The sequence below is a fragment of the Ictidomys tridecemlineatus genome, chromosome X, assembly GCF_052094955.1.
Source record: "Ictidomys tridecemlineatus isolate mIctTri1 chromosome X, mIctTri1.hap1, whole genome shotgun sequence".
Taxonomy (NCBI): Eukaryota; Metazoa; Chordata; class Mammalia; order Rodentia; family Sciuridae; genus Ictidomys; species Ictidomys tridecemlineatus.
The window spans coordinates 30,799,357-30,871,445 of NC_135493.1; the positions used below are offsets into that span (position 1 = coordinate 30,799,357).

The 72,089-nt window shown below is 41.6% G+C and overlaps 1 protein-coding gene, 1 long non-coding RNA gene and 1 pseudogene across 5 annotated transcripts; 2 read left to right on the top strand and 1 right to left on the bottom strand.

The window, feature by feature from the left end:
- The first annotated feature begins 7,947 nt into the window (after positions 1 to 7,947).
- On the top strand, positions 7,948 to 8,630 carry LOC101961399 (ras-related protein Rab-5A pseudogene; annotated as a pseudogene).
- Positions 8,631 to 14,733: 6,103 nt separating this feature from the next.
- Lonrf3 (LON peptidase N-terminal domain and ring finger 3) lies at positions 14,734 to 53,710 on the bottom strand. 4 transcript variants are annotated; one of them, XM_013356050.4, is made up of 12 exons: positions 52,712 to 53,710; positions 49,899 to 50,017; positions 46,065 to 46,187; positions 41,558 to 41,701; positions 39,112 to 39,376; positions 38,271 to 38,361; positions 29,447 to 29,561; positions 27,055 to 27,176; positions 25,325 to 25,483; positions 23,925 to 24,087; positions 22,677 to 22,826; positions 14,734 to 19,779 (listed from the first exon to the last, which is right to left on the bottom strand). In XM_013356050.4, the coding sequence occupies exons 1-12, from the start codon at positions 53,526 to 53,528 to the stop codon at positions 19,624 to 19,626; spliced, it is 2,424 nt and encodes an 807-aa protein (XP_013211504.1). In that variant the 5' UTR covers positions 53,529 to 53,710; the 3' UTR covers positions 14,734 to 19,623. The 4 variants fall into 4 exon arrangements, with proteins under 4 accessions (XP_013211504.1, XP_077890458.1, XP_005319442.1 ...); XM_078034332.1 differs by lacking the exon at positions 52,712 to 53,710 and adding an exon at positions 51,041 to 51,205; XM_005319385.5 differs by lacking the exon at positions 41,558 to 41,701 and having other exon boundaries at positions 52,712 to 53,708.
- On the top strand, positions 53,601 to 59,222 carry LOC144371700 (uncharacterized). Its single transcript, XR_013431700.1, has 2 exons — positions 53,601 to 54,054; positions 54,242 to 59,222. It is a non-coding gene; the product is annotated as an uncharacterized LOC144371700 (long non-coding RNA).
- The last annotated feature ends 12,867 nt before the right edge of the window (positions 59,223 to 72,089 follow it).

A 72,089-nucleotide genomic window follows, 5' to 3' on the forward strand; every position in this document is an offset into this window, starting at 1 on the left:
TGGGAGAGGTGAAGGGAGGTGTAATGCTACTCCTGACAAGGAAGGGGTTGTAACTGGTTGTAGCAAATGCAGGATAGAATAATAATCAAAACTAGACTTCTAAGAAAAATACCAATGTTGCTTCCTGAATTATGGGGTTTTTTTTGCAAAACAGAAATCTATGGGAATCATAATCAAAATGCAAATGCATATTGTGAAACCATGTGAAACTCTTGGGGAAAAGCCAAAGCTCATTTGAGGGAGATGCTAGCAGCCATCAGCTGGACCAAGCAGGTTATGACTGGGTGTGCAATGCTCAGGGATTATTGTGAGAAAAAGGGAACTGAAACCAAAAGGACAGACAGTGTAATACAAGTTTCAAGAAATAAGAGTTTAAGGAGTAAGGGAGAGAAACCAGGTAGAAATATGATTATGAATCCAAGATAGGAGAGCCCAAGTGTGGAGAAGCAAGAACAGAAACAACAAAAAAAAGTGGAAAAGATAGGAATTGAATGTCTAAACAACTTTGGTCTCTAGAAAGACTATTCCCCAAAAGTCCCCAGATTCCCAGATCAGAAGTTAGAGAGGAAATGGAGAAGAATAATCCATGGGTATATGTTAGAACAACTTATATATTTTTTTTGTTTACACAAAATTTCTCCAGAAAGATTTGATGACATTTGTTTGTTGGGTCAATTCAAATAGTCAGCAATGCCTAGGAAACTATGTCAGAATATTTTGCAGGGACAGTCCTCAAACTCGACAAACTGAGAAATTTGGAATTTGAGACAAGTCCAAACATAACATGTTGCCCTGATATGCTGAACTACCAACAAATCACTGTAATATCATGGGGCTCTCATGTTAATACAAACCTAATAGTCTCCAACAGTTATGGCTTAAAACCTCTTATTAAGGATTTTGGACTTCAATGTGTAGAAAGCCTTATACAGGGAGTATATATATGGACTTAGTAATTCAGAGGAACTCTGTAAGCTGCATGCAAAATTGTGAATGCGTGTATGTCATTTTTCTGGAGAGCAGATGTTGTCACTTAAATACAACAACATAAAAAATGATGAATAAAGGTTAAACTGTCTGCTCAGATAACCAAAAAGGACTAGAAGGAGACTAAAAGGGTAATGACTATCTTTGCCTGGAAGGACTTTTTCTAAATTTTTTTTTCAGTGCTTGAAACCCAGGGCCTCACACATTGCTAAGTAAGTGCTCTTCCACCAAGCTCCATTCCCAGTCCCCTTCCACTTTTGTGGAAGGTCTCTGAAGCTCATGCCTCTCTGCAAGCTATAGTGACAGAACTGTAAATCTGAGGGGAGAGACAGTGCTCTTGAGAGTCCCTCTATTTCATGAAACCCTGTCAGGGTGAAACATGAAAATGATGACTAGAAGAGTCATTTGATCAAGGCCTCACATTCATGAAGGGCCTCAATGTTTGAGGTTATCTCATAGAAAGGTTATTTTTCATACATTCACAAAGATTCATGGATGAAACTACAGAAAGACAACATTCATCATACAACTTTAAGCTAGTGTTCCTTTTCCAGACCACAGTGCATAGATTGCATTACAAATTAATTTCATATAAACCCTGGATTTATCTTACAAGTAGCAAAATTATAATGTATTACACCATAATTATAGGTGAAAATGTGTCACCACAAATTTTGCAAAGTTATATTTGGCATTTTCTAATGTGTATTTTCCCCCACATACTCAAAATGCCATTTTAAAAATTGTGGTTAAAAAACACATCACACAAAATTTGCTATCTTAGCCATCTTTAAGTGTACATTTGAGTAGCATTAATTATCTTTACATTGGTATAGAAGAAATCTCTAGAACTTTTTCATGTTGTAAAACTGAAATTTTCCCCATTGAACAACTCCCCACTTTGTCTTGTGAATAGGAACATCATATTAAACGTGTGAATGTGTGTTACCACAGATTTTGTAACCTTATCTTCGACATTTCCTTGGTTTTTGTTTGTTTCAATACATTGGAAGGATCATAAACTAAAATGATCGGAAACTTTATTAGCTTTTGCAATTTCCTCATTCATCGGGCAAGTTCAACCATTCATATAAACTGCCAGGTATGCTGGCCCACAATGGACAGGAAGAGGGAATGGACAGGAAGAGGGAATGGGTTGGTCAGAGAGAGCAGTAGTTCAACTTGGCTGAGCTATGGGGAGACCAGGAGGATGCTTTCATGGAAGAAAGCTCCCCTATAATGGTGAACACTCTGGAAGAAGACTGCCTATTTCCGAATCCTCTTCCACTATTTGATTGCTCTGTGCCATTGAGCAAATTCCTTGACCTCTTTGAGCCTCAATTTCCTCTTCTATAAACTGGGGTTGACAATTGTATTAACCTTAAAGGACTATTGTTTTAAAGAGCATTTCACCAGATATAGTGACCCTCAATATATATTAGCAGCTTCTCAGAACCATTATTTTAATTATTATTATTTGTCTCTGTGTAATGGTGACCAAAGAAATCCTCTCTAACTGGATGATCCTGGACCAGGAACCTGAATCTCCATTTTGTTATGACCTTAATGGGAAGAGTAATGACAGACTCAGACACTTGAAGTCCTAGGCAGGGAGAATAGTTTCAGTCCTATGGTTGGAAGTGGAAGGGTTGGAGACTGGCTTTAAGCAAAAGAATAGGAGAACATTGTCCCTTATGCATGTTCCTATAGCCTCTGAAATGGCTGTTCTGGAAATATCTCTCATTACCCCATCATAATGTCTCCAAAAGATCTCTGATAAAATGCAAAAACATTATATAAGAACTCAAACCAGAAATCTGGACTTGTAGCACTTCACATGTCCATGTGAATTAGTTTTCAGGATTGCTTTCTCCTGAAAAATGGGCATTAGAGGAAAGTTAAACGCAGAGAAAGGAAAAAGGCCCAGAGCCAGTGGTGTGCTGGTAACCGGCTCTCTGTTGGGGGTGCCCTAATTTCTAATGTGGCCTAGAATCACTGTAGCTGAATTCAGCTACTAACCTAACCTCACTGAACATGGACTTGGGAAGATGCTCCATAACACACCATTCATAGTGTTCCCATCACAGAGATTCAATGGACCTAAATAACTTCAAGAGAATAGATAACATTAAAAGTAGCACAATCAGGGGTTGGGGTTGTGGCTCAGCAGTAGAGCGCTTGCCTAGCACATGCCAGGCACTGGATTTGATCCTCAGTACCACATAAAAATAAAATAAAGGTAGTGTGTCCAATTACAACTAAAACAAAATATTTTTTAAAAAGTAGTACAATCCTTAGAAAGTGATAAGTTTACAGAATTTTTTTTTACTATTTTGAATGTAATTTATTTAGCTATAAGTTTTTCTCACCTTTTTTTTTTTTAAATAATGGCTGTTTTTAATAGCAGGCTTGCAAAATTTCTGAAATCTTAAAAACTGGCTATCATAAGCCACTATGAGCCAGCTGCAGTACACTGCAGCCAGATCTCTGTTCTGTTTGGTTGATCAAGATGGGGAGATTCGGGCTGGGGATGTGGCTTAAGTGGTAGCATGCTCATCTAGCATGTGTGGGGCACTGGGTTCGATTCTCAGCACCACATAAAAACAAAGTGAAGATATCGTGTCCACCTAAAACTAAAAAATAAATATTTTTTTTAAAAAAGATGGGGAGATTCATCTGGGTTTATGGTCCCAAAGCTTCCAGACTGACATCATTATACAAAGTACATGTATGAAAACTTGAATTGGGTGTCAACATACTTTATATACAAACAGAGATACAAAAATTGTGGTATATAGGTGTATTAAGAATTATAATGCAAAAAAAAGAATAGCATTACATTAGATTAGGTAGAGGGAAGTGAAAGGAGGGGAAGGAAAAGGATGTGGGGATAAGAAAGATAGTAGAATGAAACAGACATTATTACTGTATGTATGTATGTGACTATATGACCAATGTGATTCTATAATATGTATACTCAGAAAAATGAGAAATTATATCCCATTTATGTATGATACATCAAAGTATATAAGTATATAAATATTTTTTTAGAAAAATATATTTTTTTTAGTTTTAGTGGACACAATATCTTCATTTTGTTTTTATGTGGTGCTGAGAATCCAACCCAATGCCCCACGCATGCTACTGTCATGTATAACTAATTTGCTGTGTCCTTCCCCTGACTCAGGCAATGGCAAGGTCCTACTGAGGTGGATGGCGCAAGGCATCCATCCTCTGGAGGAGCGCAGTATGTTTCTGGGAACGGGCTGGTTTGTTTTTGTATTCCTTTAATAAGTATAGTTGCTGCTTCTCATATGACCATTAAGTATGAAGGAAAAAACATGACTTTCCCAATTAATGCAACTACTTCTAAGAATAGATCTGTTTGCTCTAAATGCAATGATTCAGCTGTGGAGCGTAAATTGTTAATGTCTAATGAAAAACTCACTGTATTCCTGTCAAGGAAGTTTTTGAGAAATTAAATTAAAATCTAGAGAAGAAGAATTAATGTTAAGAAGACAGATTAGTGCTTAGTACTGGGCAACTTGTTCTTGTTCCTGTGCACAATGATTTGTGCTCTTACTCTTGTTTGATTAAAATTAATAGCAAGTTAACCACTTGCCGTAACCATGGCACCGGTTCCAGTCACTAAGTCAAGAAAGAATAGTCAAGGTATAGGCCAATAGTTTGGGACATTTCTAACTATTATTAAAAGTTAACTAAGCAGGGGCTGGGGATGTGGCTCAAGCGGTAGCGCACTCGCCTGGCATGCGTGCGGCCCGGGTTCGATCCTCAGCACCACATACCAACAAAGATGTTGTGTCCGCCAATAACTAAAAAATTAATATTAAAAATTCTCTCTCTCTCTCTCTCTCTCTCTCTCTCTCTCTTAAAAAAAGTTAACTAAGCAGAAACAACTCAAAGCAAAATGCGAACTGAAAGGAAAAAAGCTTGCTTATGCATAAGCCAAGATACATTCTTCTATTCTAATTGTAGCTGCGTAATATTTTGTTTTGTTTGAATAATGATTCCTGTTTTGTAACCACAAAGTACTGTGAGCCTGCCAAAATGAAAAGTATATATGATCAACTTCATAAGTAAAGATTGGGATCAGAACCTTCATTTTGGTGTCTGTGTTGTTTCTCCACCTCCCTTTTGACAACTCCTCACCATCCGTTCATCTCCTGAGACCCCCTGTTGGAGCTGGTCTCCGACACTAATTAAAACAAATAAAAATTTTTAAAAATCACAGATCTCTACTCCATTCATGCCAACTCCTTTCCCCCCATCTCCACAACCAGTCTCCCCATTCTGAACAATCCTCAGAAAATGTCCATTTCCCCAATACTGAAAAAAAAAATGTACACACCACCAACCCACCAACCCCATTTCTCTTCCTCTGGTCCAAAGCCTTGGGTCTAGCTATAGGCATCCAGATATGCTGAGAGGAATCCCATAGTGATTACCCAGTGAATCTTGACTTGACCAGCAAGCTGGGTTCTCACAAACTGGCCCTTTATCCCTCACCCAGAGGTCTGTTGCCCAAACCTCTCTAGAGACAAGCTGTTGGTTTAAATTGGAAAAAGACAAAAGCCTGAGAAACTGGGCCCTGCTTTTCTGTCAGGAACTACCATGTCTTTAACCCAGTGTTCTACCAGGCTAACTGTGTACAGTGTTCCACACAACTGGTGAATACTCTTTCTATGGAACAGTAGACTCTCTTCATGTGTTGCTTCTTCTGTCTGGAATGTTCCTCAAACCTTCTCGACTTTTTCATCTGGAAAATGTCTCATTCTTTTGGATTCAGCTCCTGCAATGCTTTCTCCTTGAAACCTTCCTTGAACACCTCCCCATTCAGGATGAGGTGGCTTTCGGCTCAGGGCTTCCATGTTCTCTGTGGTGGATGGATCTGTGTTTTCTTCCCTAGGTTGTGAGCTTCTTAAGTCAGGCACAGTGTTTCCTCTCTGTGGCCCAATGCCTGATTTATGATGTGTGTCTTGTGAAAACCTGTTCCATTAGTAAGGGAATGCATCAGAGGGAGACATTAATGCCCTTGGAGAGCCTGGACTAAGAATTACCACTGTGTCTGAGCCTGTATTTTCCTGGAAGTTCCTATAGGTGGAAATACCTCTGGTGAGCATCTTCACATTTATACCTTGAGGTAGACATGAACACTAGAATTCCTCTTTCTCACCTTAAAAATGCTTTCATCTAGCCAGGTGTGGTGGTGCATGCCTGTAATCCTAGCAGCTCAGGAGGCTGAGCAGAAGTATCATGAGTTCAAAGTCAGCCTCAGCACTTAGCAATGTCCTAAGCAACTCAGTGAGACTTTGTGTCTAAAAAAAAAAAAAAGTTGGAGATATGGCTCAGTGGTTAAGCACCCCTGAGTTCAATTCCTGGTAACTTCCCCTCCCCACAAGATGCCTTCATCTGCAGATTCATAGCCCTGTAGATCTGGTGACCTACAAAACTTCTTCCTTTCAGACATCTGGCATCCTGAAGGGAAGACTGGGTTACCAGTCTTTTCTTCATGATGCTATTTCCTTATGGGACTTTAAACACATTCAGGAAAGATAGAAACAGACCAGCCCCTTGAAGGGTTTATGGACAAGCCTTGATATTTCTTGCTTCTTGGCTTCTATTTAAAAAATCATGCATGTCTATTTGGGGGAGAGGATTATAGTTAATATCTGTATAATCTCACATTTGAAAACCAAATCCCAATATATTTTTGTTAAACTGCCAAGAGTCATGTTTGCTCAAATAAAAATGATGAGAGCAAAATTGGGATATACTGGGTAGTTAATGACTATATGTAGGCTAGTGCTTGTTGAGTTCTGTGAGCTGGAATTCGCTAAGCACCACCGCATTTCATCCTCACAACAACCTTATGAGATAGATGCTATTACTACCATCATTTTATAGATGTGAAAACTGAAACAGAGATGTTAAATGACTTAAGATCACATGGGTAGCAAGCAATGGAGGCAAGATTCTATCCTATACAATCTAATTCTAGAGTCTGTTTTCTATACTGCTACACTTTACTTATTGATATTAGATGTATTTATGAATGAATTCATATAGTAGAAAAGCATTGTGGGTCACAGGACCATCTGTTTTGGATCAGGGCCCCCAAAGCTAATTTTATTCCTAGCTGAGACGATGATCCCAATTCCTTCCATGATTACAAGAAGGACTGGGAGTGGAGGTGTGTGTCAATTGACAGAGATGGTGATTAAGGGCTTCTCTTTCCCAGCTAAAACAGCCTGCCTCAGATCTGTCAACCTGGATTTCCATGCATAGCGGTAGAGATTTTCCCCAAGCAGCAGGTTTTGAGGAAGAAAACTCCCAGAGTAGAAAAGTGATGTAAAGAAAAGTGGGTGGGGAGATGTCAGAAGGAACATTCCCTGATACAGCCTTTCCAGATAAGCTATAGCTGCTTTAAAACAATTATGTGGGAGAAGGGGGCCACCAGAACTACAAATCTCTTGTTCTTCCCAATTGCTATGGTTTAGATATCAGGTGTCTCCCTAAAGCATATGTGAAATGATGCAAGAAAGTTTCGAGGTGGAATGATTGGGTTATGAGAATCTTAACCTTATCAGTGCATTAATCCTCTTATAGGGATTAACTGGGTGGTAGCTGTAGACAAGTAGGCTAGGGTGTGGATGGAGAAGGTGAGTGGCTGGCAGTGTGCTTTTGGGTTTTATACTTTGTCTGGGTCAAAGGAAATCTCTTGTAGTGTGAGGGAAGCAGCATGAGGAGGAGATGCCACTGCAGCCACAACTGCATTTGTCCTTTAGGCCTCACCTAGACCTTATCACCAGGGAGCTGTGGCCCAGAGACTCTGCATAGCACAATCTCAGATTTCTTTACCTCCAGGAAGAAAATAATTTGCATCCTGGAAGTACATTTAGAAATCTGAAATTAGAAACTTTTTTTCCCCCAAATTTGAACATGGCTAATCGAGGAGTAACAAGCCCGAATAGGCCAAACACTGGAAATAAAATATGCCAGTTCAAACTAGTACTTCTGGGAGAATATGTGGTTGGCAAATCAAGCCTAGTGCTTCATTTCGTGAAAGGCCAATTTCATGAATTTCAAGAGAGTACTGTTTGGGTTGCTTTTCTGATCCAAACTGTGTATCTTGAATGACACAACAGTAATATGGGATACAGCTGATGAAGAATGATACCACAACCTAGCACCAGTGTACTACAGAGGAACACAAGCAGCCATAGTTGTATAAGATATCACTGAAGAGGAATCCTTTGCAAGAGCCAAAAACTGGGTTAAAGAACTTCAGAGGCAAGCAAGTCCTAACACTGTAATAATTTTATCAGGAAACAAGGCTGATCTAGCAAATAAAAGAACTGTAGATTTCCAGGAAGCACAGTCCTATGCAAATGACAACAGTTTATTATTCATGGAGACATCAGCTAAAATGTCAATGAATGTAAATGAAATATTCATGGCAATAGCTAAAAAGTTGCCAAAAAAATGAACCACAGAATACCGGAGCGAGCAAATTCTGCTAGAGGAAGAGAAGTAGACCTTACTGAACCTACACAACCAACAAGGAGTCAGTGTTGTACTAACTAAACCTCCAGTTTGAACTAGCTGGAATATTCTGCTTCCTAAATGTTGTTAACATCAGAATTGGAGCATTTAACCAGCTCAGTATAACTTCCAAAAAGAAGAGATTTATTATAGAGGCAAGTTTCTAATACAGAATTATATGTTTTGAACTTAATTTTTAATAACATGCATGTATCCCTCCAACTAATGTTACAGCAATAGAAAGGGAAGATGAGAACTATGTGTATACTTGTTTCATTGGAAAGTTATGAGGGAGTCATCTCTCATCATTAGGGATTAAAGACAAATGACTGGATCCATAACTAGCCATCCAGTTTCTCCAAATTGGAACAGTAGTCATCTATGGAAAAGATTTAGACATGGTTAATGTGGGCTTTTGAAAAACATTTTTAGGATTCTCCAGATGTTTATGCTTAGCTGAAATATTCAGGCAAATAAGAATTTCTTTTATATAAAGTCTACATTCCATATTTTGATAATAAATTAAACATAGGAAAACTATCCCATGTCTCCAGGAAGAAAAAAAGAAATTAGTGGCATAAAAATTATAGCCAGTCCCAATTTTGTTCATATTTTATTGTTTTTAGCTGTAGTTGAACACAATATCTTTATTTATTTATTTTTATGTGGTGCTGGGAATGGAACCCAGGGCCTTGCCAGTGCAAGAGGAACACTCTACTATCCCACCCCATTATTTTTTAAAATAGAGTAAAAAAGCAAATGAAATTCCATCTTGTTTTAAGAGTATAAAAACTGATAAATGGGCTGGGGATGTGGCTCAAGCGGTAGCGCGCTCGCCTGGCATGCATGCGACCAGGGTTCGATCCTCAGCACCACATACCAACAAAGATGTTATGTCCGCCGAGAACTAAAAAATAAATATTAAAAATTCAAAAAAAAAAACTGATAAATGCAGGGGGAGCTGGGGATATAGCTCAGTTGGTACAGTGCTTGCCTCTGCATGCACAAGGCCCTGGGTTCAATCCCCAGCACCAAAAAAAAAAAATAATAATAATAATAAACGAAATTTAATAGTGTTCCCTTCACGTGAGCTCTTCAACAAAAATAAAACAAATCAGGTGTCTGTGACTTCTATTTAGTTACTGATGATCAGTATATAGGTCTTGTTTGGGGGTAGCAAGGGGGCTTATGTTCTCTTTGGACATAAATATATTCAGTGCACTAACAATTCTGTACATTTAAACTTGATTACTTTAAATTTGTTTTCCAGTTACACTGTAAATAGGGTCTTTCATTGTCCATACGTTTATTATTTTTCTGTAATATTTAAGAGTTTCTTAAAAGTATCCAAAACGTACAGTTGCTAAAACAGATAATTATTTCTTCCTCCTTCTAAAGGAAGGTGCTTCAGTTGTTCCTCAGAGCTAGATCCATAATAAACAATGTACTTGCAATTTGTAACATAAATATCGCAATGTTAGTAACAATCTTGCAACCTTGTTTTTCAACATCCATTTTATTTTGATCAGTTCAGTATATTGCACTAATTATTTTAGATCTTTTCATTATATAAAATCTACCATGTGTCAGAGATGATTTAATCTATTTAAGTGCTGACCTGCTAACAGAACTTGTACATTTTATAGAAATTCAGAATTAGTAAGGAAAACAGTTCTCCAGTGTTTAGTTTTATATTGAAGTGCTCAGATTGGAAAAGAGTGATATAAAAAGGAAAAAAGAAAGAAAAGAAAAAAAAAAAGAAAATCTATGTTTTCTGGTGGTTTTCCTTCACCACACACACACCTTTGCTATCATGTCCTGCCTTATTCTGGGCCAGAGGAGTGGAGTCAGCCATCTATAAACTGAGACCTCTGAAACTGTGAGCCCCAAATAAACTTTTCCTCCTCTAAAAATCGTTCTTGTCAGGTCTTGTGGTCAGAGCAGAAAAAAAGCTGACTAAAACACCAATGAAATTTCCATCTCCAAGAAGGCCCATGAGACCTCTGATGGAGTTGAAGAGAGGCATCTGAGATCTTCCTCTAGTGTGTTGAGCACACATCAGATTTGAAGCTCTTGTCTCATTTTAGCTACTAACTCATGAAATGACCATGAACACTGTGTTGTGTAATCATAGTTCTCTTATATGCAGAATGGGCAAAACTAGTGGTTGTAAGCAGGAAGCCAGGCTAAATGACTTCTTATGGCCTCTTCCAGCTCTGGGATGTATGACTCTGGAAAAAAATGAAGTTGTAGTATTTGACTTTTGTCCTTTATTTTGCCTTTTTAAAGTTTCACTTTACTTTTAATTGACACATAATAGTTGTATATATTTACAGGGTACAGCATGATGTTTCAATACATGTATATATTGTATAATTTAAATCAGGGTAACTAGCACATCTATCACCTCAAACATTTCTTTCAAATGTCCAAAATGAGGGCTGGGGTTGTGGTTCAGTGGAGAGTGCTTGCCTAGCATGTGTGGGGCACTGGGTTCGATTCTCAGCACCACATATAAACAAGTAAATTAATAAAAGTCCATCAATAACTAATAAAAATTTTAAAACAAAAAATGTCTAAAACTACATGTACATTTTTTTTCTGTAACAAAAGAATCAAAGCAGCCACAGAGGTGTATAGGGTGAAGAATAAGCTGGGAAAACTCTATTGACTATCATGGGGCCCTGAATTTGTAGTCATTAGGGAGAGAGGCCCTCATAAAGAAAGGCCCTAAAGACACAAGAGGGGACAAGTATTTGGAGAACGAGAATTAGATATAATATGGTAGGAGTCAGTCTGAGAAGTGAGAATAGCCTTCATGGGAGGAAACCTTACTTGTAGTCAAAACAATGGCTGTGAGGTCAGACAATCTGAATTCCAAGCCAACCTCCCTGCTTCCTAGCTACAACCTTGAAAAGGTTACTTTATTTTTCTGAGCCACAGTGTCAACCATGGGTAATACTAGCACCTTCCTCAGGACTAAATAAAATAATGTGTAGCACAATGGCCAACACATACTTAGCATTCAGTACATCGTTGCTACCATTTTGCTGTCATCAAGACTTGAAGTTCTCCACAGGTATCCATGAGCTGATTTGTTCTCCTCGGTCTGTGGCACTGGGATGTGTAGCTCTTCTTTTGAAATTAAAATATCTTCATTTCTGGACTGTGACTATGACTAAGTGGTAGAGCACTTTCCAAGCATGTGCAAAGCCCTGGGTTCAATCCCCAGCACTGGAAGGAAGGAAGGAAGGAAGGAAGGAAGGAAGGAAGGAAGGAAGGAAGGAAGGAAGGAAGGAAAAGAAAGAATGAACATGTGGGCTCTGGAAAAGAAAGAACGAACGAACACGTGGGCTCTGGAATCCATGCAGGATCTGGCCCAGGTTTTAATCAGTAAACTGTAGGCAAGCAACATAACCACCCTGAGCTAGAGTTCACTCACTTATGATGTGGGAATAGAGACCTACTTCATAGATTATGGTGAGGTTCTAATGAGAAGATAAATGCTAAAAAATCTAGAAAAAAACCTTGCATGTAGTAAACACTCAATGGGCACCAGCCTTTGGCTGGGTGACCAGCTTAATAAAGGACACTTGGCAGACTATTTGTCCTTTATGAGATCAGCCTAAGGGTGTGAGATGAGAACATGAATTATATGTCCTGCATACAAGTCTTGGTTTGGGAATAAGTGACATCCACAATGGGCATGGAAGATGGAAGTCCACAGTCAATATGGGAAGAAGATGTACAAAGTTCTGCCCAGGAGATGAAGAGATAGTCACTTCAGTTATCACAATTGGCCATTTCCATAACTCTTTATTCTTCCTCCTCTTCTTCCCTTCCTTCCTCCTTCCCTCCATCCATCCATCTCCCTCTCTAACGGGAGTTCATTGTGGTAGACCATTTAAGAGGAAGTGTGTTAACTCCACTTGTGGACACAATGCTCCTTCAACCCTAAATACTGGTCCTTTTATGAAATTTCTCATTTGGGCTCATAGATAGAAGAAAACTATTCTAAGAGTGGCAGTAGATATCCTGATGGGACAAAAGGACTGCAGTCTCCTCTATTCCCATGACTGTGTTAAATATCCCCATAATGTACTTCTAAAGTTCAAGATAACAAAGATATTTATAGTAAAACTGGATTTAGGGAAAGTGGGCTATTTCAAGAGTTAATTATGCTGCACTTATGGAATCCATAAATTGTTGATGTTGACTTCATGGAAGGTAAATAGTATTACAGAAAGAGGTATAATTTGGGGAGCTCTACTTGAATAAATGGAGGAAAATGTTTTTTTCAGGATTTTCTAATGCACCAATGACATTTGGCAACACATGTGTACGGGTAGACAGGAAACAAGAATGGCCAGTTAATGTGCATGTAGGTTGAAATGTGGATATTAACAACCAAACAACCAAAAAAAAATTGGAAAGGATGGGGGGGGGCTAAGCTCTATGGAGGCAGAGTTGCTTGACTAGGCCATAGCTCTATGTTGAGATGACCACAGACAATTCTGGCTAGGAAGTTTCTGCATTACCTGGAAGAAGTCAATACGAGCGGTATTGACACCAGCCCTTCTCAGGAGTGAAAAAAAATCATTAGTTATGAAGGGGAAGTTTCAACTTGGGGAAGCCTATAGGCTTAGGGCATTTTTACTCTCCTTCTGTTGTTCAAATATCATACTGTGACTCAGAGTACATCCTAGAGAGGCATATTTGATTCTGGAAAACTCAAAGGTGCCAGAGTGAATCCCAGAGGACAGGAAGCAGAAAGCACTAGGTTTAGTTCTATTCAACGCCTAAGGAACAACTGCAAATAGGATCTTCTTAGATGGCTCAATCTGGAGAGAAAGTTATGCAGGCATTCTAGAAGGAAGATCTCTCCTGAATGGAAGCTTCTGATTTGGTTTGAGTGGGGTTTATCTCATGAGAACCAGGAAGTGGCAGCCCTGGCACAGAAGGGTACAGTTCAACAGCCAGGCATTTCCTCTGGGGCCTAGTTGGGCAGGAATTCTGATTTTTATTGATAACCCCAAAGATTCTGTTATACAGAACAAGCTCAACTCAACGTGAAATTCTGTTATCATTTTTTTGAGATTATATTTTGCATGTTGACCAGGTTGGCCTCCCACTTACAATCCTCCTGCCTTGGCCTCCTGAGTAGCTGGGATCACAGGTATGCACCACTGCATCTGGGTTTATTGCTTCATTTTTGTCTCATTTCTATGTCCTTTTTCCTTTAGTCATAAAAGGGAACTTGTATAAGCCAACAAAGACATGAGACAAAAATCAGCACTGATTGGATACTCCTAAATCTCTCTTATGGGGGTCAGCAGTGTCAATATTGTCATCATTCTGATTAATTTTACCACTTTTCCTGTCAAGAGGTTCATGTTGGGCTGGGATGCAGCTCAGTGGTAGAATGCTTGCCTAGCACGTGAGGCCCTGGATTCATCCCCAGTATGTTGTGTTGGGGGGGTGTGGACCCTTGACTTTAAATAATCAAAATAAAAACACGTAGCTTGCACTCATAAACATTTTATAACACTAAAGAAAACAGTAGGTAGTGTGCTCTGCTTTAAACAAACACAATATATGTTTGGGTTCACAAATAAACTAAGGGCAAATTATTGAAAAAAAATTTTGAAAAATTATTGAAAAAAAATACTTCTGGGGCTGGGGTTGTGGCTCAGTGGTAGAGTACTCACCTAGCATGTGCGAGACCCTGGGTTCAATCCTTAAATAAAATAAAGGTATTGTGTACAATTAAAAAATAAAATATTAAAAATACTTCAACATATTTCTTCATATGACAAGCTTTTTAAAAAAAACAATTTATGGCCAATGTTTCATAATACATGTCACATTAATCTGTTAATATCTACTTCACTGCCACATACAGAAGAGCTTATCTGAATGCAGGTCTGTTTCCTTAAAAGCTCTTTTTTATTGAAGTGCTGGGACTAGAATCTAGGGCTCACTCAGGCCAAGTACTGTACCACCAAGCTGTACCCACAGCTCCTTAAAGGATCTTCCAGTGAAATGTATTACACCCAATAGGAACAAGAACAAAATGGACATTCCCATAGCTTTCTTCTCTATTCAGCTTCCAAGAAAATGACAGTGAAGCTAATTGGGTAATTCTTTTTCTAAGATGTGAGCACAATTTTGTTAGATACAAAGTGAGACAATAGGAAACCTTTTTTAATGAATAAACAACTTTCACAGAGACTATCTATGTCACATTGCTATTACAACACAAATGAGCTGAAACTTTTTTGTACAGATTTGGAAGAAGGGAACCCCTAAAAAGAAATCAAGCATATAGAGGTAGTTGAGTAGCAATGAGGGGGGAGCATTGTCTTAATTTCCCTTCAATTTATTACAGTGCAAGAGTAAAACGGCTGTTTAACAAACAAATGGAAATCAAACACACATACACGTTTGCCACTATTTTAATCCTGGCATTACTGAGAACTGTACACAACAATGGAACTACTTAATCTAAGATAAGCCAACGGTGCCACACTGAACTTTTTGCTCTCCTTTTATTTTGTTGTGGTTTATTGTCATTGCAACAATAAATGAATGTTAATTGACTTTTAAAACGACGCATTGGCTACAGTGTTGCTTTGTAAACTTCTGTTCATCACATTTGCTGCAAAAAGTTTTTAAAGGACTACAGAGTCATAAAGCAAAAGCTTTAAAGTGATACCAGGAACAGAGATCACAGGCACTTCTCTCTGGAGGTTAATTTAGCATGTTCGGAAATGCCCACTTGTAAGTGAAAATTTCTTCATTTTACCTTTGGATGTGCATAATCCAGATTATTAACCAGTTAAACATGGAACAAGATGAGCTATCATTCTGAAATGAACTGAATGTGTGCATTTTACATGGCTCCTTTTCCTTCCCTCTCTGCACTCAGAAAGGGGCACAAAGTGAAGTTCATGCAGCTGGCTGCTTTTCACAACTGTCTTCAATCATGAATCAAAACCTCATTCCTCAGGCCCAAAGATGGGCTGAAAACCTGCCCTTTTCCAGTACTCGGGCTGCCTTTCATTCACATCTTTGTCACACACTTCTGCTATGACTCTGCCTTGGTGAGTGGAAATGGATGTGAAGTCAAGGTCAACAATTGGGGACTCAAGCAAGGAGTCCCTGAATAAAACTCTCACCTTGGAAATGGAAGTGGCATGAGGAACACAGTCCCCGGTGGATTATAGTCCATCAACAGTATGCAATCTGTTGATGGCAAGAGACCTCTGGTTACTGTGAACCAGCCTCAGGAGTTTTACCACTCCAATGGCCAGTCACAGGGGATTATCTGAGCCTAGACCAGCTTCATAGTTAGAGCTGGAATCGCCACATGCTCAGTGACGTGACTTGACCCTGCTGCTAAAGCAGCATTGGCCTAGAGCAGTCAGCTGTCAGAAAAGGCAAGCTGTTGAAATAGTCAATTCTCCGCTCCCCTAAGTCAGGGACAAGCACTCTTCTCTAGTTGTCTACAAAAAATTAGTTTCTTCCTTTTTCATTTTCTACATTTTGCTGGTTATTAGCTAGCAGCAGTATTATGGTACAAAGCAGAAAGGCATGGTGTCTGCTTGCTACCTAGTATACATATATGTATGTGTATAGGTACACACAGAGACAGATAGACATAAAATAACCTACTAGGAAAAGACTGGGTCAGTCAAGACAGAAAAACTAACCCAACAAGTGGCACTATCTACCAAGGGGGAACTCTTTATCCTTCTGGCCTAGATTTAGCCTTATGTCTTTTCTTATACTCCTCATTCTCTGGCTTGGCAGCAAAACCAATTTACAAAGAGTAAAAATGGTCAAGTCTAACTGATTACACTGTTCAAGTATGTCTCAAATAAAGCCAAGGACTATGTTTCACTAGCCTTATGAAACATAAGCTTACTGTGGAACAACCTATGTATCTACAACTACTGAAAGTAAAGTGCAATTCTACCTAGCCAAGATCTTCATGTGCTGGAGTTGGGTACTCCCTTATCAAGAGGCATTCTAAGGTATGGAATTTCATGCTCTATGATATGGAATCATAAGAAATCTACTTCCTTCTTGACTTAGATTAATCAGAGATGTTTTGGGTAACTTCATTTTACTGGCAACCTCCCATTGTGAGCTTTTGGGTGCTTTTGTGGTGTGCCTGCCATGCCTGTTAAATAATATTATGTATAACACAAACTATTTAATATGTTTGTCTGCAAAGTTCAAAATCAAGAATGGTTACTTGCTGGATGACCATATTATCTGGGCAAAGTATTTAATATTGCTGAGCGTCAGTTTTCTCATCCAAAATATGGAGATAATAACTGCTCTCTGAGAAAAAAATGATATAATGAGCTAATATAAGTGACATTACCTGGGTAGTACCCAGTACATCATAGGATTTCAATGAATTTTTGTTGAATCTGTTATTTTGGACGGCATAAAAAATACCATGAACTAAGCACACAAGTCATAGATTGTAAAATCCAATCACCCTATAATGGGTGAGTTTCTAAACACATTCTGGAGAACAAGGAGTGATGACTTGGTTATTATAATGGAGCTACAACTTAAGGCTTCCATCCCATCCAAAATTCTAGACCTTCAAGCAACATTAATTTTTAGCTCTTATGGAAATGAGAAAATGTTTGCTGGTCTATGTTAGTCCCTATCTCTGACCCTCATTTGTTCTCCAGTCTTTTCTCTTTCCAAAACAGACTTAACACTGAAAGAAATTAGCTGCAAACCATCAAGTTATGGTGCAAAAATCCAGTAGTGCAAATTCCACCAAGTTTATAGGTATTGCAAGTGGGTAGTGCATGTAAAGGCAGTGTTCTATGCAATTGTAGGCCTTCGATGACATTTTGTAACTATAACTTATCTAATAAAGCTATGACTTGTTGAATGTCCCCCCCTTGTGAAGGCACTGTGCTGTGTGACTTTTGAAATGTCACATTTAATGTTTATAACAACTGTTCATAACAGTATTTATCATCACCATTTCATAGATGAGGAAACTGGGGCTCAGTCAAAGTTAAATCACTTGCTAAAGTAACATATCTAGTATGTGGGGAACCATATGACCTTTTTCTTTATTGTGTTTGCACTAGATAATAGGAAACTAAAGTACTAGGACCATGTTATGACCACTTGGTTGGGCATCAGATGGGAGGGAAGGGCCTCTAATTTCTTGCTGCCTGAGACTGAAAGAATCTGATTGAGTAATTAACTATGCCTTTATTCCATTCTATCTATACATTCTTCACCAGCCCAGTCTACTCCAAACTTCAAATCTGGTAACATAATGCTCTGACAACTCCATTAATCAAGTGTAGAAAAACATTTGGTCTCTGCTTACACAAGTCTCTGGATCATTTCATTCTCCTTTTCCTATTTATGACCATGGTGGTGCTAAAAGTCCTAGTGTCTTGAGCATGATCTTCTCACCTTAACAGAGTAGGCAGACATGGCTCCTTTTCCTTCCCTCTCCCTACACCAGGAAGAGGCACAAAGTGAAGCTAATGCAGGTGGCTGCTTTTCACAACTGTGAATAATGCACCACAGCTATCCAAAATCACACAGATGAGACAACTTGCCTGAAGGTATGAATGCAACAACTCCCTTCCTCCCAGCCCTAATCTTTTCACTCTGTCATGATAGTCCCATACTCATGATATTACTTTAGGTTCTTCTGACACCAAGAAATCAAACTAGTGTAAAAGAAGCTGAACAATGCTTACTCCTACCTCCTCAACCCTTCTTCCCCCCACCCCCCAGATTGAAAACTGTGGCCCACTGTAACTAGGAAAAATGACAGTGTTTAGACAATGATGTCATGGATTGTCTGGCTCTTTAGAAAAGATTTCTTAAGGATTCTACCCTACCTGGTTTCTTTACATTTTTAGTATTGAAAAGTCCTTCATCAAGTATTTCAGCACATTCTAGCCCATTGTCTTGATCCTCAGAACCTTGAAAAGGGGTGGGGTATGTAGGATAGTGGGGGATGGCTTTAATATGCCAAACTGAATGTCATTTCCTCTAAAGGGTTAAATATTATCTTGCCTAAAATCCTATTCCTGACTGCACTGGGGAAAAATTTACTTCTAATCAGATTGCTGAAAAAATGCCCATAATAGATTATCATAAAAGACATTCCTGTGATTCATGTCTTCATTCTGGAACAATAATTCTTTCAGCCCTGTTCTGTATGACACATGGAAATTGGATTTTTAACTATACCCTGGCATCTACCATAATCTTTGCTAAATCACTTAGCTATTTTATGTTGTTTATTTCAAACTGGAAAAATGGATTCTATGAAAATAGATGACCTTAGCATCATTTGGAAATTCTTTTAAACATCCACTAGGATAGATAGAAAGTCCCCAAATTGGGATCAATGTAGTAAAAACTGATTGAAAGGAAAAAATGCATCTCTAGTATTGTTATTCCCCCAAGGTACATGGTAAACCACATCAATAAATAAAGCAATGGACTTTTCAGTAATGTACACTTAAATAGTTACAAACACACATGTAGAAAAAAGGATACAGTAGTGCAAAAAATAAATTATTAAAACAGATAGAAGTATGAACATTATTTTACACAATGCTCTATAAAACCTGAACCATTTGGAATGAGACCTCAAGTCAGTGAGATAATGCAGCAACGTGATTCATTATTAGTATCTTTGCTTCACATTTCAACCACATAGTTATTCATCTATGAAAGACAAATTAAAGCAAAATTGTCTTAAACTTTCAGGAAAAAAATTTTGTTAAAATCAATTTTTCCTGGGTTCTTAAACACCTCTGCTATTTATGTAGTTATGCAGCATGTCAAGAAGCATCTTAAGACAGAAAGTTCCAAACAGGTCACATTCTTTTGGTCTTTCTACTTGATTTAATTGTCTGTGTGATCAAAAGCAGAGTAATGCCTCTGTTTGCTTGATACCCCCCCTTCTGTTAAGATGTTATTGCAATTAGAAATATTTACAAGAAGACTTCCCCAAGGCAATGGGGAGGGTGGGAGCTCCTCTTCAACGACCCAATCTTGCTAGTTTTGGTTTCGGGATATAAAGGCCAGGACTCGACGAATACCGTTCAATCTATCCTTTAAAGACCTCATTGCTAGGAATGGGAGCTGAGCACGGCTTTCCAAGGGAAGAACAGCTAATGTCCACCAACACCAGGCAGGACCATTTGGGTTGATCTGCAACAGAGAAACACAATGGGATCATCTTATTCCCTGCAATCCATATGGGTCTACAGATTTTCAAATGCCCAAAATAAACAATCCAGGTAGAACTGCTTCTGTGTGTGTGGTAGAGACTGGTAACTGCCTCCATATTTATTTCCTCTTTATTTTAGCTGAATATATAGCTGCCTAAGCGGTAGTGGAGAGGTACTGCATTTCTCAGCCTCCCTTGTAGCTAGGTGGGGCCTTAAGACAAAGTTCTGGCTAATGGGGTATAAAGGGAAGTGTTATGCACGGTGTTTGGGTCATACTCTAAGGAAAGAAGCATGTGCCCTCTGCTTCCCTCTTTCTCCTGGCTTTCCTCTAGCTACACAATGAACATGATGATTTTTTAAATTTTCTCAATCAAAAAGACAAAGACACATTCTAAGGATGGTAGGCCTTTGTGATGGAGTCTGGACCCTGAATGGTCTCATGGAATAGAGCTACCCTAGCCCTCCAAGACTCAGACCCTCTATTCCATTGGAGCTAGATTTATTTTGAATACTTGTTAAAGCAGACAAGCCAACACCCCATGCCTTCTAGCCAGTGTGATGTCATGAGCTGGAATATCCCTACTTAGGCCCTTCTACTTTTAAGATTGTGTTTAGGTCATTGGACTTTGTAGGTCTTTAATTCCCATGACTCCCCAGGCTTTATAGGTGTCCTAACTCCTTCCATTTTCTTATTCTGGCTGAAGGCAATAGTCTAGCTATGCCAAGTCACTATACAGGGCCACAGCTATCTTCTCCCCTAAAACCAAGGGCATGATTTACAGTTTCAAAGAACAGCAATCCCATTTTGCAAAAATCCCAATTAAAAACACATTCATATTAACCTTCATATTTCTTCATGCTTCTCTTAAATAAAGAGCTTTCTTGTCCCATCTATATTCTTCACCAAAATTCTGTCTGTAATCAGTTTCCCCAGTACATTTTAAACATTGGCAACTTATTTCTTATGAACCTCAAAATGAGTTTTCTTTCCAGAACTTTCAGGAAATTGGTTTCAGTAACTAACTATGGAGATCCACATTCTAGTCAAACTCCTTACAACTCGAATTATTTAGCTCCAAATTGGTTCAACTGATTCTCCTCAAATCTCACTGCCCTCTTTACTTCTCTGTCTCTCACTTCACCTGGATTCTTTTTTGTCCTGCATTGCAGTCTGCAACATGATCTCCCTCCTATAATCATTTTGCATATTAGATTGACATTCTGAATTCTTTCCCAGGATCATCAACAAAGATATTGAGGCTGATGTTAATCTTTGTGGCAGTTTCTAGGAAACCTCCTCCCGGAGCTAAGAATAATCATTCATAGGACTGCTGGGCTGCAGCACTGGCTAGCAAACTGTATGGCCTTTTGGTTTTTGCTGGTGCTGCCATTGACAAAGCAACATGATAACAAAACTAAAAAGAAAAGAAAAAAAACCCCAAATTTCAGCTTTCTGTGTCATTAAGTTTTTATAAATAATTACTGTAGCATCTGTATTTTTTCCTGTGGAAGATGCAGTAAGCACTGCTGATCTCCGTCTTCTGCCTGACTCAGGGAGAATGTGTCCCAGAAGATGAAGGGGAGCGTCAAGATTGATCATGGAGTTTGCTCAGAGCTCTGCTGTAATCCTGAGTCACCATGGCCCAGAGCCAGGAGCCAGGAGCTGGGTCACTGGGAAGCACTTTCTGGCCTTTCTCCCTTCAAACTCACAATGCCTTCGTATGAAGGAAAGGAGCCATCTTTGTGGTCTGAGGAAAGCAAAATATATCAGCCCATAAGGAAACAAGACAGATGTCTTAGAGCCTCAGAATGCAAAAGGAAGAGGAGACTTTAGAGACCTCCTCATATAACTCTCTCACTTCAGAGAAAGGCTGAGAAAGGGGAAGGGATTTAACCAAGGTCACACTGCTAGAAAGGTAAATAGGATCAGTCATTTGGCAGAGAAAACAGAATATAGATATTCAAAATATTCATATTTTTCTGCTGTGTCAAGAATGAACCTAAGTAATGAATCAAATAAGTTATAGGAGTGAAAAGATGGTGGTAAGGAAATATTTGGTTAGGATATCTCCAGCCTTGTCCTAGGAAGGAAGCATTCCTAGAACTGGAGTTCTCTGAAAGTACTCCTTGATTTATACCAGGCAAGCAAAGAAACTACTTTCTCCTCTTTCCTAGTGAGCTTTAGATCTTCAGCTTGATCTTGTAAATGGACCTGTCCCTCAAGGTAGAAGACTGATACAATAGGACCTAATCAACTATTTTCTGGTATGACTCAAATGAGGGTAACTTTAACGATGGGGTCAGTTTTCTTAGGAGCTGTTTGCTCTGATGAGGACAACAGTGAATGTCTAGATTTGCAGGATTAAGTATGGATCATCAAGGGCATGAAAAGTTCTTGTGGCCTTGCAATTAGAATCTTGTAGGGTAACTGGCCCTATCTCCAAGCTCCTGCATTAATAGAGGAGAAGTTCTAGAGCTCTCTGGAAGTGGCAGCCTTTGATTTTAGCTCCCACAATACTTTTCTCTTAAATCCTGGCCTTTGCATATCTCTTGTTACTCTAAACTTACCAAGTTATAAGTCTGAACTCCATTGAACATTCTTTTGTTGATGGTATCTATATTACCATTCACTCACCTCACTTCTCTCTCTATGTATATCTATCTTAGATTCAAGTTCCAATGTTTTACTTCAGTTACCCCAATTATGATTTAAAATCCTTTTGATGCTCACTGTCTAGCCAAATAATACCAAATTGTATCCATTTTCCCCTTTACACTTAGGATTTGCTGGATGACCACCACACACCTATCTAATCACAAGCCTCAAGCACTCCCATCTGATGGGGCAACCCATTATATGAAGACATTTTTATATACCTGGGGATCAGCATCTTTTTCTGGCATTGGACCAAAGTGACTGAGTATCCGATTCTTCAGAGATGATTTGAGTGAGTGAAACCATGATGCCGCTTGCTCATAGACACAGTTATGCAATCCCATAAGTTCAGCACAATCCTCTCCCTGAACCTGAAAGTATCAAGGTGAAAGTGAGACATTCTGTACCCTCTCCATTCCTCCCAGAGTTGCTTTTGATGTTGACCCTCTTTAAGCATCCCTTCTGCCTTCCTGTGGCAAGGCTCACCCACACATCTTTTTCCTGTATGTGGTATGACACACTCCATAGTCAGGTGCATATATGGTTGGGGATGGGAAGCAGGAAAGTTCAGCTATGGAGAGTAGCCAAAAGAGCAAGACGCTCAGAAAGCCAAACGGTGGAACAGGCCTGAGCGGACACAGATTATGCTGGTGTAGGCCTCTGTCCTTTTTGTTTTTACACTTATTTTCCCACTGCTCTCTGGGAACAGAGATATAAATGTGTCTCAATGTGTAACTATCTCCAAAGTCAAATATATTTATTTGCTGATCAAATATTCATCAATCTACTACATAGTGAATGTAAATATAAATTAACATGGGATGACTGACTTCTTCCACCCATTTGCTAAAAAAACTGAGGATTAACTGGACAGGTCATCTTTCTGCTTTAGGGGATGATTAATGATTCTGCTTTCAGGGAAGGGCTCTTAGCCATGTTGTACATTTAAAAATCCAAATGCATATGTGAATTTACAGTGATCACAAAAGAAAAAATAAATTGATCAATAAATACTTATGTATAGGCCCCACTCCAGATCTATTCCCTGCTTTCCCTGGTAGAGACCTAACTGGTAGGCTGAAAGGGCCCCAGGGTTGGTCTGAGGTAGTGTATATATATATATATTTTAGTTGTTGATGCACCTTTATCTTATTATTTATTTTATGTGGTGCTGAGACTCGAACCCAGTGCCTCACACGTTAGGCAAGTGCTCTGCCACTGAGCCACAACCCCAGCCCGCTGAGGTAGTATTTCTTATGCATAGCTGCAACTCAGCAGCTAAACAGGGAGAGCCAGGACAATGAGTGCTGTCACTACAAATCTGCAATTGGACAGCAATCCAGCAGCATTTAGCATTGCTGTAGCAATCTGGTGAGAAGTCACACGACCCCAAGACAGTTCTGAGAAATCCTTTTGCAATCATCTTTGTATGCCAAGTTACAGGGATTCTTGGCACTAGCCACCCTCACCTTTTGATCTTCAATGTATTCAATGTCAGCTGTGTTGTAGCCATCTCGTTGACCCTGATGGAGCACCTTGAAGCGCCTCTTGCCTATGCTGTCAACCACAGAGCGACCATCGGCAAAAAATTGAACATTTCTGATCTCTAGGATACAGCCATATTCTGCAAACCTGTTTATTAAGAATGAAGTCAAGAAGGTAGATCCTTGAGTTTTATTTCACTGGCCTTGACCCCAATCATTTCTATAACCCTGTGCTGTGCCTTAAGGAACATCTGCCTATTTACCTGCCCCTGGGTTTCAACTGCAACTGTACAATAGTTGGATGGAGCTAAAATATGAACCTGGACAGTTTAAGTCCAGGGCCCACGTTCTTATAAAATAAGTTTTATAATAAATACCACCTGCTTAACAAAGACCAATTCTGGTTTTTTTTTTAAATAAGCAGCCTCTCACACAGTAACAGGCAGTGTTTATATGAAAAAAAAAAAACCCTTAACATAGGAGTATAACTACTACCATTTATTGAGCACATACTGTGTACTAGTGCTATGGTTTGAATGCTCCCTACAAAACTCATGCTAAAATTAATTAAAATGTGGAAACTTTAAGAGGTGATTAGGCCAAAGGGGTTCTGTCCTCAGGAATGGATTGATAGAGTTAAGAACAGCTTGGTATAACCCCCTTTCTCTCCACCCCCCAGCCTCTCTTTGCCCTTCTGCCATGTTATTATGTAGCAAGAAGGCCCTTGCCAGACACTGGCACCTTAATTTTGGATCCCAGCCTCCAGAACCAGGAGAAATAAATTTCTATTGTTTATAAATGACTCAGTATATGGTATTCTGTCATAGCATCCCAAAATGGACTCAGACAGCTGGGAACTGCACTTAGTGCTTTATGTGTATTATTAACTCATCAATCCTCCCAACAAATAAACCCAATGAGGTAAGCACTATCATCTTACCCACTTAACAGACAAGGAAACTGGATATAGAGAGGTTTGAATCATTTGCCCAAAATCAAAATTGCTCCAAGGATGAAATTAGAATATAAATCTAGGGAGTTTGACTTCAGAGACCACATCATTTTTTCTTCACAGTGGTCATGCATGCCAGGCAAGTGCTCTACCACTGAGCCAAATGCCCAGCCCCAGCCTACACTCTTATAAAACAAGTTTTACAATATAAACTACCTGCTTTACAAAAGACTGACTCTAGGATTCTTTTAAACAGGCAGCCTCTCACTTAGTAAATGGAGCACCAAAGAGACCATCATCCTTACAAATGCTCCTGTTCTTAAGCTGGCTAAACCTCATGAGATAGGTCTCCCTACCTTTGGGAACACTCCAGAGTAAAACAAAAACATCCTTCTCTACCAACCTCCCTTTACTCCCAGGGCTTCTCACTTACCCTTTGACAGGATCTCCAAGGCACATGCCAAACTGTCTTGTACCTGTTTCGATACATCTGCGAATCATCAGGCGGTAACAAGGCTCAAAGATGTGTAGGGGACAAGGAACAGTGGGATAGGCCATGGTGCACACGAAAATAGGCACGTTCTTATTTAAGCTGTCAGGAAGAACAAATTAGATGGATCTCAAAGCAATGGAGTAGAACACAAAAAGGATGGTCAAATATCACCATGTAATTCCCCAGAGAGAAGGCAAGGAGCCATCAAATTTTGATGACTGATAAAAAATACTAACACTGTGATCTGAGTCCCACAATGTGGTGCAAAGGTTAACCTAAGGTCTAAGAGATTAAAATTCGATTGCACATGTTCTAACGTGGCTTCAGAAGTTCTCTAGTACCTTAAGTTTGTGAGTTATGGCTATGTTGTGTATTTTTTCTTTCTATGATTCATCTCTTCACTCAAAATTGTCCCTCTTTCGGTGTTTTGCTGACAAATACTGAAGGTATAAGTGCACCAAGAGGTGATGGGAAATTCTTTGCAAGGTCCTCGTGACATCTCAAATTTGTAACACCTTCCCCGCCAGAAATGTGCATGGAAAGACCAACTAGGAAGACGAGCAAGCAAGAGACAGAGAAGAGTAATTTAACCCACTGATGCTCAAATACTCTTGTGCTTCAGAGATACCAGGGACCCTTAAATCCAGATGACTAGGCCACTGTACTCCCAAGGATACTGATGGGATTAGCTATGGAGCTAGGATCCAGGGATTTGTGTTTCAATAGTACCCCTCCCCAAAGATTCAGACACATGACCCACTGCAGAATCCCCAACTGGGCCAGCTCCTCGTTATCCTCTTATTTGATAATCAACCCATTGCAGGAACATTGAACCTAAACCTACAGAGATATAAGACTATCTGCACAAATCCCAAAAGGGTTAGGTTTAGAATTCCTTCAAATAGAAAGCCCCAAAGTATGTTCCCATATTTACTAATAACACCTTATGTGATATTTGAGAATATGGCTCAGAGAGACTCAAGGTTAACTTTAGAATGAAGGGAAAAAGAAAATGATGTTCTGAGTAGTTTCAGTATAAGTCAATATAAAAACATTTCTAGTTTCATAGGAAAACATTATTTAAAGTGAGAAAAACATTCAAACAAACTGGTGGCAGAGTTTAGAAATATTCTCTACAGGGTGGACATAAAACCAGAACAGTTATTTCTTGTTTAGTTGGTTTTTGGTTTTTGCTAACAGGAAACCATGCCTCACAGAATACTCACAAAATACTGTGAGAACTGCACTATAGATGTGAGGGTGGGGGGCGGTAATAAAATGGGCAGAAATTAGTGGTGGCCCCTTCTTCCACTAACTAAGCAGACAGAGCTTGGAGCCTCAATTAGCAGAAGTTCTCCTGATTATGCTATTCCAGTTTACTCCTCCCAGCAAGACCCGTTACAAGTGCCAAGATGCATATTAGTTTGTGTTTGGCTTATGCATCTTTAGTGGTGTGTTGGTAAATGCTTAACAATTGGCTTTGGGGTAGAGGGAATCCTACTTTATATCATTTGCTGATTTCCATGGTATGAATGTTTTCACCATGGCCAGTTTAAAGTTGCCACCAAGATATCTCTGAATAAGGAGCTGGGGAAAAAAAAATTCTGCACATTCAACTCTCATGAGCTGGTATGAATGAAAACTGAAAACAGAAACATGCATATACATACTTAGACAGTTCTTCCATTTCTTCTTCATGAAGCCTTCTTCGTTCCTTTAGTTCCTCTGGAAGGAACTTAGCTATTAGCTCTTCCATTATTACATTTTTGCTGTATTTTCTTGATACCAAGCACTATATGGGGAACAAAGCAATTTGATATTATTCAGTCATCAAAAAAAAAAAAAAAACAAGGACTTCTGACACAATCAGCAAAACAGCCAAGTGACTCATATATTGGAGTAATTTGGACCCACAATTTAGCAGCTAACACTCTAATATATGTATTCTCCAGATATCAGAATTTATTTTTTTAAACATGTAAATGATTACCTTCAATATATATATATATATATATATATATATATATATTTATAGATGGACACAATACTTTCATTTTATTTATTTATTTTTGTGTGGTGCTGAGGATCAAACCCAGTGCCTCACACATACTAGGTGAGCACTCTACCACTGAGCCACAACCTCAGCCCCAATGATTACCTTTATAATTAACAGGAATAAGCCTGTATTAAAGTTTTAAAAATCTCATTGCTTCCCCCAAACAGGAACATTAGAATTATGCTTTTGTCCCCAAACAAGGAAAACTCTTCCTCTTTCCTTTTTCTGATTAGTGTGTTTATAAGCTCACAGAAATGGACTCTCTCTGGGATATGCTGAAAGTCAATAGTCAAAAGCAATGTTCACTGAACCTTTCCTTCCCTTTCCTGACCTTCCCCCATTCCAATCCAGTGCTTGGCTTCTGGATATTGACAATTCTGTACATTTTGTTCTAACTTTAGTTAAGAAACAAACACACACAAGCAGCTAAATACTGGTGATTTTGTTCATCTATTTGCCTTTTTAGTATGACATCTAGGTATCACTGAAATTATAAGCCATAATTTCAGAATCAAACTCAGGCTCAATTGGAACTATCACTTTCCTTCCAAATACCCTTACCACATACATATCTAGGGATCTGAAAGCAGTGGGTATGTAATGCTGTGACCCAAACAATAGATGTTAAAACATCTAAATTGCTTGCTGTGGAAACTACCCCTACCAACCCAGCAGGGGGAGCTCCTGAGTACACAATTTGTTTCTCTCCCTGTATGGGCAGTCTCTTTTCTGCATTGAACATGATTGGAATACTTATCCCTGTGTAAAATTGTATAAGTGTAATTCTGTATGACTACACAGAGAAAGATGAGAATATCTCATAGCCCTTGAGTCTGGGACTACACAGCAATTGCCTCCTGGGTGTCTTTTCAGTCACAACATTGTATGACTACAGGAGAACCAACTGTATTGCTCAGTGCCAGTGGGGGCGGGGGGGGGGGCGGGAAGCAGAGACTCAGGAGGTAGCCAATCCAGAGAAGACCTCTCTGCTGCTGCTAAAACAAAAACCCAGGAAGGTCACATTCTAAAATGTTAACAGTGGTTTTCTTTAGGTGCTGAGCATTATGGGTAGATTTTCTTCTTTCTGCTTATCTGAACTTTGTAGTGTTATCACAACATACATGTATCATTTAAGCATAAGGACCATGGTTTTATCACCTTTAATCAGGCCAGCAAATCCCACCCCATTACCTAGGGAACAGCATGACTTTGACCCTCCCCTGATCCTGATACACACCCTCAAAGCTATACTTGATGATTATTTCACTCTGTTCCTTTAGTGTAAATGTTAGAGTTTGGAACAAGCACAACATGGGCCTACATTAACCTAGAGATAATCTTGCATGTCCAGTTTCAACTCAGGAATGACAGGGGTCAAGGAACATTAATACTGATTATAAAATGTGATTCATAATCCCTGATGGAGGTAAACCAAAACAGATTCCTGGGTCTTCTTTTGATAAAGGAAAATTCCATCAGGTCCATTTGAAAAATGAAGGTAGGAGTTTGTGTGGTTAACTTTAGAGAACTTGGAAGGCCCAGGTCTTTTCAAGTAGCCAAACATCTGCTAATAAGTACAATGACTCCTAAGAGGTTAGACAAGGGCCACAATGATAGTCTAGAGGTTTTTCCAGGAACCTGGGAGATGATCTCTTCAAAGCACAGAATAAACATTGATGATAAGAGGACATCAGAGCTATCTGGTACAAGCCCAGAGAGAACAAAAGATTCACCAAAGATCAAAGTGTATCAGGTACCATGATGGGATTACAACCAGGATCCATGTTCATCATCTATTTAATACTTTAGTTTCCAGCACAAATTACTTGATTTAATTTCCTGAAGGACTTTGTGAAGAGGAAAGTGGTGTCTAGAAGACAGCAGAAACAGATGGTTTGAAAGGGTATTGGGCTCTAGCATAGAGTAGTAGCTTGGGACCCAACTAAACAGCAAGTATACCTAATTACAAGCAAGCCAATCCATCCAAGAAAGAAATATTGGTTTACCTGAGCAAGGCCATCTTTGCATAATGGACACTTAGCATTGTGATCTAGGCATCTTTCAAGGCATTTTAAACAGAAGGTGTGCCCACAAGGTGTTGTGACTGGCTCATAGAATAATCTGAAATTTAAGAATCAAAATGTAAGAAAATCAAAATGTGATAGAAGACAGGGTACTCATGGTTCAGGTTTAATTGGGAAAGCCTATGTGGGGAGGATACCTTTTACTTTTAATCACTGCTATTGTTGCACTCCAAGAAAGAATTTGCTTCTGATTTCTGGGACATATTTAAAATAATGCATTTGTTAAAGTTTAGAATATAGCTAGGTCGTTTTTGAAACATTGATTCTAGTCTATCTCTTCAAAGTAGAAAGATTTTTTTACCCTTGTCTGGTCTAAGAAAAATAGAGATTAGTGCCTAGAGTGTCTGAATAAATTCCATTCTAAAGATGTTAGCCAACTTATTCATCTGAGTATACATAGACATACATATAGACATACATACACACACACACACACACACACACACACACTCTTAAGCACTTTACACCATGTTACCATGAGAAAACTTGATTGTTTGCTCACACTGATTCCTTTTTTTCACCTAAGCAACCTTTATTGCCTTAAGGATCTTGAAATTGCATCTAACAAACATAAGTCTTTTATATGGATGAATAATTTTCTAGAGTTAATACAATAATATTTAATATTATTAAGTGCACGCTGATATAATAGATAAACATGGATATACATTGACATATACCCACATATATGCATATGTATAGATATATGAATTATACTTCAATTAGATTCTATTTTAATTGATTTGGGAGGGCAAGATATTTTCGAAGCAATCTGGGGATCCTTCATTAAAGCTACCCTGTACCTTCAGAGGTTCATGGATTTACTTCATATAAAGAGAGGCTCACCTGCAGCAGGACCAGGAAGCAGGAGCAGCTGATGATGACAACTAAGAAGTGGGGCTCGGGCTCACACTCATCAAGAGGATGAGCACAGAAAAAGATTATAGCTTATTTTGACCTCTCAAGAGTGTTCAATAGAGAGGAGATACTGACGGCTGCACAGCTCCCTCGTGTGGCCAGGAGGTGCACCAGTAGCCTGGCCTGCACTGCCAGGCTGAGCCCAAGAATCAAAATATAAGAGCTAAATGTACTTGAGAAGAAATGGAACCCACCAACTAGAATAAAAACTCAGGTCCATTGCGGATAGAGTCACTTGTCTAAGTATATGCAGTCAACTGTTGACAGATGAAAAGTCTCTCTAACTTTCATTTCCTGTCATGTGCCTTTTCTATTAGACAATGATTGTCAACCACTAATATGCATCAGAATCACTTGGGGGAACTTTTTCTTTAAACACCCTTATTGATGAATAATTGACATACATACAATAAACTGAACATACTTAAAGCATATGATCTGGTAAGTTTTGACGTATGCACACATTTATGAAAACACCACAATCCAGATAGTGAATATACTCATTACTTTCATATGTTTCCTCCTGGCCCTTCCCAAACCAACACCTTCATCATCTTGGAGCTTTCAAAAAGTCCAGAAGCCCAGTACTACATCTAAGAAATCCAGATCGGTAGGCCAAAGTTCAGGCCAGGTACCAGGACTCTTTTACAGTCCCCCTGAGTGGTTTTAATGTGCAACAGAGGTTGAGAATCACTGTGTTACACAATCCTACTAAGCTCTGTATAGGTGAACCTTCTGTATTGGTTTTTGAACATAATTATCAGAGTCACTGATAGAGATTTAAAAACATACATGTGGCAAAGCTCTCCTGGTTAAAGTTCCAGATTCAGCAGGTCAGGGAGAGGGAGTGATTTGATATTTTTAACAAGCCCATGAAGGTCTGAAGTAGAGGAGAGACTTCATGTACTTACTTTTTGTACATTTGAATTTTATCTTTCTGCTTCAAAAGTAATTGATTTTTCTAACAGAATTAATGTTTTATTAAATTTGCCCAAAAAGTAACATTAAATATAAAAAAGACTGTTTATGATAAGAGTTTCTAACTGATGCACTAAAGTAAGAAGAAAAGTATGCAAATTAGGAAGGAAGAAAATTAATCTGTCATTACTCACCAATGGTATGATGAATAACAAATTTAGAACACATAAAAGCATGTACAGAATGATTATTGGAATTAATAGAATTAGTGAGGTTGCTAGGTAAATATAGTTACACCCAATTGTATTTCTATATACTCACAATAAACATTAGAAAATAATTTCTTAAAAGATAACATTTACAACTGCTTAAGAAAAAAACCAAGTACCCAGGAATAAATCTAACAAAAGTTCTGAGTCCTCTTTTGGAAAAAGCTATAAATACCTCATTGAATGAAAGTATAGAAGACCTAACAAGTTCCAATAAAAATTCCAATGGGTGGGCTGAGGCTGTGGCTCAGCGGTAGCTCACATGCTTGGAATGTGTGAGCACTGGGCTCAATCCTCAGCACCATAAATAAATAAATAAATGCTCATTGACAACTACAAAAATATTTTTTTTAAAATCCCAATGGGTGATTTCATTTGTTTTGTGGAACTTGACAAGTCAATTTCTAAACTTAATGAGGATATGCAAAGGGCCAAGAGCCAAGATGCATCTGAAGAGCAACAATGTGGGAAGACTTGCTCTACCAGACATCAGAACTTATTATAAATCTGTGGTGATTAAAACAGTATATGACTAGCACAAGGGCAAATAGACACGTGGGGTAGAATAGAAAGCCCAGGAATAGACCCAGACATGGATTCTTAACTTATGACAAATGTGGCACTTCAAAGCAGGGGGCAGGGGTAGGGATGGGGGCAGGATTATAAATATATAAATAGCATTCTCAATTAATACTACATTGGATATATGTATGTATGTATACACACATATGTGAAAATGAAATTGAACCATCTCTCACATCATATGCAAAAATCAATTACATGTGGGGTATAAAAATAAATATGGAAAGCAAAACAATACATCTTTCAGAAGATAAAAGAGAAAATGAATCTGAGGTAAAAATGTCTTAAGATACAAAAAAACAAACTATAATGAAAAGACTGATAATTTTTAAAAAATATTTTATTACTTATTGATAGACCTTTATTTTTTTATCTAATTGCTTATATGTGGTGCTGAGAATCGAACCCAGTGCCTTACACATGCTAGGCAAGCGCTTTACCACTGAGCCACAACTCCAGCCCAAGACTGACAATTTTGAGTGCATCAAAATTAAGAACTTGGAAGTTCATTTCAAGTTATTGCTAAGAGAGCTAACATGCAAGCTACATAGTAAGTGAAAATATTTGCAATACATATGACTAAACAAAGACTTGTATCTAGAGTATATCTAGAGATCTTGTCAGTCAGTAAGAAAAGAGAAGCCAATTAAAAAAAATAGAAATACATTGGTACATACAAAAACATGGTCATAAGTAATGTTGTCCATAGTATCTCCAAATTAGAACCAACACCAAGCATTTATCTATAATACAATTAATAAACAAATTGTGGTAGATCCATACAATGGGACACTGTACAGTAATGGGCATGACTGCTTCATGTACATGCAGCAACATGGATAAATCTTAATAGCAAGTAAAAAAAGCCAGACTGAAAATATATTCTGGATAATTCCATTTATATAAATGCTTAAAATTAGGCAAAACTAGATTATACCATTTGAAAATGCATACATGGGTGGTAAAACTATAAAGAGAAATGAGATAAAAGTCAAAATTGTAGTCTCAGGGCAGGGAATGAGTGTAGTCCTGATTGGAAAGAGGAATATGGGCAGCTTCTGGGGTCCTGACAATATCTTATTTCTTGAACTATGGAGCACCCTCTTTACAATATTTTGTTAAGAAAAACACTTTTATATTTTATGCAATTTGTATATTTCACAATCCAAAATGTGTTTCAAAAGTGTGATCTGCAGGCTGATTTGGGAACCACAGCTGTGATCAAACTACCAAGCAGCCAAACCAGAATAGCTCATTTCCTCAGTAACTTGAATACTGTGCATCTGAATACTTTTATGCATTTTCTGATGATGTTAATGATGGAAATGATTAATGAATCTGTATCTACAACCAATACACATAACTATTTTCCCAAGAATTTCACAATTGAGCCTGTTGATCATTTAAGAATGCAATCCACATAAATTGATAAACATTGACATTTAATGAATAGATGCATGAAACATACACCAAAGGACAAGGTAATTTGTTAGCAAGACTCTTAATTAAAATGCCCCTCAATGAGAAGTAACAAGTACAACTGTGGCCAAGGATGCTGCATAATTATTACTTTGAAATCCATCAAGGTTTAGGTGCTTAGAACCTATCACTTTTCTTTTTTTTTCCATATGTATTTCCTTTTTTTATTTTTTATTTTTTCCTTTTTTTATTGATTGTTCAAAACATTACAAAGCTCTTGACATATCATATTTCATACATTAGATTCAAGTGGGTTATGAACTCCCATTTTTACCCCAAATACAGATTGCAGAATCACATTGAACCTATCACTTTTCAATACTCAATTCACCTTTATATTCAGTGCACAGCCTGGGAACAGATGGAACAAATTTCTCTTGCTATATTTCTGGGTTTGTGAAAAATTGTTTTTCATATCAAATAACTTTATATATTAATAGGTGGTAATTATGATTAGATCCATTTTACTACTGAGGAATCTGAAACTCAGGCAGGTTAAATAATTTGCTCAAGATCACACAGCAAGCTGGTAAACAGAAAGACTGGGATGTGAAGTCAGACTTGATTGTTCAGCTAATCTTCCTTTTCCACTCTGACAAAGTGAGGACTATATGTATTTCTATATCTCAAATGAACATCACACACCTACATACACTCATACACACACTTTCCTCCTTCCCTGACTCCCTCCCGTCCCTACTCTCTAGAAAGAAAAAGAGAAAGAAAGATCTTTATCTATACAGATAGTGTTGTATATTAGAATTGCTCTCCCATTGACTTACCACTGATTTACAAATGCCTCCCTGCATTCTTCCCACTAAGGACTGCAGTTTTAAGAACCTCAAGATAGAAAATGATCTCAATGTGGCATTTATAAATCAAAGTAGAGCCAGATTTTCTCACAAGAAAGCATTTTACATTGTCACAGTGATGGAGTAAACAATAGTAATAATAAATACTTTCAGTTAGATGTCAACCCGGATAAAATGTTTGGCTTGTCTGAAAATAGCTATCTTTTCCCACCAGTTACATCCTTGTATTGTGTTCTTTTGCTACCAAATGAGAGCAAAGAGGGAAGGAGAAGGCGGGGGAGGGAGGCAGAGGGAGAGAAAAAGGAGAATGAACTGACTCCTTAACACCCAGTGACTTGAATAGCTAAAACTAGGTTAAATATAAAGCTTCTTCTTTCAATTGACAAAGAGGTCACTGGGCCATTAGGTAACTGGTTCAAATATCAAAATTCTTGCTTCATATCTCAAAATATCCTTATTACCCCCCTAAAGGTGCTGCTTCATGGCAGCCCCAGAGTTGGCCCACAATGGCTGGGGTAATCGTTTCCAGTAATCTCAAAGGAGGCTTTTCAGATAGTAACAATTGTGGGTCAGAGTTCTGAGACATTGAGTTTGGGGACAACTGAGCTCAATAGAGCTCTACCAATTCATTAAGGAGAGACTTTAGTATCTCATTAATGTCCCCGCCAGTTAACTGTTTCATTCTTTCCACCATTTTCCTGTGAAACTTAAACCTACTCCTGATTTTCTCTCTAGAATCAAAATACACGCATTCATGGTCTAACTTGTCTTTCTACCAATACAACAATCATGGAACTGGATGTCATTCTAGAAACTTGCACAGGTGGTATAAATGTCTAATTTCATGATTGTTTGAGGCTATTTCTAGTATTCTTCTGCAAAAATACAAGGTAATAACAGAATCTAATAGTAATTGAACAACAGATGAAAAACAATAAAGAGCGTTGGAGACAGGAACTTTTTCAAGATTGAAAGAATCTTAGCTAACTATGCATATGAAATATACCCTCTGTCAACATTTGAGGTCTAACTTAAGAGTCAATCCTTGAAAGAGGAACTACATGCTACCCATGGAGGGCTGCAGTTTTAAGAACCTCAAGATGGAAAATAACCTTGATTTGACAGGTTTCTTACTACTATAAAACAGTGACAGTCTGCCTATACCTTAGCAGCCAGCACAACAGCTACTCCAGGGAAAGGCTTTGGGGCTGAAGTTTCTACTTAGAACAGAAGAATGTGATAAGGGAAATAATGGCTTTTAAACTCACAGTGTGCAATCTAAAAGTGTTTCGTATCCTTTTGGTGTTTAATTCTTGGGCCAAATTTTTCACCCTCCTCCAAAATCCCCTGTTGAGATCAGGGGCAAACAAGATGAAAGGGAGAAAGCAGAGGAAGAGGAACAAAAGAACTTCAAACTTAGATTTCTTAATCCACAGAAAAAACACAAACAGGATGGGTCTGTATATTTGACTTCATGTCGCCTGGATGTTGGAGTGCATGTTAAGGAGGTTAAGTACAACAAAGACCTGTTCTCTCTGAGTGAGCTAATCAAGTTAAGTCTACTACACAGCTCACATCATGGGCTTGGGGCCACAGTGGTGATAGCCACAGGAGCCATTTCTCTGCTTTGGAAGCAGCATTTCTGGATCTCAGACCTTGGCTTTGGCATAATCTACCTGCTACCCTGTTGTGAGGGGTTGGGGGGAATTGGTGAAAGGGAGCTGGCTGTATAGTCCGTCCCATCCTAGCCCACTCCATCTAAATAAATTCCTGACCGTATACGCACAGTTTGCGGTGACTGCTTCTACATTCCATCTGCTGAACTGTTCATTATGAAGTCTGCCCAAGATGAGGAGAAATTGTCACTTCTAAAGTCTTATTTATTTCTTTATCTGTTCAGTTGTTTTTTGTTAGGTTTTTTTTTTTGTTTTGTTTTGAGCCTGGGGCCTTGTGCATGTGGCCTTGTGAATGCTAGGTAGGCACTCTATATACTTCAGCCCCACTTAAAAAATTTTTAGGAGAAAGAAAAAGTTTACATTTCAAGTAATGGATGCCTTATTCTTATTCATTCTACAAGAAAAGTTGTTCAGAATGCAAATACATGTTATTGATAGGAGAGGCATGTGTGTCTATAAAGGGCAAGAAAACACATGAGGAGTCTCTGCCAGTGAGGGCTCTTCTTGACACCTCTTCTCCTGCATCAGTCATCTTTAAAAAAGGTTTTGTGTAGCCTGGTGCAGTGGCACATGCCTGTAATCCTATTGGCTAGGGAGGATCTTGAGTTCAAAGCCAGCCTTAGCAACAGCGAGGTGCTAAGCAACTCTGTGAGACCCTGTCTCTAAATAAAATACAAAAATGGGCTGGGGGTGTGGTTCATGGTTGAGTGTCCCTGAGTTCAATTGCTAGTTACCCCCCCAATAGGTTTTATCTAAATATCCCCATTCAATGCTATTTTGGAAAACAGACATGTCTCAAACTAGAAGCTGTGGACCTTTGTAATGGAAACATGCACACACACATATACACAAACAAAACTCTTTGTACAACTTTAGTGAATTCATAGAATCTGTTAGAATCCATAAACAGAACCTCTCCAGCAATCCATGGTCCTAATATTAAGAACTTCTGGTCTAGGAGGAAAAAATAGCTAACACATAATGAGTACTTACTGTATGCCAGGCACTATTCTAAGTATTAAATAGGTTTTTTTTCAATTAATCATGACAACTCCATGGGATTGCTACTATTGTTCTCTATTTTACTGATGAGGAAACAGTGGCAGAGAATGTCATTCACCCCAGGAAAAAGTCTGTTAGGTGGGCAAAACCAGGATTCAGGGGCTGGTGTTATGGCTCGGTGGTGGAGCACTCGCCTAGCATGTGTGAGACCCTGGGATCGATCCTCAGCACCACATATAAAAAAAGGTATTGTGTGCAACTACAACTAAAAATAAATAAATGTTTTTAAAAAAACAGAATTCAAACCCTGGCTTTGGAGCCCCTTTTCTTAGCCACTAACTTACAGTTGTGAAATAAAATAAATGAAAGTAATTTTCAAAAATCATACGTGATTACATAGACCAGGATCAAAGCATCTTTCTATTTTTTTTTTGTAGTAGGGGAGGGTAACATGTGGCTAATTTGCCTCTCCAAGGGTCTCAGAAAGTAGAAATGATGTGGCACTAATTGGAGGGGAACCAAGTATTTTACATCTACTATTGTTCATGGTGTAGGATAAAACACAAGCTAGTTAAGCCCTCTATTTGGCTTCCAAAGAATAGGCATGTGGCATTGACATCAACCCTTGAGTTTTCAGTTCTTGATCCAATAGTTCTAATTAGCTCCTGGGTCACAAACTTAAACACCACAGGGGCCAGGAAAATAATGCAAATAAGATAGTAGGGGCAGTGAGGACCATGAAACAACTAGAAAGTGTATGTCCTGTCTCAAGACATTCACATTTAACAAAAACAATCCCCATGAGAGACAAACCAAAGGTATATTCAATGTGCAGTTCATCAGTTTGTGACCTCTGAGTAGGCTATTCCCTTTCCACTCTTCAGATATTTCCAAATCAGGAGTCAAGGATGCAGGGAAAGCAATCTGTAAATAGGGGACACAAGCTGGCCCATGACAATGCTGTGATTTCTATTTCATTATAACAGTTTCTTTATGTGCTAACCAACCAAGCAGTAGATCACTAACAGAAAGGTACAGACATCACAGAGGAGGAACAATCAGGCAGTAAGTGATAGTAAACATCACCTACCTCATACACAGGGAGCATTCAAGGTCAGATGCGTCAAAAGATACAAGTGGAATACTGAGATCAGGCTTGGCCCCCTGATCAGTAGGAGGATCTATGATGTAGAAAGCAGTAAGTCAGAACTAGACCAAATTTAATTTCACAAACAGTACTTTTGAGACCAAAAAAATCATTTTTATATTTGCCACTCTCACCACCTCCCTGATGGCTCAGGCCATTGCAAATGGGATGCCTGAAAACAGGTGCTCATAGGTTGACAGCAGCCCCCATAAAAAGAGAAGTGCAAGTCAGAGACTATCCGGCAGCCCTGGAGATGTCATTCAAATACAATGAGCACCTAACTCAACTGCAGCAGCAGCAGCAACTCTATGGGCTGAGTCAGGCCTTCAAAGCTGGGGCTGAATATCTTGGCACTGCCAACATCTTATGAAAAGATATCAAGCTGTAGCTGCTGCTTCTCAGATGCTATCTGGGGGAACAAAATTTGGTAAGGCCTGCTCATACTTCTTCCATCCTACATTCTTGGAACAGGGATGGGTGTGGGGAGAGGTTGACCTAGAAGGAATGGCTATGGTCAAGGGCCTGGGATGTCACTGCTTATACTTTGCTTGACTTTATGACTTGAATTTCCATAACTATAATTGAGCACTTAAGAGTGTACTAGGCTCCATGTGTGATCTCACAGAAACCTCACAACAAGCCCTGAGTTCATACAGCTCGTAAATGTCAGAGTTGGGCCACCTACCCAGAGCCCAGGGAACCCCCAAAATGGATGTTAACTTGCATGTATCAGTGAGCCAAATCATCTCCTCCAATCTATTTTCTTCCAGAGTAGAGTCAGTACCTTGTTTTGAGACTTTATTAGGCACCTCTGCGTCTTCTTGGGGTTCAATTTGGCAATGTTTCCTTTTCTTTTCCTGGCATTTGCCAGTCTTGACAGAGGCAGCATCTGGAGAGGCAGCATTCCACTTCTCCTCCTTTTCTTCTTTGTCTTTCATGTTGTCTTGCTGACTATTCACCTTAACTTGAGCTGCATTCATCAAACTGCTGGCATCTCCCCTGGCTACTGCTTCCTCTTGACTAGAACAATGTGGGAGCTCTAGATTTCCCTAGATGAAGTAAGAGTCAAATATAAGAATCTTTTTAGGACCAATAATGTCCTCTGGTATTTTTACCCAGAGAGGACAAAGAGAAAACTTTATAAACCCTGATCCTCATACCTGATCACTTAATGGACACATAGCTCAAGTGAGGGAGGGAGAGTCATAGGCTTTCCCCATTTCCTATTCATACAGCATCTGTGGCATCTGTGACAAAGGCATGCCCAGCTGGGGTGGAGTTAGGAACTTCCTTACTGCAAGAGGAAAGGCATGTAGGAGAAGTGGTTCCCTGGATGATATCGAAGGGAGGGGAATGCCAGGGAAGTCCCACTTCCTTATCCTATCCAAATCTTTCCTTAGTAACCACTTTAGGAAACCAAGGCATGAAGTTAAGAGTATATCCTATCAGTACTTCCTCTTACCCTCACCGCCATTCCAAGCCATCTGCAACCCTCCAAACCCAGCTCCAAAAGGACTTTTGATAAGGCTCTGGCCCAGGTCTGTTCATGCCATGTTCAAAGCTCTTGAGCTCTATGTTATACTGATCAAATGAACAAGGAATACCCTATTCCTTTTATTAGGTTTTGGGTGAAAAATCTGAAAGAGACAAAATCATTTAGCAAAATAATCAACCCGGTCTTTCAAAATTATTTTTAGTTCAGGAGAGGTATATCTGAAAATGGATCTAGAAATACATCTTATGACAGCATGTTTATGCAGATTTACCTGGAGATCTAAATCCATAGACCACAAGTCAAAATGCCCATTTTCTTATTCCCCTCCAACCTCTACGAAAAAAACTGGTAGACACATGAAAAGGGGAGCACATAGTTGAGAGAAAATGAAATGAGGAGGAAAAGGATGTAGGCTTCCTTAGTCTCTAACCTGGGGAGTTTAAGATTTTCCAGCATGATAGCAATTCTACAACCTTGACTTTCCATGAGTCCAAGGCATTGTCCACATAGGAGTATCCTGCCTTGCACAGCAAAGTCTGGGTGGAAATCCAATCCCTGTTCTTCAGTCAGCTCATGTTGGAAAGCTAGGGATGCTATTTCTCTTCATTTCAGATTGAGCTGCAAGTACAAGTACCTCTACTTGGGCTCAGTATTAGCATTCCCAATCATGTAATAATGACCCTTGGGGGCTCTCTCATTTCAGGAGATACTCTAAGCTCTGCTTTTATATTAAAAAAGTCAGGCACACTTGCATTTTATTCCTTTTCTAGAGCAGGGGCAGAATGGGAAATACAGGTGAAGAATACTGGACACAAATGGAGGGAAAACTGATCCCCAAAGTTCCCAGGTATTCAGTACTAAAGTCTGCCTTTGAGTACTGAATACCTGGACACAAATGGAGGGAAAACTGATCCCCAAAGTTCCCAGATATTCAGTACTAAAGTCTGCAGGGTTGAAATACAGGTGAAGAATACTGGACACAAATGGAGGGAAAACTGATCCCCAAAGTTCCCAGGTATTCAGTACTAAAGTCTGCCTTTGAGTCTGGATGTCTGAACTCCAGCATTGCTCAATTATCCTCTTTTAGGAAATCTAGTGCCTGAAGCCCATCTTTCTGTGTTTTGTTCCCTTATTTTCAAAGGAAGACGCAAATGCCTATCTTCCTCCCAAGATCTTCAACTCAATAGTCTTCCCAAATCTCTTTGTTCTTCTCTGCTACAAATATGTAATAGAAGGCTACTAATATGGTAAGTTATAGTACAGGAAAATATGGAATTACCTTCATTTGGGAATCAAATGGAGTTGTCCTTGCACAAGGATCTCAGCTGGTACTCAAAGGCCAGCAGTTTGAACAAACTAAAAGCAGGCAAAGGAGGGGTAGTGAAGCCCTCTTCCCAGACTCTACCCCCAAACTGCAGCTAATATGCCCGCCCTGATTGTATGGTTCCAAGGGAAGTGGGCCAATCCCTTTGTAATTGTATCAAATCTCTCTCTTGGCTGGATCTGACGGAGAACTATAAAAATAAATGTGATAAGTAAACAAACTTTGGGACCATGACTGAAATTCATAGCTTATCTTTAAGAAGAAAAATTCTTAATAAAGAACACAGCCACTACTGATTCCATTTCTTCTTTGTCAGGAATCAAAATAGGAGAGGTAGGGCTCACTCCCCATGTTTGCCCACAAAACAGCCAAATGAAGCATCACAAGCAAGCTGGGCGAATTGAGTTTTACCTGTAGAATATTTCTGGTGCCTTCAGTAGCCATTGACTCTACTTGTTCCTTTAATCTAGGGTGAGGTGCCAACAGCTTCAGGATATCGGGAGAATGTTCCTGAGAATCCCCCGGAAATGATGGTGAAAAGAAACTAAAGAGAAGCTGTGACATAAAACAGAAGACTTCACTACTTAAGTCTCTATAGGTGCTCAGGTGAAGGGGAAAGGAGTAGGGACGGACAGGGGACACAACTTTCAGGGCAAAACTCCTGGGAGGAAGCCCTGGACCAGTATCTGGACACACAAGGACAGGAGTCCTCACTTCATTGTGCATCAGAATCAACTGAGGAGCTTATGAAAAAGTCAGGTTCCTAGTTTCACTCCTGTCACCCCCAGGTCTAAAGTGTGGCCCAGGAACCCAAATTTTGAAAAGGCACTGCAGATGCCTCTGTTACTTAGCCAAGATTAAGAGCCACTCCTCTGATGCTACTATTCTGCAGAAATATCTACAGAGTGATTAAAAAAAAAAACATCTGGGAAGAAAGAGAAAGACAGGTGAAGTCGGGAGAAATCTCAGTTGGAGAACCTGGAGTCACATCTATAACACCTCCATGGGTAGAAATCTACAACTGTCTCCTAGGTTCTTTGCTGTTTCTTTTCTCATTCTACCCATCTTGCTTCCTCCTCCCCTCCCTATCACCCCTGGGTCTTTAATTGCTTCAGAGCTGAGGGACTGAGCAGTGAAATGTTAGAAAAGCAGAACCCAAATTTCCTCCTCCTTCTTCCTCCTTCTTCTAGCTACTCCTTCATTCTGGCCTTCACTTTCCAGAAAATGTCATCTTAAGTTCAAGTACACAGGGCAGGCAGGTTCCAGTCTACTGATGGTTTTCATTGCAATTGGATACACTGGGAGTGTAGAGTGAGAAGAACCAGAAAGGACTGGAAACCAAAGATGTTTATTCACATGAAAACTGCACCATTGACCATCCACGTTTTTATAAAAATATATATATATAAAATATATATATGGTTCATACATACATATTATATTATATGTAACACAAGGAGCACAGGTCACTGGCCTTCTAAAACATACTCAAATGTTTAACATCTCGCTGCCCCTGGAGTGTTTGGAAACCTATTAGAGAACATCCCACACCCTTATTTAGGCTCCATAGGGTATTTTTTTTAAGAGATAGAGAGAGAGAGAGAGAGAGAGAGAGAGAGAGAGAGAGAGAGAGAGAGAGAGAATTTAATATTTATTTTTCAGTTCTCGGCGGACACAACATCTTTGTTGGTATGTGGTGCTGAGGATCGAACCCGGGCTGCACGCATGCCAGGCAAGCGCGCTACCGCTTGAGCCACATCCCCAGCCCTCCATAGGATATTAATAGATAAATGAATTTGAAGAACACCAAAGTCCAATTTATTCTCTTGCTGGTCCCCAGCAGTTTCTTCCTGAAACTGTTCCCTCAGAGACTAGCATGTACCATGAAGCCATATCATGCTCAATCTTCAGAGCTCAGCTCAAATGCTGCCACCCCTCACTACTCCCATCTCTGATCTCTCCTGTCCCTCTCCTATCCTTTAATGCTCTCTCTGACACCATGATACAATATCTTAAACTCTAACATCTTATGTTGTCCTGGAATTGTATCACAGATATGTCTTTTTTTTTTCTCGTGGGAGGGAAAAATGGTCGGGTTCTGGAGGGCACAGAACAGATGTCCACTAAATGCTCATCACACTAGATGGAATTGAATTAAGGTACCTATCCATACAAGTGCCCAAGGAGAAGCCTAGCATGCAGGCCCAAAGTCCTCAGACAGATCCCTATGTTTCCTTCCACCTCTGGAAAACCCACTCTCCAGGTGTAAGTTGGCAAAGGAGTGAGATAGAGGTTCTCGCAGTACCCAGTGCTATAAATGTTAGCTTTCAGAGGCCTCTCCTCCATAGGAGCCAATGTTGGCTCTCGGAAACCCTACTGAGTGGCCCAACAAGACCAACCTACTTTTGAGGCAGTCTCCCTGGAATTCTTCCAAAAGAACATGATGTTCTTCAGTATAAGCCACATAGCATCCCAAGGCACAAGGATGAAAGGGCAGAGGGTAGCAAGAGGGAAAAGAAGCCAAGGGAAGAGATCAAAGGAAACAAGAAAAGAAATAACAGTGGCAGTTCCCTTCACTTTACTACCTAATATCTCTCTCTAGGCCTTCTCATTGGCTTTGGAAAACAAAAAGTTGTGTTCAACTCTCAGTGAGAATAATATAATAATTCCACAAGTGAAAGTCAATTCCACTCAGTTTTAACTTTAGGAAGGGGGTCAAGAAGGAAAGAAATTAAGAATCTGAGCTAAAAACAAATACTAAAAAGAAATGCAGAACTATGAATTCTCAGGCAGCTTTCTAATGTCAAATGAAGAATACCCATTTTTGTCAAATGTTTAGCCTTGAAACTGAGACAATTCAATGAATAAGCACAGTTGATGCCTCTCCTGTGTTTGTAAATGGCTGCCATAGCCTCATCACATTCAGTGGACATTCACCTCTAAATTCTCACACTACCTTCAGAACTATATAGCACTCTCTCAGGCATATGCTCACTTTTATTGTTTGGCATTCATATTAACAAACATAAGACTAAATTCCTTGAGGACCAATGCTGTGGATTAAAGCCTCTTTGGGTTTCTAGAGCTTTTCTCAATGCCTTCCCTCTCATCCCATTAAGCAGGTGTCAAAATGACACCTAACTAGAGAGAGGTCATTTCAACTGACAATTCTAGAACCCCTCCTGCCAACACCCAGTTGGACAAGCAGAGATAAAAACAAACAAACAAAAAAGAACTATTCCTTTTGAGTCCAAGACCTGCCTCTTTACCTTTGCATACTCTGTCCCTAAAGTCAAAGCCTCTTCTAACTGCCTTTGTCTATCCCAGAAATGAAGAGTTCCATTGCTACTCTAGGCCCAGCCCCACATGTAAGTGCTAAGACTCTGGACATGGACATGTCCTCCCGGTATGGCAAGATGTTGAAGTTGCTAAGAGGGTAGGCTTGGAAGCAGACCAAGTTGCTTCTGAATATTTCCCCACCAGTCACTAGCTGGGTGACCTCAGGAAAGAAACCAAGCCTCAGCTTTCAAATCTGTCTCACCATAGGAGGATAAACAACAGTGCCTACCTTCATAGGAAAGCTGGAGATCCAATTAAATCTTCTGAATAAGGCACCTAGCATTGCATGATGTATAGCAAATGCTCAAGAAATGTTAGAACTCACATTGTGGACTACAATTAATATTTGAGGAAGGTTCCACAACTTGGAGCAATTTGTCCTGACCCATGCTCCTCTCAAGAAAACCTTGTGCATATACCCAAACCAGGTCAAAGAAACAACCCAGACAGGAATTTCTCCTTTAGTGGCAGAAAATCCAGAACCCAGCTTCTGCCAAGTTTAACATTTTTTTCTAAAACTTTCTTTCTGGAGACTTGAGACACCAGATTTATCTTTTGCTCACTTTCTTCATCCACCGCTCTCCCAAACTACACAGGGATAGAAGTGCTTGTGGCCTTGTGGTAAGTAGTGGGCAGGACACCAGAGAACAGGGATGGCCACTTTTAGTGTCAAACCTCCAGGCCAGTTAGACAGACACCAGAAGAGTAAGTTGCAGAACAATAAACAACAAACTATATGAACTGAGGATGTTTGACCCTTCAATCATGCTTTCAGTATTTCATATAATTATTGGGGAGAGGGTAACCAGGGAATGAACCCACGGAGACATCACCACTGGGCCACATTCCCAGCCCTTTTTTTTTTTTTTTTCGAGACAGGGACTCAAAAACTTGCTCAGGGCCTCACTAAGTTGCTGAGGCTGGCTTTGAACTTGTGATCTTCTTGCCTCAGCTTTCTGAATTGCTGAGCTTACAGGCCTGTGCCACCACTCCTGGCTTCATATAAATTTTCATAGCAACCACATTCTCCTAGGACCCAAGAATTGGAATGGCTATTTGGATCATATTATAATGGTCTTTGACTTGTGTTTTTGAGATGATTTGTTTAATTTGTAACAAAGAAGATGACCGTTGGAATTCTCCTTCCCAGGAGCTGGCTTTCCTACATGGCTGGTGAAACCACATTCAACCACAGAAAAGTACCACAGCTGCAGGCAGCCCCACACCTCACATCTCTCTTCAACAGCCAGAACATCCTCAGTTAGCCTCCCATGCCAGGTTAACATGTTTGGTTTTAGATCCCACTAACAATCCAGACCCTCAGTTAAAGAAACATTTCTCGAAGACTCCAATGAAAATGCAGGAACTGCACAATCTGACCAAACACACAAGGAAAACAGTGTTTCTGACAATCAATTGACACTCGTGTCTCCTTCCTGTCCAATAAATCCAAAGAACCACATCCTTGTCACCCCTGGAGGCAGAGAGGGCTGAACCCTCATTCCCCACCCTAGAGGACACAGAGTAGTGGGGGTTGCCTGGACAGCTGGATCTGATGTCCTTCCAACTTCCAACTCACCCTTTGGGCTTCAGCTCTTGCTCTCTTGTTCTTTCCATCTAGTGATACACAGTAGAGAAATTCTCTCAGTGCTTCCTCCACCTTGCCTAAGGTGGCTAAGGCTTGCGCTTTTCTGAAGTGTGCCTGGAAGAATACATAGCACTTATTACCATCCTACTGATATAGGTAGGTACACATTAGCATTCAATACCCCATAGCAGATTGTTACTACTATTCAGATCAGTCACTGAGTACTTACTGAGCAGTCACTATTGTGTTAAGTTTCAAAATAACTTTTTAAAAAATCATATAACTTGGGCAACTTTTCTGAACAAGAAGAAAAAACTGAGTCCCAGAAAACTGACTTGCCCAAAGTAACACATCCAGTAAATTGTGGAATTAGGGTTTGAACCTGGAACTGACTAAATTCTTAACTGGTATGCCACATTACCTACTCTCTGTCTCACCACTGTGGAAAGTAAAACCAGACATAGCCAGAACCTCCATTTGACCACATATTAGCCTAGCTTTCAGGACCCTTTCTGACAAGCCTTCGTTTGAACTAATCTGTCAAGCAGAAACTTAGTTGATAGTAGTGGCTTGAGTGAGCTCCTAGACTTGCTGATCATTTTTCAGAAGAGGTCCAAGAGAAGGATCATGACCTTTCCAAGACCTCAAAGTTCATGAGTGGCAACACTGGAACTAAAACTGTGGTTTCTGGTTCCCAGAATGCTTTTCCCCACAAAATGGACTGCTCCCCTCTCCAGAGGCTTAACCAATGTTTTTGCTCGTGGAACTCTGCTGGCTTCTACTTCCTCACAACTTCTTTTAAAAATATAAAGAAGGGCTGGGGAGGTGGCTCAAGCGGTAGCGCGCTCGCCTAGCATGCGTGCGGCCTGGGTTCGATCCTCAGCAGCACCATATACCAACAAAGATGTTGTGTCCGCCAAGAACTAAGAAAAAATAAATAAATGTTAAAATTCTCTCTCTCTGTCCCTCTCTCTCACTCTCTCTTTAAAAAAAAATATAAAGAAGTCTTAGGGCTTCTCAAGGTCCAAGCCCAAGTACTCTGGGAGAGACTCTCTAAAAAGAGTAGAGGAACAATCTGGGGAAGAGGGAGGAAGAAGAAAAGAGGATGGGAGAGAGCTGCCATTTCTTTGTGCCTTGGGATAGTGAATAAAATGGTCTCCTAGCTTGTCTTCTAACATGCTTCCACATAGCTACAGGAGCTGACTGGAAGCTACCTTCTTCAGCAGTGGCCCCTACTCCAAATATCTTGGGATGTCTCCCCCCCCATCTCCCCATCCCCCCACCTCCTTCTGGAAGCCTAACCATGGCTTATTTGGGATGCTTATATGTCTTCTCCTGTTGCTCTACCCCACTGTGCTTACCAGGGATCCTCTAAAGAAAGGTTTGTATGACACTGCAGGGCAGCTAGAGTGATAGGTGTTAGGGAATTAGAGAGGCCTCTGGAAATGCACTAATTGACCAAGCAGCAACTCATATACTCTACCTACTCTGGGCAGCCAACTTACCCCACCATGAGCTGTACCACCTGCAGGGTGCATTGAATGCTACTGGGCCTGGCTGGATGAGGGAAATAGAGTTGCTAGGTGAGCCCTCTCCCCTGGAGCATTTTACATAGAAATGGTGGGAAATAAGCAAATCAGGTTGTGAGCTAGTTTTGAATTATATGCATCAGTTCTTTCAACCCTCAAGACTATATAAGTTCTCTCATCATTACCTTCCCCCTTATCCCATAACTATAGGAAAATGTATCTACTGCTTAATATTTACATCAATGATTCCTTCATTAGGGAAATCACTTTTTCCCATTTCATCCAAAATGTGCTTCTCCCTCCCCACCATAGAGTTTTTTTTTTTTTTTTTGGTTTTTTTTTTTTTTTGGTACCAGGGGCACTTAACCATGAGCCACATCCCCAGCTCTTTTTATATTTTATATTGAGACAGGGTCTCACTAAGTTGTTGAGGCTGGTCTTGAGCTTGCAGTCCTTTTGCCTCAGCCTCAAGTCACTGAGACTACAGGTGCATGCCACCATGCCTAGCCAAAATGTGCTTCTTGATCCAGCTTCCCACCATGATTATCGGCCCTTAACCCTAGGTCCTAGGCTTAGCGTGGGAGTGGGAAAAGTTGTTAAGAAAAGTCCTCTTATCCTCAGGCAGCTCCCTGACTTCTACCACTAGGAGGACTGAACGCCCCCTGAAGCCTCTTTCATTTAAACTGCTGACTTGTAACTGTAAATATATTCCTTGGGGAAAGAGAACATATTGACCCATTCATGATATGAACCTGAGATTCATCCTGATAGTAACAGCAGTGTATACAGGTCCACAATGTTTCTAGATCCAAAAGCTTCTGATAATCCAGCACTTTCATAAGCTTGACACCAAAAATTCATTAGGTGACAAAACTTGACTTGAATATATGTAAAGTGCTTTAAAGTACTTGTCTTACTTAAGTTTGAACTCTCATGCAATTTGCTGAAGAGATAGTATTTTAATTAGTGTGATTTGGACTCTGTCCAGAGCTCATTGAGGATATTACCTAATGCCTGACCTTTCCACAATCAGAAACATTCTTGATTCTAGACACATCTTGTCCCATGAGGTTTCGATAAGGCATCATGGTCTCAGATTCAGATAAACTGGTTTCCCAATCCTGGAGTTGTTCAGAAAGAGCACTACACCAAAAACACAGAAAGCTTTCTAGCTTGCAGAATGTTCTCTTGACCATGGTCACCTTTGATCATTATACAATGAGGCAATCCGGGCAGATAACAATAGCTCTGTTTCTACAAATAAGGACATTCAGAGAGTGAAGCCACTTCCCCATGGTCACTTAGCTTGCAGTGGTAGAGCCTAAGCTCAAATATAATCTTCTAAACAAAATATTGACATGTAGAGGTTGGTATGAGGTCAGGCAGAGATATAGAAAGTGACACTTTGTATCCTGACATCCTGAGAGATGCCTAGCCTGTCTTTCTTCCCACCCCTCCCATGTGGGGGAAGCTTGGGGATGCAAATTGACCTACTATATTAAAGATTCAAAATGGCACAACCAATGTGTGAGTGTATCTCTTCAAAGAAAACTAAACTGCTGAGAAGCCTATCAGTAGAAGTTCAGGAGGGCCATTTCAGCAAGACTTCTCTCACACTCCTCTTTCTACTGTCCCTAGAAAATGAGGATGATGATAGTGGTGGGGGTGATAGAAAATTTATATAATGCTACACGCCAGACATTCTTCTAAGTATCTTCTCTATATAAGCTCACATAATCCTCACAACAGCCTTATTTAGTTGGTGCTTTGAATACCTGTGTTTTATAGATGGGGAGATGAGACACAGAAAATTTAAGTAATTTGCCCAAAGACACACAAGTAGTAAAATTAACAGAGCTGAGACATAAACCCAGGTAGTCTGGCTCCCGATTCCATATTATGGAAAGTCTCAAAGCTCAGACTGTTCTGCAGGTCACCAATTGAAGACAGAATGAGAGAAGAATCCAGTTCCCTTGGAGACTTGAATCACCCTTTGCCAAGGGATGCGCCCTCCCCCCCAGCTCCTTTGGGAAGCTTTCTCCCTCTTCTGCTTGAGCCCCAGGGAGGCAGCCCTTCCTCACAATTCCTATATACAATTCAACCCTTTTTTAAAAAAACTTGTTGATAGATCTTTATTTTTATTTATGTATGTATGTATTTATTTATTTATTTATATGTGGTGCTGAGAATCGAACCCAGTGCCTCACACATGCCAGGCAAGTGTGCTACTGCTGAGCCCCAGCCCCAGCCCCAGCCCCAATTCAACCCTTTTTTATCTTCCCAGTCCCACACTCACCTTAAAACCCATTGGGCGAAGCTTACATGCTATTTCTGCATCATGCAGTGCATCCTCATGAGACTCCAAGGTGAAATAAATTTGAGAACGGTTGCTGTAGAGCAAATGATCATTTGGAGCTGCCAAAATGAGAGAAAAAAAGCCCTCGTTAAGAGCCTCCAGCACAAACATAAGTCTTGTAAGAGGGTGGATCTTGAACAAATGACAAGTTATCTAGAATGTTTCTACTGGGTATCAAAAGGGTTAAGCTCTATTTTCAGTCCTATTATCTTCCTGCTACATTGCTGGCCACTGTGTCAGAGCTTCCCCAACTTCAAAGAAGCAATTCGCCCCCCTCTCTCAAGGTGTTCTTTAGAGGTTTTGTGATGTTTATGTTGCATTATAAACTTTGACCTAGAGGAAATCCTGTTTCATGGCTATACACAGTGAGTGCCTGACAGCCTCCCTTCTGAGTGAGGTATCATCACCAAGGGATCAAACCAGGGAGAAAACGGGGATGTGGCCAGATGTGACCCCTGTCCTGACTTTCAGCAAGACAAGTCCCTGTGGGTCTTCTAGGTGGGATGACTGACATTAGCAGCATCTCTAACTTCAAAGCCCAGGAAAATGGAAATGTGTTTATAAAATCTCTTCCTCCCATTACAGATGTCAAATGTGAATGAACCTAGGCAAGGCTTCTGGAAATAAGGTGAAGCTGTGTCTTACCAATGCTTTGAATCACTAGATGCCAGGGCTGAACAGGCTTTTAGAGATCATCTGGCTCAACTGACCCATTCTTGTGGGAAATCAAGGCCAGGGGGGAAGGCTTCACTCAAGATCATGCACTCAGTTGGACAGAATCATGGCTAACTGACTATACTTCAAAGCTGGGGTGGGATCAGATTCCTTTTTCTGTAGAGAAGTTCAGTATTTAGAATAATAAGACACTGGCCATCTCCAAAACAAAGCTAACCTCTGTAGCTTCCTCTCAGAAGGGTGAAGAGGATATTGAATTTTTTTCCCCCAGACTGCTCTGAGGGAATTAGCAAAGGTATAGGAAAGACCCTCCAAGGGAAAGTGGTAGCAGCAACAGTGCAGCCAGGGAGCTGGAAGAGGCTTTCCTTCTGGCCCCTTAGGGAAAGACTGAAAGGAATGGAACCTACCTCCCAGATCTGTACTTAAGTCACCTCCACCTGTTTCATTCACGTTGCCCAATTCTTCCCCAAGCTCTCCAGCTTCTGCTACCGGCAACAGACTTTATGGATTTTCCCAGAAGTATGCTTGGGTGCCCATTACATGCCCTTATTACATCAGCAAAGAGTTCAGTCTTTTCTGTCCCTCCTGTTGTGCAGCACAGGACAGCCTAGTGGCGACTCACAATTTGCCTTGCCTGGACACAAACTTGCTTGTGATGTTGGGGGCTGGGATCTCCCTTTCCATGGACCACCAGCTTTTGCATGTTCAGCCCTTGTTCCTTTCCGTGCTCGAATTACCTGTTGCATGCTTTAGTGGAGATTCAACATGTGGAGACTCCAGCCCACTCCCTCCTCCACCCATCAGAGTCCTGCCCAGGGCATCCTTGGATCCCAGAGCCCCGGTCTACCCGGCCTCCTCCCCGACATTCTTCGCCAGGCACCGCGCCCCGCCGGCAGAGCGGCTGGCAGCCTGCCCAAACTAGGCAATACCGGCCAGCAGCTCAGCGGTCACTTCCTGGGTTCAGACTCGTGGAATCAGAATCACTGGAGCAAAGCATGTCCCCGAAAGAACTCGGATGCCCTAGTCCAGCTCAAGGTGTGGGACTGCCACGTTGCCCTTGAAGCTGCAAAGCCCACCTAACCTCAGGCAGCTCCGGAAAACGGGACAGAGGCGTGCCTCTTCACAGCCAGCCCGTTTCCCTGGGGATCACCAAGCATAGCCTGGTCCCGTCGCCCTCTGGGCTGGTGTGGTTAAAGGGGTTCGAGGTGCCGGTGCAGGCTGCTGGCTGGCCGCTACCGCGGCCGTGGGGGGTGGGGGGTGCGTCTATTTCAGCCAAGGATCGTGTGATAGGAAGCGGTGACAATGAGTCACAGGGCAGCGGGGCGCGAGCGCTCCCCCTCCCCCCGCACACGCTCGCGGGATGGTTTCCGAGGCGAGCATGGCCCACTTCGGTTACCTCAGCCGTTACACAATCCCGCCCGCCCGCGCGGAGGAGGGGCTGCCCGGCCCGGGCCGCTCGCGGCCCTTATGCAACCAGTGCTCTCCTGACCTAATTCCAGGCCGGACCCACCCCACAGGGAGCCGCGGCCCCGGAAGGGACAACTCCCAGAGGCGGGAGCCGCAGACGCAGGCGCCGACCTGACTTCTCCGGCTGACAAGAGCCGGGAGGACCTGGCGCGAGTGTGGGAAGGGTGCGAAGTTCCCCTCCTGGCAGGGAAGGTGCGGGCAGGTGTAAGAAAGAGCTCAGGCGTGCAAAGGGAGAGGGAGAAGGCGAGAGAGAAATAGAGATGGTGACATTGAGCAAGACAGAAACGAATGACAAAGATTCAAAGAGACGAGGAAAAAAGAACAGGGTGATACAGACAGAAACAGAGACTCAGAAACACAAAAGCATACAAAAGACACAGAAAGAGACAAAAAAGCAACAGACAGAGGCATAGCTAAAGAAAGCTAAAAGAATTTTTTAAAGTCCCAGAAATCTCCATCCTGCACACAGGCAGCAGTCCATCCCATTGTCCCCGGCACGCTCCTCTGCCCTGGTCCTTCTCCCATCTCGCTGCTGGGCTCATTCTCCCGCCCCCTCGCGTCGTGACCAAGCCCTCGCCCTCGCCGGGGCCCCAATGGCGCGGTGGACTCACCCAGCCTAACTGCCTCATTGTACTTCAGCAACGCCGCCTCCACCTGGCGCTCACGGTACAGCCGGTTGCCCTCGTGCCGGAGTTTCGATGCCCGTGCAGGGCCCGGGAACAACTTGCCCAGGAGGCCGCTGAGCACCACGTTGACCCGTAGCGGCGACGGCGCCTGCTGTCCAGCCCTCCGGGCCCCACGCGCCCGTCCAGAGGCCATCATCAACGTGGAAAGCTTGACCCCGCACAGCGCACAGCGGCGATCGGCTGCCCGCCCACGTTCCAGACACAGTTTACAAAAGGTGTGGCCGCACGACAAGGACACGGGGTCTGACAGAAATCCATGACACTTCCGGCACTTAAAGCCGTCCCACACCTCGGTGGCCGCTGCCGCCCCTGCCTCTTCCGCCGCCACAGTGCAGCTTGTCGCGCTACTCGCCGAGGGCGCCGGCACCAGTGCCTCATCTTGCGGGATGCTTTTGGCCAGGCAGCGCGCCAGCTGCTCCAGCTGCTCGGCCACCAGCAGCTGCCGCTCGGAGAGCTGTCTGTACACCTCGAGAGCTTCCCGGAGGCGCCCCCCTGACGCCAAGGCGTCCGCCTGTGTGAGCAGGACTTTGCACTCCTGGAGCGTCGAGTTCCTAGGAGTCTGCTCTTGCTCTGGCTCCCGCGTCGGTAGAGGTTCAGGACTCTCTGTAGCCTCCTCCGGTTGGGGACCGGTGTCTACTCCGGCAGCTGATGCTGCCCGATCCACCGGCTCCGCCTGCTCTAAGTTGCTGCTGCCCAGCTCGGCGGGCAAGCTCAACATCTGTTCACTCTGAAATGAATCCATACGGAGAAGGACCGCGCGGGGAAGAGGCGTCTAGGGACCAGGAATACGGAGCAAGGAGTCGCGCCTGGAAAGAACTGAGACTGCCACTGCCGCGGTGCCACCACGCACCGGCCCCTGCCGCTTCTCCGCCAGCTCCATGCCGGCCGCCCCGCGCCGCCTAATAACTGTCTTGTCTCAGCAAAGTGTTATATAAAACGGTACCACGTGACTCCTCACCACGCTGCTCATTGGCCGGCAGCGGGGAAATTGTTACAAAACCAGACAGTTTTGTAACAGTGTTGCGCTTGCTTCTTTTGGCTTCGCTTTTCTTGGCTTCTTTTTGAGGTTGTTTGTGTTTACACTCTGCCTAATTTCCCACTTGCAACTTGGCTTCTTTTGGAAGGGGGAGAGGAACCCAACTTCTTCTCTCAAGCTTCTCCATCTCCAAACCCCACCCCATCCTACCTCCAAACTGGCCAGCAAACAGGTTCCCTCTGCCAGGCGCTCACTACCGCTCACCCCCGCCCGGTCCATTCGTGGAGAGCAGGTACCTCCAGGCGCGGTCCTCGGGGTCTTCTAGGACGTGGAAAATGCTCCCTACTGGGCCATCGGCTGCTGTCTCTGAAGGGACGTGGGTAGTAGGGAGGCGTATCGGCGAAGCACCCCCACCCCCCACCCTGGGGCCTCTGCCGGAGATCCCTAGAAGACCCACCAGAGCTCCTTGCCTTTCTCAGGGGACTCCCTCAAGGTGGTGAGTGCAGTTTCCCGAGGGCACTTGGTCTTCGGTGCTGGGAGCGACTTGGAGCAGCGTGTCCGGCGGATACAGAAGTTGGGCAGCGCTCTCTGGGCAGTGAGGGACGCTCGGAGATGTGCTTGCTGGCTTGCACCCCAGAAGAGGCACCCCACCAGCCCTTCTCACCTCTTTGTCCCCAAACGCCAGAACCAGCGCTGGGGACGGGGGTCGGATGCCTCTCTGGAGAAGCACCGGGCCCCCGGAATTACTGGCCGGATGGGCGCGGCCGCTAGAATGGCCTGCTGAGTTCGGTGGGTACTTTGGGGTCCTGGGAGAACGGCAGGCAGAAGACTCAAGCCCCGAGCGCTAACTCGGCAGAGTGTGAATCCTGGAGCGGCCAGGCGGCCTCCAGGTTCATGGCTCCTGGGCGCTCCTGAGCACGTCACAGTGTCGGGCTGTATAGCAGAGGTAGGGCTGGGCACAAGCCGCAGGGCCTGCCTCACAATGCCTAGGGGGCCCCGCAGGTACCAAGCACACCTCCAAAAGTACTGAGTGGTAGCCAACTGCACACGCTTTGTCTCCCGACCAACCCCGACATTTCAGACGGGAGCCACACGCACGAATGAGCAGATAGGCTTGGAGACCTAAAGGAATAACGCATTTCCAAAAGTCAGTCACGCTGCTCCAAGCTGGGAGGCAAGACCTGGGCTGTGGCTCAGCCGGCCTTCAGAGCCTGCTGATCCTTGGCAACACCAGGAGCAGGAGTTGGAGCAGAGTGCCGCCTCAGGGGCTCCCGAGGTGTCCATTTCCTATCTGGCTGACCTTGGGCATATCACCTAAACTCTGGGAGCCGTCATTTTCAGTTCTGAACAAAAGTTAGGGATGATTTAGTCGGGATTAAATAATATTTCAGAGCTGAGGACAGCAGACTCCGTAGGGCTCTGCACCTCTTTGTGTGATTAATCCCACCATGAGTCAACACCAAGGTTCCAGAGAACAGATACTGCACAGGGAGCTCTAGAGCCTCTCTCTGGTAAGACATGAATAGAGGGACAGAAGGGAAAGGGGAAGTAGTGCATAGACAAAAGAAGAGATCAGAGAAAACAGAGGGGCTCAGAATATAGCCAGGAAGATATGAGGAACAGGAGAAATTTTGGCTTGAAGCTCTGTTTTTTTTTTTCATAACTTACTATGAGACCTTTGGCAAATCCTCTCAGTCTTAGTTTTTCTTAATCTCCAAGGTACCTTCCAGCCCTAACCTTGAGTGGTTTTGATCCCGAAACCAGATTTCAGGATGCTAACTTAACTTCTTAAGCACAAATGATTAGACCAGAAGCTGTGGGTGGTGCTGGGATTCAGGGTTACAGTTAGCAGCAGTTGTGGAAGGGCAGCAGTAGCTGGAAGGCTGTCCTCTTAGCCAGGGTCAAGCCTGAGCTAGATTTTGAGGATAGGGCAATCAGTCAAGGGCCAAGAAAAGGTGGACAAGGTGACTATGCCAGGCAGTCAAGGAAAAGATGGAGCTTCTGGTGACTTGCTGTCTGACTGAGGATCTCCTTTCACCCCTCAGTTTTCCTTGCTGTCAAATGGGATCCCTAACACTCAGGCACCTGTAGGAGGGACAGTCTGTGGGGCAGATAAAGAGATTTAAATTGAAGGGCCATGAGATAATGATTAAAAAAAAAAACTTGAGCGATTTATTCTTTTGACATGTCTTCAAAAACCAATGTTATCCAAACCGTCGTCCAGGTGCAGATCTGTGATATACCTTGCTTTCTGGACCACCTTGACAAGTGAGCACCTCTTGTATTGACCACCCTCCTTGCCCTGTTGATGAATGGGGAAACAAAAAGGACAGGTCAAGCAGAAGGTCACAGTCCCACAGTCATGGAGAAGAGATGTGTTCTCCAGACAGCCTCTCTTGGCAGCTGTATATGTAAGAGACTGACCATGAACTTAGTCAGGAATGTTAATAGCTGTCAGGGAAATGAAGGGTATGCTGGTGCCAAAGGTAGCACCACCTACTCACTGACCAGATTCCACAGGGAGTTTGATGTTATATTGTAATCAGGACTGTCTGTAGGGGCACACCAAGTAAGTTTCTATTGAATTCTAGAAAACTTGACCACTTTACTTAAGTTAAACAAACATTACCTTGATAAACATTTGTGACCAACTCTGAAGTGTTACTCAAAAATTCCTCCTTTCTGCTCTTAACTAATTGGAGCCCCTGGAGGAAGGACAGAGGAGAGATTGGCATCTTTTCTTTAGATGCAAATATTCCTTAGAAGCCCAGATTCCTTAAACTTCCATTTATTTTTGTTAAGACCGTGGGTGGCTAAGGTGAACCTGGAAGAAGGAGCTAGAGATGAGTTACCCCTTATTTCCACTTTCTACACAGCAATAATTTTTCAATTGGGCTCTGAAAAACCTCTTTGGTGCCCAGAGGAGAGAGCAGGAAGGACTCAACCTTAACTCTCCTCAACTAGGGCAGTATTGCATTCATTTCATGTAGTGAGCTTCCAGGTATAATCTCATTAAGAAGAGATTTTTCCCTTTGAAATGAAAAGTTTGAAAGTCATGGAAATTTTCGCCTACTTTCATACATTTGGTGAGCATCATCTATGGACCAGACACTACTCTTGGTACTGGAGACATGTTAAAGCAGCACTTAGCTCCCAGGTCATCCCTCACAGAGGGTAGCATTTCTTTTCCCCACACATTCTTCTACTGGCTTCCCATGTAAACTAGATGCTCCATGAAGGCAAGGACTGGTATGTCTGTCCTTCATCTCCTCCTCAGAGGACAGTGTTTGAACTGATCTTACTTTACATGGCAGTGAACATTCTGGCCCTGGCTAGTAGTATGCAGAGAGGAAATCCAGCTAAAATGTACCTTTTCCCTAGGTACATTTTAGCTGGATTATATGCACACCCACATTTGAGATAGTGGGTGTGCATATAATAAATGGCTGACAGTCTCATACACTAAACAATTCTGGGATGGAAGAGTCCAGTTAAAACCAGAGACTTGGGGGTGAGGAGTGAGCAACCTATCTCTCTCTCTCTCTCTCTCTCTCTCTCTCTCTCTCTCTCTCTCTCTCTCTCTTTCTCTCTCCCTCTCTCCATGGAAACTTTCCCAAAGCATGCACTTGCTCTCTATTTCAGTTTCTCATTTCATAAACTGGAATCAATTTGTAGTCCTTACCGGAAAAAAAAGGTATCATGGGCATTAAAAAATTCACGTAGGAAAAAAGACTGCCCCTTGCCATAGAATGTAACCCAAATCTAGCACTAACAGAAAGTTTACTCAGTAGTCCAGGTTTCACAGATGAGGCAACTCAGTGCCAGAGAAGGCTAGTGACTTGCTGCATGTTGCAAAGGGAGTTTGTGACATGGCCAGGATTGGAAGCTAGGGCTCATCACTTTGTTTAGTTTTTCCCCCATGTAATCAAAAGCCTCCAAAGCACGCAGAACATCCCTCCAAATAAGTAAGAAATTATTTTAGATATTGCACCTACAAGATTTCCATCAATTCAACATATGTTCATTGAACATACACTGTGTACTAATGGAGCTGATATTTGTGGAACAACAATAGAAAGATATAGCACAGTCTTTATCCTCCAGTAGCTCATTGAGTAAACAAAAGGCAAAGCTTTGAAACAGATAAAAATAACAGACACTATGTGATAAGTGCCAAAATTGAAAGAATAGTGTGTCCAAGGAAGTACTCAAAGTCAACCATCTGTGATGCTTCCCAGCTTATAGCGAAGGTGACTTTAAGTTAGGTGAGAGGGTATTTAAGTAGCTGCTGCTCAATTCAAGGGGTTTTCCTAATACATTGGGAGCTAGGTGGCTTGGAGAAAGGGGGAGAATTTCAAGCAAGTATGCTAGTTCTTAGCCTCAGAATTTTTTTTTCAGTGCAATCAAACTCAGGCTTTGCACATGATAGGCAAGCACTATATCACCAAGCTACCTTCTCAGCCATGGAATTTGTACTGTTAATGGATCCTCACATGATCATGGTGCTTAGCTAGGTGTGGTGTCCACTTGTATAAAGGATGATGCAGAGTAGATTAGAGCGCTATACACCAATCCATCTCTTCCTTCCTTATCCTCAGTTTCTCTAGGGGAGGGACATCAATAATTCTTCTCTCAACTTTGCTGAGAAGCAAGTTGAGAGTCCAGAGACTTTCACAGATGTGCCCAAGGTCACTCTTCAACTAGAGGTCACTCTGGTCTCCTACCAACCAGTAGAAACAGAAAGATGGCAAAGGAATATTTGCTTCACTTCTCTGCAAGACAAGTCTGACCCACTTGGTTAGCCAGGGAGTCCGTTGCCAAAAGTACAAAAAGGAGCAAATCTGTGGAACTTCCAGGTGTGTAGAACAGAGCCCAAGGCGAGGTTAGTCCCCGGGAGTGAAGTGGCACCCCCTTTCTCCACAGAAAAGCCCTCTTCACCATGGCTGATTTTAGGACTGTCAGCAAAAGAGTCCATTGTAGATAAACTTCCTATTTTCATGTTGCCCTGTTTACTTGGCCACTGGCTGAGAAGATACTAGCACTCCAGGTGCTGGACACCCCCTTACTAGTTTTTCATAAACGTATCCAGTATAGTACTTTGAAGAAATGTACAAACAAGGCCTCTGGCCTTGAGCTGGGCTTCACAGAGATGTCTACATTTTTAAGATAAGTTACAAATGGGCTCCATGGTAACAGCTGGCAGGGGGAGGCTAGAAAGAAGAGAAGAAGCTCTCCCCTTCTCAGGTGTTGTCCTTGAAGAGTTAACATGCCCATAACAGTGAAAGAAAAAGCTGCTTTTATGTGAACTTCTGCAGACTGTGAACTTCAGAGCCCCTCCCCTTACATGCTGGATATAAAACTCTGAAACTCCCTGAACTCGGGGTTCAGGGGATTGATCGATTACAGCAAAGGCTGTACCCTCTGAACCTGGCTGCAGCTAAATAAAACTGTTTCCTGCTATCTTCCGTGCCTTGCCTCCTTTGTCCCTATAACAGGAGCTTGGAGTTGTAACTTTGCGATGTGATTCAGCCCAAGCCACTTGACTTCTCTATGTCTGTTCTTTACCTATTAATAACAATGCACAGAGTCTTTGTTAGGATTAGCTACAGTAATGGAAAATGCATAGTGCCGTTAGTCCTGATGTGATTCTTAGGAACAGAAGGGATCCACAGCCATCTGCCAATAGTTATGAGTAAAATATGTGCTAGCTGCCCTCAAAATAAGCATTTGCTTCTGAAAAACCAGCCTCTACCTCAGAGCAAAGTCTGTCCAAGGAAGAGACATCACCTTTGTCCTTGAAAAGACCCACAGAGCACTCCTAGGTACATTCCCACCCTGCTAAGTTGTTTATCTACAAATAACAGGAAAGATCTGCTGCACCAGGTGTCCCTGACTCAGTCAGGCTAGGTGAGGACCCACAGCAACCCCCTAGCAGCCATCAATCAGCATGAGACAGGGAAATACCTGGGATGCCAGATGACCCTCCCAGTAGTTTATGGTGGTTGATAACGTGTTGGGAAACCATGTAGTTTAGCACGTACACCCCTTTTGGCTTAAGCCAATCAGTTCAAAAGAATCCCCCTCTTGTAGTAACCAATCACCCCTACCCAACTTGTTCCCACCAGTGAATGTGCTAATCAGGTTTTACAGTTGTTATTTGATTTTCCCGTGGTGTGTGATGATTTGCTAAGAGATGCTATGATGTATGTGGGGGTCCCTGCCTTCTCCAAAGAATGTATAAAACTGCTACAAACCCTGGTCTCGGGGCCTCTCAGCGTCACCAGTTGCTGTGTGCGTGTGGAGGACCGAGCTAGCTCGCAATAAACACCTCTTTGCTGTTTACATTGATCTTGGTCTCTGGTGGTCTTTTGGGGGTCCCGAATTCAAGCATAACACTTCTCAGTAACAGTGAGCTGGAGGCCTGAGGCTGGACTTTGACCTCTTCAGAAACACTGACTTCAGAAGCTCTAGAGACCCTGGCAGAGAGCAGTATGGTCTTAAGAGGAAAAAGAAATGAAATGCACAAACATTTATCAGGAGTGAATTTTCTGAAGACTTGGGGCTGGGAAATGGTTAAAATCAGGGCTTAGTTTTTTAAAATTGTGCTAAAATATACATAACACAAAAATTTCCATTTCAAATACATGGTTCAATGGCAGTAAGTACATTCACATTGTGCGACCATCACCACCATCCATCTCCAGCAATTTTTTAATCTTGAAAAGTCAAAATACTATACATCCAGGGCTGGGGTTGTGGCTCAGTGGTAGAGTGCTTGCCTAGCATGTGTGAGCTACTGGGTTCAATTCTCAGCTCCACATAAAAATAAACAAAATAAAGGTCCATTGACAAAACAAAAATCAGAAAAAAAAATACTATACATCCGCATCCAACACTATTCTCCATTGGCCCTTCCTCCAAGCCCCCATCAACTACCACTCTACTTTGTGTCTCTATCACTTGAACTATTCTAGGTAACTCCATTGAATGGATTCATATGATATTTGCCTTTTTGTGACTGGATTGTTTCATTTAGCATAATGCCCTCAAGATTTATCCTTAAATTTCCATACCTTTAAAGGCCAAATTAGGTTCTATTGAATGTAGATAAATTCTTTGTTTATCCATTCATCCATTGATGGATGCTTATGTTGCTCCACCTTTGGCTATTGTGAATAGTGCTTCCATAAACAAGGGTTTACAAATGTCTCTTTGAAACCCTGCTTTCAATTCCTTGGGATATGTAGGAAGTAGAATTGCTTAATCATGTGGTACTTCTATTTTTTTTTAAGAAACCTCCCTACTGTTTTCCACAGCAGCTGGACCATTTTATATTCACACCAGCAATGGGCAAAGGTTCCATTTTCTCCAAATATTTGCCAACCCTTGTTGTTTTCTGTCTTAAAAAGAAAATATTAGCTGTGTTAGCTTTTTGTCACCATGATCGAACAAAATACCTGACAAGAACTGCGGCAGTCTAGCTGGGCACAAATAACCGAGCTGCCACAAAGCCTTGTAGGTTCAAACAGCAACTCTTTATTCCCCAACTCTCACCGGCACTGCACATACACACTACTCTCCTCCTGGCTCCGCGAGCCGAATCTCTCCAAACCCCCGCGAGAACTCCACCGGGAACTCCAAAGTAGCGGGCAGATTCCCAAGCCGCCCTATTCCTGGAGCAGGGTCCATACACAACTCAATCAATCCAGCATCACAGCAATTATATACAACTTAAATCATCATCTCAATGGTTCGCTGGCGTCACCTTTCAACCATTCCCTCTGGCAATATGCCTGGCTTCATTCTGACTGGACTGTGGCTCTCAACAAGAACAACTAGAGAAGGCAAGATTTATTATGGCTCATAGTTTCAGAAAATTCAGTACTTGATCAGCTAGTTCCATTACTGTGGGCCTGAGATGAGGCAGAATATCATGGCAGAAGAGCATGTCAGGGGAAAACCATTCAGCTCATAAAAGCCAGGGGAGACAGGGAACAGGAATAAGAAATACCCTTCTAGAATTTACCCCCAGTGACCTACTTCTTCCATGTAGGTCTCACCTCCCAGTAGTCCATTCAGTCATCAGTGGAGCCCCATGATCTAATCACTTCCCAAGAGCCCCACTTCCGAATACCTGAGATTTTGGGAGACATTCCAGAACTACAGTGTATCAGTAGCCATCCTAATCAGTGTGAAATGATATTGTAGTTTTGATTTGTATTTCCCTAATGATTAGTGATGTTGAACATATTTTCATGTGCTTTTTGGGTATTTGTATATCTTCTTTTGATATATATATATATATATATATATATATATATATATATATATATATATATATATATTCAAGCCCTGTGCTGATTTTTAAATCATATTTTAAAGAAAATTGTTGATTTTTAGGACTTCTTTGTAAATTCCATTTATCAATTACTTATCAGGTATGTAATTGGCAAATATTTTCTCCCATTCTGTGGAATGCCTTTTACTCTGTTGAAAGTTTCCTTATCTGGAGACTTGAGCAGGGTTTGGGTTTTGAACTCAAAATACCTGGGTTCAAAATCTAGCTATATGACAGTGGGCAAGTAACTTAAGCTTCTTGAGCCTGCCCTAGTCTTTTTCATCTGAAAAACAGAGATAATTCTTACAATAGGACCTAGCTTATAAGACTGAATAAATGAGATCATCATGTAAAATCTTACCTCAGAACCTTGCCCAGTTAAGTGCTCAATAAGTGGTAGCCTTTATTTAGTATCAGCTTAAGAAGGAACCAGAATGAAGTAACTGAAATGTGATATTAGCTATTATCAAATGGGTGAGTAGGCCAATCATACTAAGAAACCAATCAGAGCACAATAATATTACATAACACTTAACACTTGTGTAGCAAGTTGCAGTTTACAAAGCATTTAAACATTCGTCATTCATTCAACAGGCTCCTCTGGGGACATAATGATGAGTAAGATACAGAACTGAGAGGGAGAAATCAACAAGGAAAAGGGCAGTTTTAATCAGGCTGGTAAGTGCTAAAAGGACACTGAGAGGAAGAAATCAACAAGGAAAAGGGCAGTTTTAATCAGGCTGGTAAGTGCTAAAAGGACAGGAGTATGGGGTGCTGGGGGGAGTGGCACAGAGAAAGAGCAGTTCAGATTGGGGGAGTCCCTCCTGGGTAGGTAATAGAGAATTCCACAGGATTACTGGGTTAATGGAAGGAGAGGGGGAGCTGGAAGGGCCTGAATGTTTAAGGTAGAACAAGAAGCTAGGTCAAATGCCAGAAGCAAGAGAGGCCGGCTGATTGGGGAACAGCTATTGGTTTACTATGGCTGGAGGCTAAAATTCAAGAGGGAATAGTGGAATGGGATGACCCAGGGGGGAAAGATCAGTAGGTGTGAGACCACAAAGTCTTGGAGCCCAGGGTTAAGGAGTTGAAATTTTTATCCTGAGAACAATAGGGAGCTATGGAAGGGTTTGGAGCAGATGAGTGTTGTGACTGAGTTTGCCTTTTAGAAAGATCTTTTTGACTGCAGTGTGCAGAGCAGAAAAAAGGGGACACAGCTAAGAAAAGAACAATGATAGGGAATCGCAGGGTTCAAGAGACATTTAGGATAAAATGGAGCAGATATGGGAACTAAATGAATGACCTGAGTTTGCAAGTAACTAACTCAGGTATCATCATCATTTCACTCAAACAGAGCAATTGAGATTGAGGAAGGCCAAGTGATTTGTACATGGGTCCCAAGCTGGAAATGATCCAATCAGGACTCGGCTTTCCACTTTGACATCCTTTGATCACTATATGAGAACATGCTGTTAAGACAAGTTTCTATATATGTGTGTGTGTAAATCTCCTTTGTTTCCCTAGTGACTGCTATGCAGCAAATAATCATTCCAGAGGTATTTTATCTGAGTTTTTCATTGGTCATTCATATACTGTGGCTTCCAATCCTTGACCTTCAAGTAATTCTTTTACTTCCCATTCTGTTTAATAAGAGTTTAATGAGATCAGCAAACCCTTCCATCTCAGGGAGGCTCAAATAAACAGCTTAAGGCTCAAAAACAGGAAGCCCAAGTCCTAGCCTTGGCCACAAAGTATCTGTCATATACAAATAGTCACTTTATTTTTTATAAATTCTTGTCTGAAAAAACCAAGAGAACAGGACAGATGCATACTCACTCCAATTCAATAAATTTATGAATGTCTTCCAAAATAAATGTAACTTCAAACTAATAACCACTCTCTCTCATTAGTCTGTTTGGTAAATTGTTGTTTCTGGTCCCGTAATACCCTTGTCATTATAGGGATTTTCCCTGAAACTCTACTGTTTGATCACCAGGGAGTATATCCCTGCCCCATAGTTCCTGAGCATGATGTTATTAAACTCAAAACTGTCAACCAAGATACATGTTTTTTTTTAACCTGAGACATTTGTACTGCTAATATATATACAATATACAAGACATTTGTACTGCTAATATATATACAATATATATATGTATTGCACATGCACATATATATGGAAAATTCACTGTTATAAAACCAACAGAAAGACAAGAAAAACAAGGGGTGAAACTACAGTCCATAAAAAGTTCATCTACTGTGCCTATTCTGAAGCATCAATGAGAAGGGGCATTATCTGTGTAGATGGTGAGGCCTTGCACAGGCACAGGGTGATAATGGCAGTATGATTCTTTCACAGCATGGCAAGTCATGGAGTAAAAGGGGGCCTTTGGTGATGTAAACTTGCCCAGGACTTGGGGCTGCAGCTCCTGTTTAACAGGAAGGATGGAGCTCTGACATGCAGCTCTACTCCCAGGGGCTAGGCTCTAAGGTCTCAGGGCCTGTGTAGTGAACTCTTTGGGATATGGGAGCCAAGGTCAAGTTCCAAAAGAGACCAGTACTTCTGATGGTGACCTCCCATGGCTTCCATGAGCAACATGAAGTGCTGGGCTTAAGGACCCTGATTCCTAAACCCCTCCTGTAAGGCAATGGAACTCCTGCATGGATGTTTCTCTTTGGTGAGTACTCATAGCCCACTCTGGCTGTAGCATGGTGACCAGGAGGCCAGCAAGAGGCCAAGTCACTCCCTGACTTGTACGTGGGGGACAAAAGAGGCAAAATCTCACTTAAGAGGTAAAATCTCTCATTGTCCCCAGCATCAGAGCAGAATAACACCTGGCCATAAGGGCAGAAACCTCATGGGAGACTTGTAAGGATCCCAATGAAGAAATGAAGGGTGATTGGAGGCCCTTGGAAGATATACCCTGGTTAAGTAGAAGAGAAATGACATTAATGGTGACAGTGATTCCAGAGTCCCTTGATTCATTCCATGAACATTTTCCAAACACATTCTTTGTACAGAATCCCATAAGGACCATGAGTGTTACAAACTTGAGAAAGGCCTGACTTTTCCCCCTAAAGGGGCTGTGCTTTTCTTTTTTTTATTATTCTTTAAATTTGTATTCTAATTAGTTATACATAACAGTAAGATGCATTTTGACATAATGTATACAAATGGAGCACAACTTCTCATTCCTCTGGCTGTACATGGTGCAGAGTCACACCAGTAGTGTAATCATACATGTATATGGGGTAATAATATTTTCCTTTCAGTACAAGGGATTGAACCCAGGGCTGATAAACCACTGAGCACATCCCCAGCCCTTTTTATTATTATTATTTTTTATTTTGAGACAGGATCTGGCTAAATTGCTCAAAGCCTTGCTAAATTGCAAAGATTGGCTTTGAATTTGTGACCTTTCTGCCTCACCCTCCGGAGCCTCTGGGCTTACAGATGCATTCTACCACTCCTGGCTAGGGGGTAGGGAGTATTTTTCTAGAGAAGTTAAACCAAGGACCTGCATAGTGCTAATTCAGGATAGCCTAGGAGAGGAGGAGGAGATACAGAAGAAAAGGGTGCCCAGAGGCATTGAATTTTGAGCCAGTCTGTAAAGGAGAGTGCCTCTTCCTCTGTCCCTTGCTGACCCCTGGTTATGGGTCTCCAAAGGAAAAAGATTCCACCACTTGTGTTGACTGACAGGGGCTGGGTAGGTAGAGAGCACTTTTCCCTAAGGAAATCTATCAACGTCGTCCAAGTGTCTGTTTTCTCACTGAGACTGAATAAGGGCAAGCCAAGAGTCTTAAGCACCTGTGAGTCTGCTACCCTTAGCAAAACTCCAGGAATGTAGTAGGTGCTCAATGTATGCTCACTGAGTGACTAAGGTTTGAAGTGTAGCTTCAGATAGACAACCCAGCATTTCATGACCAATGAAGACCCTTGTTTTCCTATGAAACTCTCTACCTGGGAGGATTTGATTTTGTATTAGGGAAAAGGAGGTATTCTATTAGTCATTGTCTTCACCACAGGGCTTCCATCAAATCCTCTAGCTCTGCCTTCTGGCCAGGATAGTATTGCTTTCCTTCCCCTACAGCCAATGGCCTTATGAGGACTTCTCTGCATTGCAACACAGGCCTGTGTATACAAAGTCCTGCCTTTACTGTCCTACCCAGGGAAGGGATGCTGCCTTCTCCTCAGGGAAACTTTTCCCAAGAAAAAATTCTGGATCTCTTGGCTACATGGCTGAGTAAATCATTGAAGGTAAATGTCAGATCAGGCAGGGCAGGGCAGCAGCCAAAGGAGGCAGATTTAAAAGGGCTGCTGAACAGGCTTTATTGAGATATCTCTCCAGGGCGGAACTCCATCAGACCCACAGAGGGGGCAGGTGAAGGGTCTTAGGAGAAACTGCGTGGAGGCCCGACCGGACTGGACTTTTATGGGGCTTACAGCAGGAAGGGAAGGGCTTGGGACAGGAAAAGGTATTTCTAGGGTCCCTTGCCCCCTTGACGTTGGTCAGGGGAGTTGGCTGAACTCCAGGATTGGCCAGGGGGTCCTGCTGATTGACAGGCGTTAGTCAGGAGATCTGGCTGATTGACAGGCGTTTCCGCCGGCATCTGATTGATTTTCTTTTCCAGAGTGGGCTGCTTTGTTCTAAGTTGCCACTAAGTCACCACCAAGTTGCCACCACCAACCTAACATTCCAGCCTTTTTGATGATATAGGGCGGTGAATATCCTCTGGCTACTTCCTGCTTGTTTAGGGGCGTCGTGCGGGGGGAGTGGCTCCGACTTAGGTTCGGTGGGAAGACGACTGTAGGGGTGTAGGAGCATCTGGTTGTAGGTCACTCTGGCAATTTCACTCACGCACTTTCAAGCGAACCTGAGAAGGCAGGGAACAATCATTAGTAGAAGCCCTATTACTAAAATAGGAGTGAGAATGGGAGTCAGCTACACAATGAGGGTTGAATTTAGCCATCCTGATCTAGGGTCGTTTCATGGTTGCTGTTTAAGCCTTTCATCCAAAAGACGGAGGCTGTCAACGTTCTCGACCAATCCAGTTTCATTGATATAATAGCAGCGTTCTTCTTTCAGGAACAGACGGGTTCCTCCCTTATTTACTGTGAGGAGATCTAGAGCTCCACGGTTCTGCAATGAGACTTGGGCAAGAGATGTTATTTGCCTTTGTAGGGAAGCAAGAGAAGCGGCTGATGCCTCTACTGCTTCCTGAAGTTGTTGTTCAAGTTTTTGAGTAGCAGTTACTGCATAACCAAGTCCTCCTTCCCTGAGTCCAGAGGCAGCCAGGGAGGAGGCCAGGGAGAGTCCAACAACTACTGGTAGAAAGACAGCCCTTCTTGTCCTGGAAAGGGAGGTAGTAACAAGCCATGTTAACTCAGCCTCACTGTACAGAGTTAATTGGGAGACCAAGGTGGAAGGAACACAAAAAGCAAACGGCATGTTGAGGCTTAGATTTTTTGTCAGGGTACCATTGCACCAGAAAAAGAACCCAGGCGGAGCAAAGGTTAAGGAAGAAATTTGAACAATCTGGTCACAGGGTGCAGAACCTGAGGAAGTGTAGCAGCAAGAGAAATTCCCTGATGAGTTATGAAAAAGAGGTACTTCCTCAAAGGCTGGAGAGGGAAGTTCTTGGGGTCTAGATGAGGAATTGAGTGGAAAATAAATAGGAATCACAGTCAATGGAGTACGATCCAAACCTGCGCAGAGGAAACAGTCTGAAATGTTATTCACTTTGGACAAATTGAGAAGCTGAAGGCCTTGATGTATTAGGGCCACCCATGAGAAAGGGTCAGCTTTAGGATGGGCAACTGCATCCAGCTGGTGTTGGAGTTCCCTCTCTTGCTCCTGGATGGTTATGTGAATTTGAGGGAGCACTTGTATATAAGTTCTCCATATTCTGATAGAGGCTGAGGGGTGTTTGGCAAAACCCCACGAATAAAATTTACCATCAACATCAGAAGCCCAAACAATCAATCCCCATAACTGAGACCTGGGAAGGAAATAGAGGCCTAGAATGGGCAGGCAAGACAGAATAGGTAGCCCCCGTATGGACTTACCTGCTGGAGCGTTACCCTGGGCTCAGCGAGGGTGATGGGGATCTTCAAGTTTGGGCTTCTTCAGTCTTCTGTGAACCCCAATAGTTCAAGAGAAGGAACTGCCTGACTGGTCATACTCCTGCGTAGAGGCGCCGAGGAAGGGCCAGCCATCAGGCAGTCACTCTTCCAATGTCTGCCTGCTTACAGGTGGGGCATGGCCTGGGAGTAAGCCATGGGTCTGGGCATTGGCGAGCCCAGTGACCTTCACATCCACATTTGAGGCAAGCCTCTGGTGAAGAGGAATGCTGGTTCCCCTCTGAAACTTCTTCTGAAGACATAGGCCTCAGGGCTGCTGCCAAGGCCTGGGTTTGGAGTGTTACCTTTTTCTGCAGTGGAGCCTGCTTTAAAGGCCATTTTCACCAGGTCTTGGATGGGGGTCTGAGGGCCCTCCTCAGCTCGTTTGAGCTTTTTTCTAATATCATGGGTTGATTGAATAATGAAGTGAGTTGCTAACACTGTAGCCCCAGAGGGAGACTCAGGATCCAGCCTAGTATATTTGATGAGAGCCTCTGTAAGGCGGTTGAGAAATAAGACTGGATTTTCATCAGGATTTTGGGTAATTTCCCTCAGTTTATCGAAGTTAACTACCTTATTAGAAATTGCTTGTATGCCTGCTATAAGATAGCGGACCATGCGAGCACAGTGACGGCGACCTTGTTGGCCATCTTGATAGTCCCAGTTAGGTTCTGTTAGGGGAATAGCTGCTTTACCTGTGGGGAGAGTCATATCTGTTAAACAAATTTGGTCAGCATGATCTCGAGCAGCCTGCTGAATTCGGGCTCACTCATCTGGGGTCAGAATAGAGGACAGAACAACATAGATATTCTGCCAGGTAAGATCATAAGTCTGGGAGAGATATCGGAATTCCTTAACATAAGCAGAAGAATCAGCAGAGAAGGACCCAAGACGTTTTTCAATCTAGGAAAGATCTTGAAGCAAAAATGGGAGGTGTACTCAGACTATCCCTTCAGCACCAGCTACTTCCCTGAGAGAACAAAGAAAGTGTGGGTTATCTGATAAGAGGGATCCGTGGGACGGGGTGTGGGCACTGATGGGAGAAGAGAGGGGTAAGTGGGTGGAGGTGATCATGGCTGTAGGAGAGGAGGAAGAGAAGAGGGGTGGAGGGGGAGAGGGAGGGGGAAGGGTAGTATCAGTGGAAGAGGTGGGAGGAGAAATCAAAGTAGAAGGAGAGGAAGAAGAGAGTGGTAGAGGTGGAGGGGGAAGGGTGGTATCAGTAGAAGAGGTGGGTGGAGAAATCAAAGTAGCAGGAGAGGAAGAGAGTGGTGGAGGTGTGGGAGGGGCTGGGGCCGCAGATTGGTGTGAATAGGGAGGGGGGAGATGGGAAGGTGGAGCTGAGAGTAATTCAGGGGGTTCTGAGAATGTAGAAGCAGATGTACAATGAGAGAGAGTTTTAGGATTTTCTTTAGCAAGAAAAACTTGAGCAGTAGAACAGATAGAACAGAGAGAAGGACAGTTTTACCGAGCTATAATTCACAGCATACAATTCACCCATGTAAGTGTACAATTCAATGATTTTAGCGTATTGATAGACCCAACCTGATCTTTTCTTAAAATTGGGAGCCATCTCGCCACAAAGCCATGAAAAGATAATTTTGGTTTTACTATAAATTACTGCAAATTCTGAACCTGCTTGGAATGCCTGCCCGTGCCTTGAACTCACCCATGCCTGGCTCTCTGACCAGATAGCAGCCCTCTCTGAAACTTAGTGACACCTCATAAATATTGGTCTTCCCCAGCCAGATAGTTACCCTCTCTGAGGCTCTAATGACCTTCATAAATTCTGATGTCGGGGCCAGCAAAAATGTAAACTACCATTAGTGTGATGCTCGTCAGAGTTCTGTTATCTGTAACCCCCCTTTGTGTAACTTTCTGGGCTATAAAGCTGGGCTGCAGGAAAGGTGCTGCAGCTGTCTTGTTTCCTGCAGTTTGGGGTGGGAGAGGTAGCCCGGCCGGTCAAAATAATAAGCTTGCTTTAATTTGATTGTAATTGGAGTCAGTGGTCTTTTCTTGTGTCCTAGTCTAACAATATCTATAGATGTGGAAAATCCCACATTTTACAACATTTTCACCACCTCAAAAGGAAATTCTCACTCTTTAGCTATCACTTCTCTTTCCCCCCCCCCCCAGCCATTTGTCTTCTTTCTGTCCCTATAGATTTGCTTATTCTGGACATTTCAAATAAATGGAATCATAGAAAATGTGGTCTTTGTAACTGACTTCTTTCACACAGTATAATGTTTTCAAGGTTCATCTATGTTGTAGCATATATCAGTACTTGACTCCTTTTTATAACCAAATAATATTCCAAATAATATAGGTAGCCACCTTTTCTGCATGAATACACCACATTTTGTTTACACACCCATCAGTCAATGGACATTTGGTTGTTTCCATCTTTTGGTTATTATTAATAATGCTGCTCTAAATACTCATCTATAATTTTTATGTGGATATATATTTTCCTTACTCTTGGGTATATACCTAGGAGGGGAATTTCTAGGTTGCTAGGTCATGTGAGAACTTTATGTTTTACCTTTTCAGAAACTTCCAGACTGTTTTTAAAAGTAGCTGCATAATTGACATTTCTACTAGCAGTGTACAGAGTTCCAATTTCTTCATCTCCTAGCCCATACTTGTTATCTGGTTTTTAAAATTACAGTCATCCTAGTGAGTATGAAGGTGTATCTCATTGTGGTTTTTTTTTTAGTATTTATTTTTTTAGTTTCAATTGGACACAATATCTTTATTTTATTTTTTATGTGGTGCTGAGGATCATACTCAGTGCCCCAGGCATGCTAGACAAGTGCTCTACCCCTGAGCCACAACCTCAGCCCTCTCATTGTGGTTTTGATTTTCATTTCCCTGTCGATGCTGAGCAATTTTTCATGTGCATATTGTCCATTTGCATATCTTCCCCAAGGAAAGTCTATTCAGATCATTTTCCCGTTTTAAATTGGATTATATGTCTTTTTATTATTGAGTCCTAAGCATTCTTTATATTCGAGCTAATAATCCCTTATATTAATGATATGCAAATATTTTCTTCCATTCTATCAGCTTTTTTTTCACTTTTATGTTGGCATCCTTTGAAACACAAGTTTTTGAAAATTTTGATGAGATCCGATTTATTTGCTTTTCTTACGTTTTTATCCTTTTGGTGGCATAAATAACAATCTTTTTCCAATTTGAAGGCCTGAACATTTATCCCAAGGGTTTTATTGTTGTTGTTGCTGTTGTTTTTTCAGAACTAGGGATTGAACACAGGGGCACTCTACCATTGAGCTGCATCTCCAGTCTTTTTATTTTTTTTAAATTTTGAGCCAGAATCACTAAGTTGCCAAGGCTGGCTTCAAACTTAAAATCGTCCTACCTTAGCCTCTCAAGTCACGAGGATTGCAGGCATATGCCACTGCACCCAGCACCCCTACATTTTTTAAAGAATTTTATATTTTTAGCTCTTTTTTTTTAAAAAAACAAACTTTATTTTATTTATTTTTATGTGGTGCTGAGGATTGAACCCAGTGCCTCACATGTTCTAGGCAAGTGCTCTACCACTGAGCCCCAGCCCTCTATTTTTAGCTCTTATTTTTGATCCATTTGAATTAATTGTTGCATATGGTGTGAGGCGTGGTCCCACTTCATTCTTTCACATGTGGCTATAAAGTTATCCCAACACTATTTGTTTTTTCTTCATTAATGGTCTTAGTAGCCCTTGTCAAAAATCAGTTGACCCAGTTGACCATAGGCATATGGTTTTGTTTCTGGACTCTCAATTCTATTTTATTGATGTATATGCCTATCCTTATGCCAATACAACACTGTCTTCATTACCAATTCTTTTTTAGGGGGGAGGGTTAGGGTTAGA

Excerpts from the sequence above, each read along its gene's own strand:
- Lonrf3 (XM_013356050.4), bottom strand. The coding sequence starts at position 53,528 with ATGGATTCATTTCAGAGTGAACAGATGTTGAGCTTGCCCGCCGAGCTG. Across the intron at positions 46,188-49,898 it reads TTCGCCCAATGGGTTTTAAG|GCACACTTCAGAAAAGCGCA; the intron begins GTGAGTGTGGGA and ends GTATTCTTCCAG. Across the intron at positions 38,362-39,111 it reads TAATAAAGTCTCAAAACAAG|ATCCTCCTACTGATCAGGGG; the intron begins GTACTGACTCTA and ends TCTACATCATAG.